The 72,089-nt window shown below is 34.1% G+C and overlaps 1 protein-coding gene across 1 annotated transcript; it reads left to right on the top strand.

The window, feature by feature from the left end:
- Positions 1-17,137: 17,137 nt before the first annotated feature.
- On the top strand, positions 17,138-52,199 carry LOC107190471 (potassium voltage-gated channel protein Shaw-like). The gene is given in 8 exon segments (XM_015579275.1): positions 17,138-17,441; positions 18,069-18,073; positions 27,684-27,979; positions 34,195-34,223; positions 38,034-38,092; positions 42,567-42,836; positions 44,905-45,114; positions 52,152-52,199. Coding segments are annotated over 8 exon segments (1,221 nt in total).
- The last annotated feature ends 19,890 nt before the right edge of the window (positions 52,200-72,089 follow it).

The following is a 72,089-nucleotide window of genomic DNA, read 5'->3' as shown; positions in this document are numbered from 1 at the left end:
AGTTATTATACCTCTATACTCGAGTATTAGGACAAACTGGTGACATCATCTCTCGGTCACTGGCTTCATCAATCCTGAAACTTCTACGACCTAGTTCGAGAAATTGCCAATAGATAGCGCCACGTTTCAGACACTTGTAGCGGAAATTCAATTTTATTTCTATTTATTTTTATGAATTTTCCGGAAATAACTTATCTTTTAAATAACTATCTCTTTCATAACAATAATTTATATATAATAAATTCTTGTGATTTACAATTTATAGATTTTACAATTTGTGCGACGTCTAGAAAGTTTTATAGTAACTAAGTGTTGTAAATAAAAACATTGGTAAAAGAATTGAATCTTCTAAATCTAAACTATCCGCGAACATGTAAAACGAGAGTTATCTAGACCTCAGCGACGTTTGCTGACCGGATTCTACATATGTATTTTTAGAGGAAATTCTCCAAGAAGCAGGATTTTTCAAGAATTGGGGACTGTTTATGTAGTTATGCCTTTTTTTGCTGACGGACAGAAATAATCCTAAAACTTACTGTGCATATTTCAATGAACCGTAAATACATGATGCAATAATACAGTTATCCGAAATTTATCTTTAGAAACTCTGTATTAATACAGAAATTACTTACGAGTATATTATTCCCTCTTTGATTTTAATAATACAATTCTTTCTTTCGTTTATTTTAGTTCTATAAACGCAAAATGAATTTATAGAATCTTGTATTAATAGACAAAGCTTATATGCACAATTTTATTGCTTCTTATTTGAATATTTGTAGAGAAATAAACAATGTACAAGAGTATTTGTATAAATTCAATTGCAAAAGGCCTAGGTACGCTTTAGACAAAATTACATTAATTTAACTTGCTCCTTTCAGTTTCATCGAATGTAATCTAATCAAAACAAATTAAATTTAATTAAATTATTTTAATCCAAAATAGAAAATGAATTTTGAAAACTTCAACAAAAATGTTCATAATGTCACTTTTGTGTACTGCATCTAACAAACAAAACGGTTATTTCTCTTTACAATTGTACTTAACCACTCCTACGATCTCTGCAAAGGGAAACAATTTTTTCAAACTAGATTTTTTGCCGCTCTCTGAGACCTTGAAAGAGGCACCTGCGCAAAGTTTCAAGAATACGATCGTCCAAGGGCACGTGCCATTTAGTTACAGGTGGCACATGTGGGGGTGGAAAACAAACACGTTCCTTAAGCTTTGAATGGAATCCTTAGAGAAAGGGAAACTCCCACGGTGAACCTTTATAAAAGGAATTTCTTCGCGAGCCATGCATTAAGATTAATTGATTCTCGTTGAGATCAGTAATGACTTCAAATATATTCTTGTAATTTTTTGAATTTCCAAGTATTATGGATTATTCTACGTTACTTAAGGTTTATTGTAAGAGAGTAGCGAATTAAAAGTGCCGTTTCAAAATGTTCAAAACATTATTTCTCTATTCCGCAGAGATCTTCAGAGATTCGAACTGTTATCGTGACTGTTTTTAATTAATGATTAACACATTATAATCTATGTTCCTTAAACTTTCATTTCAAATTATGGTGACGAAAGAAAATAATATTGTTTGGGTGAAAACTTCAGTCAATTGTTAACATTAGTGATTTTTTCTAAATACACAAATATGTGATTCTGTTATCAATATTTCATTTTGCACTTTTCACAATGCATTCGCACACAAAAATACTGGAATTAGTAGTCAATATATTCTTGTGTATAAACTTTTGTTTTGAAAAGTAGAAATATATTTTCTAGATTCTTTGAAAATTTGTAAATCTATTTGTTCTCTCTCATTTTAATTGAACGCGTTTAAAATATGAAATCAATTTGTTTTGTTGCTATGGTAACAACATTTTAGATTCTTGGTGATAGTTCATTTTGTAAGAAGATGTAAGAAAAATGGAAAAGTGTGATATGAATTGTATGTGTTGTTATTTATCTATGTTTCATTCAAAAGTAAATAAATAATAATGTGAATTTATCTTTGACTTTTTCTCAATTTAATGAACTTAATAAATTATGACTGGATAACGGATATGCTTGCATGTACACTATAAATGTCTATGTGAAACACAGTAAAACGAGTAATTTTACTACAATTTAATAAACCGATCATTGTATTGGGATGTTGCAAACAGCATGTCATATGTTTTAAACTGTCGGAAATTAAGTTTCATTACATCAAAATAATTTTAAATAACTAATGTAGCAATCAGTGAATTCTGTACACCATTTTTGACAAAGGTTTGAATTGAAAAGTAATGAACAAAATGTAATTCCAAAGAAATTAAATAAAACTTTAACGTATTTTGAAAATACATTTTCAATAGAAGTCCATTTTAGGATCCTTCTGGGACAAAACCTATCAAAATACGAATTTCGACGTCTAACTTGAACTAATTAAGGAGGAGTCTTCGCTCGTAGTCTAAACTCGTACCTAAATTAAAATCAAGATCCAAATCTCAACGCTGAATTCGACTAAATTAAAAACTTTACTAAAATAAAATAAGATTACATAAACCGTGGATTTTATCGCTATATGCATTAGTGAAACAATATTTTCAAAACTAAATTTCTCCTAATAACAATGTTAAAATAGAATAAGAGAAACACAATTTTAAACGTGATACTTCTTTTCAAAGAATAGAGAATACAAACACCTTTGTTCCAAGTAAAGCTTCTTAAGACAAGGACAAACCCATTGTATCAATCTAATATAAAGGTATGTTCCCTGCAAAATGCGTCACAGAACATAACAGAAACTGTTACCATGTTGTAAAGAATACCTGAATATGGAGCATGCAATAATAATAATCTAAAACAGTGGCTGTCGCGTCCGTCCGCGTGGATTTCTCTTTCGAATCCGCCTGGAGTTGTAAATTCCAGGCTCGACCGTCGTGGTACGCGTCCGGTTGCGACTGTTGCCCGCCAAATTAATATTAGGCAACTGTTTCAATTTCTCTAGTGAGAAAAACGAATAATTGCTCGACCGTTGGAGCTGACGAATCGTGATGCGAATGCTGTCGAATGAATTGAGTCCGTGTGACTCTAGTCGTAACGAGTGCGAGTTTTCGACCGATTGTTGTCGAATGACTGTTCGATTACGAGTTAATGCGAATGAATTGAGTCCGTTTGACTCTTGTCGATACGAGTACGTGAATGTCTTGAGTCCGTGTGACTCTTGTCGAACGAGTGTGTTTTGCCAACGAGTGTTTGCGAACGAGTGATTCTAATGAATGTTTTCGACTGAATGTATCTTTTCGACCGACTGTTCGAGTTTCGTGTGACGTCGCGCTTCCTCAAAGTTCGAGAAGGCAAATTTCTCGGGTTTTCCACGCAACGCGAAGGTGGAATACCTCTCCTTCAGGGCGAAGCGGACGTCAGGAAAATATCGCGAACGTGGTCGCGGTGCGAGTTGACCGCGACGAATTTTCGAGTCTCTCAACGGTAGGGTTTTATGACTATATTGTCTGCGAGTCAGCGCGCCCCGGTAAGGCCCGGCGCGGATGGGTCCCAGGTTACCGAGCGCATGTGGCGGACTGCAGACCAAATGTTCGCTTCTTTTGTCTATTATTCTCTTTGTGTTAACGAAATTAAAATTGCTTGAATGAAGGAAATAAATTGTCTGATTCTATAACCGTCGTTTCGGTCTACGACGGAACAGTGGCCTAAATTCGATGAAAACATCTAAAATTTTACTGTCAAAGATATTGTTAGCAAAGATATTGTTAGCAGTTTAAATTTTCATGCTGAAACAGAAGAAAAGAATAAAAGCGACAATGAAGGTGAGCCATCTCACTCCGAAGCATTTATAACGTGGTAAATATAGAACTGCAATCAAATCTTTGTAATTTATTTCATTTAGTTTCCGTAACCTTCACTCTCCGACTTTTGCATGTATCGTTCCATTTCAATTACAAGTAAGCTTATAAATGTATGGTGTTCTTATTTCTTTATACTTTCTGCCTTCAGTTCCACTATCCTTCAGAGAGAAATTGTCTTGAATTTTAAAATAAAATTGCAATTCCGTGGACAAAATTTGCGAGACACTTTATCGTTTCATCTCCAGTCAATAAAAACCTAACGACGCGATTCAAGAAACTCATTCGAGAACTCATTAAAGTTCATCTAATTTTAAGGTGAAACGAACCGTGAGTAACTTTTTGTTATGAAACAAATATTTTCCAGCTCGTCTACCGAACGAAACGTTTTCATCGTCTTTCCGTCACTCTGCCGTTAAGTTAAACGTTCTCGGCGGGCCGCGCAAATAAACATCGTCGAATTTATAGAACTGGAAACCGCGTACAGCGCGTCCCTGCTTATTCCTCTTCGAGAAACCCGTGGTCTTCGAGCGATCACGACGGCTCATCAGTAGTGTTTTTACTAGTCGATCGTCTATGTATGAATGAACGTGAAAATATACTATTCCTACCGGGCGATTATCTAACATAAACGGAAACTGCAGTGTGCAAAATACAATAAATGTGCTCGAAACGTTGCAGGCGCTATTGATGGGTTCAGTGCAATGTACGTGGTAAGAGGGACACCAATATGCTTCGTTAACACGGTGATGGCCACAGTGAAAAAGGGCGTACATAGTCAGACACACGTTATTTCGTTTTTTAAGTCATAAATCGTCGAAAGTACACTGCGTGGTATAATTGTAAAACCACCCTAAAATTTTCAGTCCTTATCTATTGTGGTCGAAATTAAAATGTACCACTTTTGTTTACTAAGGAATATAATCTATCCTGTTTTGGAGCAACATTATTTCTCAATACGATTTCAGACATGGCATACTTGGTTTGTTTTTATATTAACCAAAATACATAAGAATTAAATATTTTAGGGTGGTTTGTTTTCAATTATACTGCGATGTTAATTTAACGCAAAATTTTGTAATGGTATTTAAACAATCCAGCCTCTTTGCAATGTACGTGTCGTCCATAGTTAGGTGATTATGACAGTCAAAGTGTTACAAGTGCAATGTTTACGAACTGGTTTCTGTGACGATGTTAACCCTCCTGCGTATATTTGACGAGTCTAATTTGTCATGATTTCTTTGTGCTAAAGTGCAGAATAACGAGTCTAACTGGTCGATCGATCTGAAACAATATTTAACAAATTTAAATTTGTAGGTTCAGAGGTGCCGTGTGTGTTGCAAGCATAAAATTAGGAACAAGACTTCTAGGGTAATGCAAAAAATGCCAAGTGCTATTGCATTTAACTGCGTGCTTTGAGAAATACCACACTCTTCAGAACTAGTAGTAAATCGTTTATAATTTCTTGAATTTTTTGGAATATGTAATATATTTTAATGGCCTGAAATGATTGTCAATACTATGCTACTAATTTTACGGAGGTAAATGAACTTTTTGATGAAACCTGCTGATTTATTGTTGAACATGATGTATTACGGTATGCAGAATAAAATTACATCGGATCTGTGTGGAACATGTCTTGAGATTAAATCAGTACTCAAGGGGTCAGAATGCGAGGGAAAGACTCTTATTATGATTTCTTAGGGACTTGATTATGCGAGTAACGTTTTAATCGTATCATTCGATCTAACAGTGTGCTTGGAAATACGTGTATAGAGTGTTTGATGTGTTATACAGTGATAGAAAGGAAGTGTCCATATATCGATGATATTTACTATTAAATGACAATAGTGTCTTTAGCGTACCAACAGTTTAAAAATTTTTTCCATTATACTATATTTTAATATAAAGCTTATTTGCCCTAATATATTTGGAACTAAATCATTCTTCACTCAATGTTGTGGTGAAAAAAATATTGTCAATTCTAGTGTATGAATACATTTTTCTTCTACTGTAGATGGGTTAGCAAATGTGATATCTGAAAATGAAAGTGACGTTTATGATAAGGTGTCTAATATAATAACTTTAGTTCGGATCATTATAACTTGTGAATGTTAAAAAAATAATTAATGAGACGAAATTTGATTTATAATGTTACGTGCGAGGCGCGCGCGTGTATATGTGTAATTACGACTACTACGCCTTTGGTAGAATAATACAATACAAGAACGCAGGAATCGAATTAATGTAAATTTCGGTAACCTGATGTGTCTGTTTAATTATAGAGCGGAACACGCGTGCAACTCGCTAGAGTAAATTTTGATAAATTTTACCCGCAACAAGCAACGAATAAGTATCCCCAATTAATTGTGATTGATGAAATCTAGAACGCAATCAATTATCGTTTTTACATTTGTTTTTCGATTCGTCGATACTTTAGTCCCATACGGGCCCTTTCACCAGATCGCCCTGTTGGGAATTTAGGGAGGCTAAATACTAGGTAATCTAAAAGAAAGTAAATGGTTTGAATTTAGAAACAGAGTATTATATATTGAATCATAATAAGAATTTACATACAATAACTTCAGTAAAATGATATAATGATGGTATAAATATTAAAAGGTGTAAAACGATAGAATGATCATGAAAAGAAATATACGAATATAATGAGAAGAAAGAAATTCAGCAGGGGTTATCGCCAGGAGAATACTATAACGCACAGTTGCTCGGTATACGGAAGGGTTTAGAATTTTATATTTCAAAGACAAACAAATACGTGTATACAAATTATAAAATAAGAATACTTTCCAATAAGGGAAACCCCACAGTTGTGTAGGCATCGGCACGAGGCTTCCTTGTGTGAACAGGTACCGTGGGGTGAGAATCGGCACGTGGCTTTGCCGTGCCGACGAGCGACCGCTTCTTATTGTTAGATATCGCGGGTTGGGCGACGAGCCGTCGCTGCGACGCAGTCCGCGACATTAAAGGCGGAAGCCGCCCCTGTATGATCGGGGGCGATCTCCGATGACGGTCCGCCGAACATGTTGAAATTTCATCAAAATCGGTTAACGTTGCTACGAGATACAAATGATTAAAAATGTTGAAAATCGCAGTTCTTCCCGACTTTCGATCTACAACTGTAGTAAATCTAACAATTCTCACATCTTTTCATGTCTGTCGCTCGTTTCTGTATTAACCGATTTCAATGAAAGTTTCAGTATGTACATAACTAACATAAATCTTCGATATGTATTTATTAAATTTTCATTATAGCCTCAGATTAAAAAGTTGTAAAACACGACTTTTAATATTTTCTTCGCGATTCGGACCAATTGCAACTTTTTCAAATTTTTTCTTCACATCATTTAGTAAATTAATGTCTCTAACTTCACAAAAAAAACTCAATTCATTTGGACCAATTTTAAAAGAGTTATTCCGTTTTAAAGGGTGTACGAATACTTTTTACAATCTCACTGTAGATATACATACAGTAGGTAATGGGCCGACTAATGTGTAGCAACGGAGTTCGATATGTGATTTAGAATTTGAAATCGAAACTACCAGTTCTATAACAATTTAGATTATAATTTTGAATTTAACTGCGCACGCGAAGAAGAAAGTTCGAGATGCTCGATATTTTATCGAACCGGACGCCAGAGGTTTACATTCGGCAGTTCGGTGAAGTAAATATCTACCTCGCATTACAATTGTCGCGGTAGTCGCCAACGAACCCTTCATTAGCCCGATGGTTTTTCCATGTACCAACCCTGCGATACAGATCTCCTCAAAAACACGACCGTTCGCCGAGACAGCTTTCACCCGGATTTCGGAGGACGCCATGATGTCTTCCCATGATATCCCTATTTCCTAGGTTATCCTATTCTAAATTCCTTAAACTTAGCGTTCACCCCTTCCTTACCGGGACCCCTTTAAATACTGGTCCCAAACAGGGGATGAGACAGTCATTTTCTAAACTTCAACAACATCACAACGTCACTCTGTCCAATTGTATTCATATTTGTAAATAATAGTTAAATAAAAACGTATTAAAACCTTCTGAAGTTACGGGAGTACAGCAGTAATAAACACGTTTAATTGACACTCAATTTATTTGTCTATCTGTACAAGATCCTTGCGCGCGCGACGAAGTTCCGTTCAGTACATCGGTACAGCCAGACTGACCGCCTGCGTCGTTACGCGCTAGCTTAAGAAGGACGAAAAAAAAAGGATAGATGGAGTAAAGAGAAAGACAAACGACGTAGGGGAGGAATCCGAAAATGCCGGGAAACTTGGAGAAAATGCCGAGATGATAAAAAAAAGAGAAATCAGCGTACGCTGGTCGCCAAATGTGCCCGGGCACTCGAACCTTCACAACGCCCTAAGCAGGAAGTTAAAGTCGAAATAGAGAGAAAGAATCGTCGTAGAGAAGCTGAACAAAGGAGGACCTTTAGGAAAACCGAAGGACCCTCGATGAAAGTGGATGTAGGAGTAAGAACCCCGGGTCTTGCCCGAACCTGGTTATGAAATGTGCATGACAATAACCAGATTCGCACGAGACACAATCAAGCGGTCTGAACGTGGGACGTTTGCACGTTGACTCCAAGGGAAAGAATGCGTTACATATACAAGCTTATTTGCGTCACCAATGAGAAAACTATCTTTCAAACATCAAAGACCGTACTGCGTTCGATTAGGGAGCTCCCACAATGCTATGCATTGTCGTAACGCATTCCAGCCGATGTAAAAGAAAAAAAAATAATTTTGTTCGGAATGTAACAATAAGCTTTTATTCGTCAAAGATAAAGGATTTTACCTCATAGAATTTTGATAGGTGTTCGATTGACAGTCGAAGTGTGAAACGATGGAACTGGCTATATTTTGTTTTTTGTTTCACGATATTAAAAGAAAGCATTCATTTTGAAATGATAACCATTTATATAATTAATATGATCCAGTTTTCTACATTATAATTAACCAATAATGTAATTGTTCTATTGAAAATGCAGTTAAAGAGATTAGTAAAAAACACCGTCTATTTTACATGTATGTGAAAACGAAACTACTTTCCTACCAATCCAATAGATCTGGAAACGCGTTATTAATAAAAATGACATAAAAAGAGTTTTTAAGGTGTTAGCAAAACAAGCCCGCAATATTACGATTCATAAAAAGTTTCATGATATTGGGTGCAACCGAAAGTAATGCCCATTATATTTAAGTTAATATCGTGATTTTATTTTATTTTACTAGATACGATAAGTCTACTCATGGACGAGAGTGTACAGATCCATAAAACGTGTCAAATGTCTAGAAATAAGCAGGAAAACACGGTAAAACATTAGAAATCTGTCGACAATGTCGCGTTTCCGTCGTTCCAAGACATTTCTGAAGTCGGGGGTGTTATTATATACCTTTCAGAAAAGAAAAGAAGCCGTCAGGGATGGTTGATGGCATATAATGCACCTATTGTGTTATTTCTACTACCTAATTCGTTTCTGGCGACAACGTCTTATATTCATAAAGAATGAAGCTCTTAGGGCTCGTCGATATGTACAGGAAATCCAGCTTCCAGGTACACTTCCGCTCCTTTTACTATGGATAATTTTATCTTTATGCAATATAACGCGTCCCCTCGTAGCTTAACGTGCCTCTGGGCTTTGTAAAATATTTTATGGTTACAGAAATTCGCATTTTACTTTCAGTTTATTAGTTCGCTATACCATGATCCTTAATCATACTTAAACTTTGTTATGGTTTTATATTTAATGTAAACAAGAAAATGAATTATTTGTGACAAAATTTATACAAAATACTTGGACGATTACAAAACGAAAATCTATAACACACCTCACACACACATAGGTTTCTACCTTCCTAATGTTCTAAGAACATCTGTAATCTATATAAAAATTTACAGAATTTCATCCAATAGATCAGGCTTTGTCATTAGTATACTGCGTAAGTTTATGCAAATTTATAATTTTAGGTACTAATATTGAGGAAACAAGATTCAACGGAACGTTATTTCCTGTGCTAGGAATTCTAATATTTGTTAATAATAATATATAAGTGCTATTAACTTTTACTAGAATGTTTATTTTACTGCGTTTTAAATGTCAGAAGTCGCTATAAGTGTCTTGCAGAGTCTAGTCATTACAAATTTGACCACTAGGTACATGTCATCTTAGCATCTATTGTTAAATCTTTTGCGGTCCAGATTACATTGCCCCTCCATTTCAACGTTTGCATAATATCATACTAGTTAATTCATTTGTACTTATTAATTTATTCTCTATTCTGATTAATTTAATCTACTTGTTCATTGTAAAAAATTACTTTTTAAAGTAATTTCAATCTGCTTCTGCGGGCGGGTAGCTGAAAATTCAAACCACCCTATGAAGCGTGACAATTAAGTTTCGAGAATGGAACATTTAAAAATTATATTTTCGTAATTAAACGTATGAGGTCATCGCATTTAAAGTAACCCCCTTGACACTGTACACACGCATTCCAGCGATGAATTCATTAAGCATATATGTTATTTCTGGTACTCATTCTCTCATGCCCCGCGTTACATTGCGAGGTGTGACAATAAAGTTTCGAGAATAATTTTGTTTCCGTCAAAGTAGCAACAATATAAACAGATATATCCACTTAGACAGGAATAGAATTATTTTCGAAACTTTATTACCATACCTCGTGATGTAACACGGGTATCAAAATAGATATCAAAAGGTGAGTACCAAAAATATTTCCACCAATTTGGTTCCGTCGTTAGACTGCGTGTATACAGTCTCGAAGGGGTTACTTTGAAGGTGAGGGCCTCACATCTGTTTAATTTTCAAAATAAAATTTTTAAATGTATTATTCTCGAAAGTTTATTGTCACATCTCATAGGTATTACTTGACGTAACAATCATTATGTACACTCCTTGATTCGATTATTTTAACTGAATTATTTATATTTATGTGATAATATTATGAGGGGAATCCTGTCTAAGGAATTCAGTGATAATGTGTTAACAAAAGTACAAACGAAAAGTTTCTATGAGTTTAAAATCTGTAAAGGAGGAGTACATATGACTTACGTTAGTGCGAAAAAAATTATAGTAAAACGATTTTCTGATTATTAAACTGCGGATTTTCATGCAAAATGTCATTGTATGAAGCGATTTTTAAAGATAGCCGTAAAAATAAAAAATTCTCTCTTACAGTAGGGATTATAGTGAGATAAAACTAAAATAAAAAATTTCTTAAATTCAATCGAATTTTTGTCCTTTACTGTATTCCATGTACTTCTGTATGCTACAAATGCATAAAATCCGTAGTCAATTGACTACTTATAATTGTTTGGTAAAGACTCAAGAAAAAAATTAGTTCACAGTGAAACAGTTAAAAAAGCTTATGTAAATGAATGATAGAGTTAAAGTCAACATTTTTCCCGAAAATAAAGTGTCGTGTTCTTGTGCCGGTCGGTGTATTAAAACGAAAAACTCACGCAGTGTAAATTATTTTGTGAATCGCTGTACGCTGGAGTGTGTGATAACATTTGCAGCGGCACGTTCGCCAAGAGTAGTGCACATAAATGTGAAATATTGTAAACAAACGTGTTACGAAGACACGTATTTTACGATATCCACGGATGTTCATAAACAAGAACGAACAAAAACAGTGGTCTATATCCACAATTCACGATCGGATGCGCACGTATTCAACGAACTGTTAAATCTAATTTTTTTTTTAAACAACGAAACTCGGAGCAAAAACAGTTTATTTCGCATTTCAGGGTTATTTTTAAATAACGTTCCTCTAGCTTCTTTTTCGTTACACCTCGGGGCGTCGTTTGCGTCACAGATCTCGCGATACGTATACCTACAGATTCTCAGAACTTGCACATAACTCATCCACCGTGCTTCGTTATCTTGAAACTAATTCACAGCTGGTTCGTTGAAAGTGTAATTTTCGAAACCTAACGGAATTATTGAGAAAGTCATTAAAATTATGAAAAAATTGAAATGACATAAAGGAAAACTGTTTGTTTTGGAAACCAAAATTTGAAGTGAAGTTTCGGAAGAATAAAGATTTTAACATTGCCAACACTCTGCTACCACTTTACACACATGTATTATCGTTATCTTCACTGCAACACCAGAAGCACTTTAGACCATCTTATTTTTTACTGCAACATATTTTCATTGGATGAACGATACTTTGATGTCGACTTATCAACCATAAACGACAGATTGAACAATTCGAAGAAAATACTACAGTTGCTAGCTTTTTTTAAACAACCAGAACTATATCGAAAATTATAGTATCGCAATTTCAAATGCAATCGTAATCGTTAATAACCCTGGTGTTAGAGTTTGATGCGACTGTAAAGAATAAATAAAAAAATTATGATAAAAAGAATAAATACCTAAGTGTTTGGAAGGTAATAGGCACCATATCGAACATTTAATAATGATTTGTATTGCTTTACGTTTATTTTAATTTCATTCACTATGTGGAGAAATGAATCGAAAATATGGAATAAAAGTTTTTCGTCCGATGCATTGTTTTTGAGACAGTAAAATTGAAAAATCTGCTCGATACACGTGCAACTAAATAGGACCTGGCTAATTCGTCTGGTCAATAAAATCCGTTTCTACTTATTACAAGCACGAATACATACTTACATTTTACATGAATGTTAGAATGAAATTTTTTTATGCAATGCTGCGTTTCTGAGATAACCAATTTTTGACATTTACCTTCCACGTATATGTATATCGACGTGCATTACAAAAAGTAGCACGTTTCATATTGTCTTACGCAAAACAGCACGTTTTAGTTTTCCATGCAAAGGCACATTTCATAGTTCCTTATGAATATTTTCACGTTTGGACTTACTGCTGCGAAACACTGTTTCGCCACAAAAATAAATATTTTGAATGTTGCAGCAAACATTAACACATTGTATTGTTTCATCGCCAATAACAGAACATTTGGATTTTGCGGCAGAAACTATCATGTTTCATCGCGTGGTCGGTTTAAATTGTTGAACTACATTCTGTATCGAAAAATGTATCCTTTGAAAATATTGTTTAACCCTTATTCGTCCCTTGTGTCAATTTGACACATTTTTCTCCTAAGAAATGATGCTGTTGTAGGTATAATTTAGCTGAGGCTCCATGACTTTTATTTTAATAATTTCGCAAATTTAACTATTTATCTCTGCATTATATTAATTTTTTACTACAGTGATAATTTGATACCGAAGGACAAATTAAGTTGGGAAAATGAGGAATGGATGAGGGTTAATAATGCATCCACCTAATTTCTAAAAGGAAGAAAATATGAAGATGTTAACCTACATAATTTAAATTGCTATAAACGATACATACTTTTCAAGGCCAATCATTTAAAAGGATTAGTTTTCGTAACAAAAGACAATCTTCTCTACGGAGTAAGCCATTCAAATATGCTACTTTTCACGACGAAAAAAGATACGTGATATGTATTCGTGCTGGCAATAAGTAGAAACGAAATGCAATGAACAGACTCGTTAGCTAGATGTAAATTCATGTAGATTCACCTCCTATCGGGCTGTACTGCCAGTACGGAGATACCTTGCACATAGTATAATAAAATTTTGTCATAACGCGCTTTGTTTTCGAGATAACTTATGTTAGTTTATATTTTAATTCATGTTTCTATTATTTCACCAAGTTACTAAGTATGTCATTTCCGTCTCTATATGATAATACGATTAAGAGGGAAGATTTATTATACCTCTGTTGGATTCCTGGCCACTAATTAGCATTCTGTGGCTGACATCCCCTTACCTACGGGGTTAATAGTATTTATTCATAGTTTTTACCTCTGTGGAAGATCGATGGGTGCTGGTCTGTAAGATAATTATTTTAACCCTTTGCACTCGGAATTTCTAATGTTCCATACATTTTGTCGCTCCAGAGGCGACAGTCGACTGCAAAGGGTTAATATAGTTTGTTTCATAACATATGGGACCCACTTCAACGATTGACAAGGGATATAAAAGCAATGAAAAAACTGCATATAAACGACGGAAATTGAAATGAAATTCGTGTATTTCGAGTAATAGCTATTTCTGTACCTTAGAAATGTAAAACTGCTTACCTTTGCAGAAAGCACACAAAAGGCCATCTTCGGCTTGAACGTGAACCTGCGGTTACGATATAACGGAATATCTGAATTATACAAAAATTTTTTCAAAGAAGTGGAGGTATCGAGCACTCGATACAAACCGTTTAGTAGAATCAGTTCTACCGTTTTACGATCTTTTAGATTGCCATTAAGAATTATTGCAGTATAAAATTTCGAAAATTTCGAAAAAGGTCATGTGGAATATATGTTTAAATAACGTTCTTTCATTTTTCCTGTATTCTCAGTCAACCTCTGAAGTGGGTCTCATATTTTATGGAACATCCTGTATCTGTATAAGGGATTACTAAAGCTTTACGGTGATTATTTACTACTAGGTCATAATATGTGAAATGTTTGTTTGAACGTTTAAGATTCTTTACCTAGATTGTATCAAGAAATACATCGTTTACATGCAGTATGGTTTACATAAAATTGAATGTCAATCTATACTATTTCGTTTCGTGTACCTTTTGTTTGAAATAATTTTGGAAATTCTTCAGTATTTTCTTTGCAACAGTACAATGAATACGCGCGAAACTCAAGTCATTTTACTTTATGAGTTTAAACTCGGTCATTCTAGGGCCAAAACTGCACGTAATTGTATTGAGGGACTGTACCTAGTGTCTGTACTGTGTCTGTAGTCAGGAGGCCAAGAAGGAAAGTGATATTTGAAAATTTTTTTCTCAAAGATTGTAAGACCTGTTTCAAAAAAAATATTCTCGTATTTGAAACAGTGTATTTGTGAGAGCATCTCGTAACTTTTTTAAAATATATTGATCAGTGACGAAGTTGTGGCCGATCTCTTGGAAGTCTTTTCAAGAAAAGATGTTTTGCAGTGACCACTTCTGCTGAGTAATAAATTATCAAAATTGAAGGTGGAAAAAGATTTAGTTAGTGTATTGAATTATCTAGTCTTGGAACAAAGAACTTTTTGAAATAGTAATTTGGGACAAAATAGCGGACGTTTTAAGGTAAAGTTGCGATTTTTGACAAAAAACGCGCTCGTTTTTGATAAAATAAATGCAAATATGCAACGAAAAAAAAGTTCACTGTTCAAAGAATAGATAATTTAATATATTAAATAAATCTTTTTGAATGTTTAATTTCAGATGATCCAGTACCGAGCAGCAGTGGTCACCGCAGAACATCATATTTTTAGAAGATCTCTGGCACATCGGCCACCACTTCGTTATTCATGAATATTTTTAAATGAAAAACATAAATTCTCTATTAAATACACTGCTTTAAATAAGGTAATATTTTTTTAAAAAGATCTTACAGTTTTTTGAGAAATAAATTCTCAACAATCACTCCTTTTTTCGGCCTCCCGACTGGGCATAACTTCTTAATACAGGTTCTGGGAGGAGTAGTGATAATAAAAATATTTTTCGTCGTTGGTTCTCCAAAACTTTTTCTGGCGATATCAGCCTTCAAAATGAAGAGGAGGGTAGACCTGCGAAAAAAATGATAAATGAAGATTTGCAGGTTTTAGTTAAAGACGATCGTTGCAATTTGCAGAACTTACTGCACAAATTGAACAAATGCTATAGCAGTGTCTAAATAGTTGAAAGAGATCGGCAAAATAAAGAAACTCTAAAAGTGAGCTCCTAATGAACTGAAAGAATCGGACATTTCATATGTTATGACCTAATTATAATAAGGGCTTGGTCAAAATTGTACAATTGGTGATAAATCAGTTATCCTCCGGATTTGTTTTTCTCCAATCTATTTTCCAATCAGTTTTTTCCGACTACCGAATTGTAGTTCTTTGTGACTATGCTGACTTTGGATTTGGTTTCCTTTTAAGTATATTACAAAAAACTACTTCTCGAGGAATCAATAGGTGCAGCTACCATAATTGTACGATATTGCATCGCAAAGCCCTTTTCTGAACGCTACAAATTTAATAACGCAAAGTACATATTGATTGCTTTCCCAACGTCGAGGGTTTATGCAGTTAGATGAAAAATATTGACTCGACATTGGATGAAAAGCTTATAATAAGAAAGCATTTACTTTGCATCTTGTACGGTATTTGATTCTGAGCATTGTCTTTACTTCTTACAATTAATCAGATCGAATAAAGGGATCATTTGAACCGAAAGGATAGAAATCGCATTTTTGTATGATTTTACTACTGAAATTTTATTGTCACTACTAACTTCAAATTAGTAATGACTGAGTCAATACTTTTTATGAATATAATTTCTTGTTTGTTCATATTATTAATAAAAATACTTTATACAGGATGTTTGGTTACTGATGTCAGAAACTTTAACGGGTGATTCCACATTGAGCCTTCGCTTTCTAGTTGTTAATTGTTAAAAATATGATTGAAAAACGTCAGACGTGAGGACTTACGTATTTCCGATGAGTGTTAATCAAATTAGTCAATGACACAAGCGGTGCTGTAACCACCCAGGGCTACATATCTTGTAATTGATATTAGGGTATACGACGCCACGTGATACTGCAAAATACTTTTTTTAAATTTTATAAAATCCGTAAGAATCTGTCTGCTCGCTAAAATCCACAAGGGTCTATCAAAATCTGCTTTAAGGAATTATCAAGTAATTTACTTTTCATTTATATTTCCTTACAATTTCCTTTTACATAAATTTTATCCCGTCCGAGAATATTCACTTAACCCTTCGGGGTCACCCGGGGTCCGGATAACCCCAACAAAAATTTGAGGCTTTATATTTTATGTTTTATAAAGAAAACATAAAAATTAAAAAACTTATGATTATTGTCGATGGCGCTATCGATATCAGACCGCTCTGTAGTACACCATCGTATTTTTAGGTAAAACAGCACCGGATCAAGGGGAGTCTAGGGTGCGCTATAGACCCAGACCCCACGTTCCAGGGGGCTCAGTTCTGAACCTTCCGTTTCGCTATGATTAAATCTCATTTAATGTTATTTAAAATTTTCAATTTTTGAAAACTTATGTATTTGTCGTGCTGTAGGGTTGCAACAAATTTTAATCCGGGCCTGGGGTGAAACATTATTAGCCACTCTCTTCATCGAAATTACCAATTTTTATTTCACAGTGCTCACCGTGAAGACCGCTAGCAAGCCTATTCACTTCCCTTCTACCATGCGAGCGACAGGATTTCAGGAAGATGAAGGAACTGGATGACGGCAGATGGAACGATAGAATGATACTGAATGTCGGCGGTGTGCGACACGAGACGTACAAGTCGACCCTCAAGAAAATACTGGCGACACGGCTCTCTCGTTTGGCAGAAGCTTTGGCCAATTACGATCCCATTTTGAACGAGTACTTTTACGACCGCCATCCAGGTGTTTTCGCCCAAGTATTGAAGTACTGCCGGACCGGAAAACTTCATTACCCGACGGACGTCTGTGGACCATTATTCGAGGAGGAGCTCGAGTTTTGGGGTCTGGATTCTAATCAGGTCTAGCGTTTACCTCACTTCTTTGGCAAATGATCTTTACAGGTATATAATCCTCATATAACACGATTGTTGGGTTCTTAAAAATTGTCGTTTCATGGCAATTCGTGTTAAGGGTTCTTGCCATTGTAAAACCTTGAAAAATTGTCATTCCTTGGGGATTTTTTGATCTATGAACGAAATATTCAAGATAATTGAAGTGTTGTCTATTTATTAATAGACTTATTCAGAGTATAAACGATATTTTTTGAAACTTCTAATAGTCTTTTTATATACAGTGGGTCAAAGAAGTATTCGTACACCCTTTAAAACAGAGCAACTCTTTCAAAATTGTACCAAGTGACTTGAGTTTCTTTGTGAAGTTAGAAGAATTAGTTTACTAAATGATGTGTTAACAAATTTTTGAAAAATTTGCGACATTTAATAAATACATTTCGAAAATTTATGTTAGATATATACATGCTGCAACTTTGATTGAAATCGGTTAATACAGAAACGAATAACAGGCATCGAAAGATGTAAGAATCTTTAGATATGCTACAGTTGTAGGTCAAAAGTCGCGAAAAACTGCGATTTTCAACATTTTTAACTGTTTGTATCTCAAAACAACGTTAACCGATTTCGATGAAATTTTCAGCATGCATATAACTAACATAACTGTAAGCAATCTACACGTTAAATTTTCTTTCTATCTCAAATAAAAAAGTCGCAAAAAGCGACCTTTACTATTTTCCAGAGCACTACATAATTTTTTCAAAGCGCTCACTTCAGTGCGATATATGTATACATATAAAGAAATCTATTAAAAGTTTCAACAAAAATTTATTTATACTGTCAATAAGTGTATTAATAATTCGACAACACTTCATTTATCTTGAACATTTCGTTCACAGATACAAACATTCCCAAGAAATTACAATTTTTTAGGTCTTCACAGTGGCAAAACCCCTTAAAGAAATTAGGGACTAACGCAAAATATTCGCAGCAACAGCGAATATTTAGTGGAGATAGATTCGCAGCATTATGTATACTGAACGTGGCGAAAAATTTCCGCTAAGACTGCGTATTCGTAGGGTTTTCTTCGCGACGAATTTATGTCGCTTCCCAAGGAGTTTTTGCCGTTGCTGCTCTAAAATCGCAACAATATGATAAATGATATAAGTGAACTTCCACATGATAATGTTAATAGAGTGACAAATCTTTCTAAATTCGTTTCATTTAATCCATAAAATTGATTCATTTCATTACATATAAATATGATTTCAAAATATTTAGTTATAATCACATATTTTTCTCTGTAAAATGGTATCAGGACAACATTTGTTTTAGAACTGTTATTTCTTTCGTTGCATCGCATTTCGTAATATCGTTGCATTTTCGTAAGTCTATTCTATGTAGTTGAAGAGCCCAGGATAAAAACGATCATCGACCATCGGAAACTGAAATTGAGATTTTAGCATCATGTGTTAAAGCTTAAGAAAAGCTATCAAATTGTAGTATAATAAGAGGAAACAGCGGGTCCAATCCCGAAAAATTAAGGACTAAAGAATCCCAGGTTTGGGAAAGAACGATCAATGTCATTTCTTGTTTTATCACACTTTAACTGTTCCTAATAATAAATATTAAAAATTTTTAAAATTTTGCGTTACTAACCCTGTAACCATTAGCAGTACGATTTTTATTCCCAACAGGGAAAGGAATTTTTTTCCTAAGGAAAATTGGAGTACATACTATCTCTTATTAAAATAACATTAGACAAAAGTCCAGACTATGAAAACAATTGTTACTTTCATGAAATTTATGAACGGACCCGGAAACCCATTATAAAGAAGTATAATATTAAGTTTTCGATCGTGTATACGGTAGCTGTCCCAATTAGTGTCACCTTAAGATTGTAGCATAACTTCATTTAATCATTTTACGTGTTGTTTAATCTAAAAATCGTTTCAGCTGGAATGTTAATATTATTTAACATCTCTTTCGTTAAAAAACAATAGTTTGATACATTAAATATGAAGAATTAATTAATAATTTATGAAAATCTGCGAGCAATTTCAGTATCCCTATAACTATCACCTTGACAATTAAAGTAATTCTGATATATGTAACAATTCATTTTATAAAATTAATATAGGTTGAATTGTAAAATTACGGTTTTATCTTCAATATGATTTCGCTGTCACTTCCTACTTACGTTGTCGCGTTTTTAATGCTCCAATTGCACTTTCATTTTTCAACATTAATTTTTAAACATCAAGTACATGTATTTCATTGTTTTTATGTAAATCGGAGTCCCAATTTAATAATGAAATTTTGTGTACACAATTCTTTGTATGTTACACTCTTATTAACAAAAATAAATAAAATGGCAGTATTAGGGACACTGGCAGTAACTGGGACACTGGTAATAATTGGGACATTTACCCTAGTAGGAGGGAGTACATAAATTTTGTTTTACAAATACTAGAAATTTTACTTTTTGTAACTATGATCATGTCTCTCTTGGACTCTTCAGTTGATATGCATTAATATAAAAAAGGTGTGATACGTAATATACAGCTACCACATTTGTCTTTACTGGTAAACATTAAATACAGAGAGGAAAATATGACAATACAACGAAATAATTACAAATAATATTCATATGTTACGAAAATAATAAATTTTACGTATGAAGTGATCCAACAAAGTTAGAAGGATTTGTCAATCTAGTAATACAATCATGTGAACATTCACAATTACATCATTTATCATATTGTTGCAAATATATAGCGGCAGCGAAAGAAAACGCAATGAACAGCGAAATAAATCCGCCACTGAAAAAAACGCTAGAAATTTGCAGTGTCAGCGAAAATTTTTCACATTGGAGTGAGCAAACGCATAAGCCGCCACGCCACGTTCATTATACTGTTACGAACCTATTGCCACAAAAAACTCGCTACCGCTGTGAATATACGCATTGGTCTGTGGGTTTTTTTATGCACATTCGTGTTGTACGAAACTAAGAACTGATCGACGTGCGTTACAAAAAGTAGCAAGTTTGATTTGTCTTACGTAGACTGGCACTTTCGACTTTGTGACGACGAAACGCAGCACGTTTCGATGTTGGTCTCGAAACGTTCAGTAATGTCTTGATGAGTGCAACAAAGTCGAGTCCGCTCCGGAGCATTCGTGGCAAGGTTAAACGGTTTTCAGCCCCCCATAAATTTGTTTTTTGCACAATGCCGAACCTCTGCTTAGCTTCTTCTTAACCCCCAACGCAAAAAGGAGAGGTGTTATAAATTTGACGCCTATGTTTGTGTTTGTGTGTGCCTGTTTCGCTGTGGCTCTATAGCTCATCAACGAATGATCCGATTTTAATGCGTTTTTTTTGGTTTTAGAATATACATATATTTCCGGGAAGGTTAATAGCTACGTTCGGTCAAAATCGGTTCAATAGTTGTTGTAAAATAATAACTGGATCTAATAAATAAAAAAGCAATGGAAATAATAGACAGAAACTTCAAGTTCGGAGTCAAACGTTTAGGTTTATGATGCCGCTCCCATGCCTGAAATCTTGAGGGTCTGATACAGGAAACATGTAGATTGTCATTTTTTTTAAAAGTGGAATTAATACACTCTGGTTCGGGGGCCAGATATGCATGTAAAAAACGGGGTAGGTGTCTAAAAACTAACAAAACTGCACTATTCTACACAATTCTTTAACTGTCTTGCAGAGTGAAGCCGTGTTGTTGGAGTACTGTGCCATTTAGGGGTTTTCCGAATTGTCTAACCGTTTTACAGCGAAACCGTGTTATGGGAATGAAGTGTTATACGAGGGTCACATGTATTTCTTTCGAAACACTATGAATGAGTTAGGCAATTACTAATTTCTTGTGGAAGAGTGGAGTTGGTGAAATGCTACGAGTGAATATTCTTGCAAACGCATTGAGCGAACAACAGATTTTATATTACTCTTAAATGAAATAAGGCATATTTCGATAGTTACATAACGATATAAACGAATAAGTAAAATAAAACCTCCGAAAAGAAGTGTTGAAACTAGACAAATTATAATTTTTAGGTTTTAAAGTTATTTCAAGCACATCAGATGTAGAGTTTATTAAATTTCTCCTAAAATGCTCTATAATACTGTGCAAAAAAGTAGGTATTGTGTAAGAAGAAAAATACAGATGACCTTGAAATCTCGAAAGAAGTAATCTTCGGGAAGGTGTTTCATCCATCATAGTATATGATCTCTTAAATTTAACAATCCCACCAAAGGCAATTTAGCCTTCTCCTAAAAGTAGAAGTGATATTTTAGGTGCAAGAGATAAGATAAACGGAAATGGAACAGTTTAATATTCATTTGCAATTTGCTTTTAGTAGCTTAAAGTTTGGAAATTCCTGTACGTTAGAGTGGACAGAACTTTCTGGTAGACATCACGTTTATTTAAATAGCTTAACCGTTTGACTGCGAACGTCATTTGATTGATTAATGCCAAACTTGCAGCAGAGACTGCGGACATCCTTTGATTCGGCAATGCCAAACTCGCGGCTCGATCTTCCTATTTATGTAAATATGGTATACAGTGACCATTTAGTGTTTATTCTAATTAAATTTCATGAAAATTGTGGTACCGGATTTTGCTATTTAAATAAACACTGAATTCCAACAGAATGATTCCAATTATCGTACCAACAATTGATTACTTTCTATTAATATTTCTAAATATCTTTTGTTTCACAAACAGTTTAAATATCAAACAACAAAACCAGAAGTGAAAGGGTTAACATTAGATGGTTAAAGGTAAACAGCTTATTTACAACAGAATACTATAAATCAAAATGTTTAGAAATGGTTATTGCTAATAATTGTAATAATTAATAAGCAATAACTTGAAATAAAACTGCAGAAAAATAATCTTTATCCAGAGAAGTCAAAATTCGATTTTCCAAATTGTTTGGAATACTGAGTTTGATTTTATACAATCCTTCGGCAGTATCATACCCTTAGAAAGTCTAATTATAATAATAAAAATAGGACTTTTAGAATCGAAAATTCTGTTTGTACATTTTTCAAAACTTGTATTCATTTTAATAAAAATTTCTAAGATTAAAAATGACCTGTTTGATGCGTCGTTTCTGTATCTATTTGAAATGACATTGAATTATTTCATAACAACGTTACCTATTCAGCGTAACGGTGCATGTCCATCCATTTCGCCGTTTGAATCTGAAACACAAGAGTGCTTTAATATCGCTGAAAATGTCTCTTTCGAAATGCACAAGCCATGCAACCGCTATTGACCGAACGGGTCAGAAGCGTTTGTTTCGCGACAGCTAGTATTACAGAAACATGTTGGTAGCCTTGTTATTCGATTCAAAAGGATATTATACGTAAGTTCTCGTTATCCGCACAACAAATACTAACCGCTTAATTAGACTGACGGGATAAACATTTGTAGAATTCAACTTGAAAACTAATAAGTTCCCAGATATCTATATTTAAACTCCTATTGCATAGATTAATGATTGCATAGAATAATATTTGATTAGATGTAAATAGAATAATAATTTATTTGCAACAAGTCAAATGTTAGTAAGATGTTACAAACACATTCAGATATCGGGTTTTAGTAGATAATAAAACATGTGTTTAAAAAAATGGAAAAGACTTGAATACTTATTGTTATTGAAGTTTGCGTACAATTATTACAATGTTTGTAATATAGTCTGATAATAAAATATTATTTATGAAACGTGAATTTATGCAAATTCACTACATTTAAGGCTAACATACTCTAATTAACTAAAATTATACATACATAGAAATGAAGTTATGCAAAATATTACAGTAGACTAACTCCTTGTCAATTTAATAAGAGTTTGTAGTTCGACATTAGACTGATTAATTCTAGAAAGGTAAAGCTGCTCCAAATGTGTCTTCATTTATTCTATTAAATCTTCGTCCGTATATATACATTAATCAATTTTACTAAACGTACCTACCTAACTTTATTCATCCTATCTTTACTGGCGAGTCTTAAAAGCTTTCGTGTATTCTAACTATAGCAATGTTGTAATTGGTAATCATTCATCATCACCTAATAAATTACGAAGAAGTTACATCGATGTTTGATACTGTATTGCCGATTGAGAACAATTGTGTTCGACAAACCTGCTTCTTAGACAATAATTGCATTTATGAAAATTGACAAGATCCTTTAATAAAAATTATGCAATTGCATCGTTGGAGGATTGAATTCACAGACAGTGTACCTCACGTGAGTGTAATTCATTATTCATTTTACAAGAATTCACGGTATTTCAGTGAAGAGAATTCCGTTTATTAAATCCTTAGGTAGCATGAACTACTATTACGGAGAAAATGTAACCTCACAGGCAATCGTTCGTATCAATATTTGTATTCTCCTGTACTGCATTAATTTTCAGTTTTGTGCTGGTAATTCGTATTTTATAATCGATGTAGTTTTCTAACAATAAGTATAATTCAAGTGTATCCTATTATATTATCACATTCCTAATTTCATGTAAAAAAAATATTTGAACGACACAATGCTCGAATAAAGTGTGAATTGCTTTTAAAAAAGTGAGAATTTGCCATAGCGGTAATTTTAATTCTGTAACTTAGGTTTACGTAAAGTTTTTTACTAAATTTTTCTTGATATCTATGTAATTTTATACAACGACACTTACCACCAACAATTACCGGTTATAAAAAAGACATAAAATAATTAACTCTGCAAGATAGACGTGTAACATAAAAGTCAGTTTGCGCAAATTATTTGTACATGTAAATGAGCCTTTAGACGATAGAGCATAGTCTCCCATATTTGTGGTTTTCTGATCGTCATGGCCAGTTAGAATCGTTAGTCAAAATTTAACCATCAGACAACCTCTTCATATAAGTCCTCGTAACTGCCGTTACCTCTGTGATTAGATTGTTCAACACGAAAATAACTCATAACGTTTCTTAGAAGCGTTTCTGATAGATTCGTATGGCCTGAATACGAATCTGCAAATCGTTTCTTTTTAGCACGTCCAGTTTTAGAAAAAATCAATATTTTAAAAAAGTGAAAATTTTCTACTTTGGAGCTGTGTCGTGCTGTTACAGTAATAGTTATATTGCTTACACTGACAAGAAATAATTCTCTGGACTCTTCCGAACAAAAGAATCTAAATTGTTATTTTATTATAGACATCTAAATATGTTTAAATAATGTTCAAAGTGAAAAGGACATCGAAAACGCACCAATTTTTGCTGATATTCTTCAATTTATTTCACGAACTAAGGCCTACTGTCCACTAAGGCATCTCGTCATAGACGCTTCATAGACATTTGACGCTTGCAGGACGCTTCCATGTAACGAACAATGTAAAACAATGGACGTGCGTTCACATATGCTTCAGCGTCGCGTTTTCGTCGCTGCATGCGTTCGGCATGAAGCGCGTCGACAACGATGTCTGCCGCTGGACGTACAGAAGGACGCAAAATTTTCATTTGTGTTTGAATGTGAAATATATCGGCCGTGAAATTGGTACAGATTGTTGAAAAGTTACCCATAAAATATAAAAAAACAGAAAAAATATTCATGTTTGTAGATAACTAACACAACATCGCACTTTACTGTCTTGTTTTTGGATTAGCGGAGCTACAAAACGCACTAAATTCTTGCACGTATTTTTATTCATTCTATAGAAAGAATGAAATACATGATCATTTATGTTTTATTCTATGTAACCAATATCTTTTCCCACTTTTACGCCGTCAAATATAATTACAACATAATGCCATAAGGTCCTCTTCGTCGCCCGACATCTTTACGAATGATGAAAATGAAGCTTTCTGTACGCTTCCTATATGCTTCCAATACGCTCAAGTGGACAGAAACTCGAGCGTAGCGTAATCGTCATGTTGTACGCTACGCTGACATGTTTATGACGAGACGCCTTAGTGGACAGTAGGCCTAAGGGTAGTGATGGGTAGTCGAGCCGAGCAGCTCGAGCTGTATCGGAAGCTTTCGATTCACCGGCTCGGCTCGGCTGGTCAAGCGGGCCAAAATGACAGTTTTATGAGGTGACAGCGGAGATACGAGGCACTGGCACGCGAAGCCTCGGCGCGTAGAGTTACCTTATAATAACATCTCGCCTCGCCGAAGCCCGTCGCCAGCGTTTCTTAGGGTGGAACGATGATGTCAACCGGTATCGATACGACTCCAGCCGAGCCGAGCTTCCTCCTTTAATACTCGGCTCGGCTCGAACCGTATCGATTACCCATCACTACCTAAGGGTCCATCTGTATTTAAAGTAGAGCATGATAAAGTAACGGTAAGAACGCCACAGCTTACAAGCATTACTCACACACGTACACGCACCTTACTATCGATCGCCATCTGTAACCAAAGTTCTGATCCAACTGGTGAATTGACTGAACTGCCACAAGATCCTGCGTGCCCATTGGCTCACGTTAAAGTAATTTTTCCAGGAAAAATCCACCTTGAGAGTTCCGCACCGCTACTTTACCATGAGTCTTCTGTAGGAACACTGACGTGCAAACTCGATTTCCACTAGGGGAAAAAGCAATCTAGGGGTTAAGGCCTCCTACTGCTTGATAAATTTATTTTAAATACTGACATGAATGTTAAACCGAATGTTAATTTCGCATAATTTTCAATAACTCTGAGACCAAGTGATAGGAGGTCTTTCCTTTAAATCACTTTTTCTCCTAGTGGAAGCCGAGTTTGCTCGCGAGGGTACAACATATATAACTGGATATATAACTTTAATTAATTATATCTTCGATAGAATCGAAATGGTACAGTTGGGGTCCTTCCCTTGTGAGTGGCAGGCACGGCGACCGCCGTCATTGAGTACTGCCGCCGCCGAATGTTTTGCTGAACTATTTCGCTTCTTTATTGAAAACAAAACAGATTGTATAACTTTAGCAGGAAGGTGTGCTCTATTGTGTACTATATTTATACTTTTTCATAGATCCTTAAAATGAATTGAATATTGAATAAAATAATTTCATAGACCCTTGAAATAAATTGAAGAATATCAGCAAAAATGGGTGCGTTTTCGGTGTCCTTTTCACGTTGAACATTATTTAAACATACAATGGACTATAACTATATTGCCACTAAACATACTGCCACGGGAGGCACTTCTCCTTCACACGTAGTGTCACGCACACAAATATCGCTCTCTCACCACGTTATGTACGCCGTCCCCACCAGCACGATTCGACTTGTGCGCAGAGGCTCAAGCAGAGGCTACGACGATAGAACTTAGTATGGAGGGGGCTCTGAACTCATTGCCATTTTACTCCGCTACAGCCACGACCATGGCAATATAGTTAGAGTCCACTGTACGTACATGTTTATAATATAATAACAATGTAGGAAATTAAATAGGAAATCTAGTAGATATAGACAGATAGTTTATTAAATAAAATAAAGGTATAGTCAAATAAAATAAAACACGCAACACACTAATAGTTTAACGTCTCAGATTAGTTACTACACAAGTCTCTATACAGAATCACAACTGTCGACTCTCCAAGTACAATCTCACCACTCGACTGTTTCTAGGTCCCAAGCCATACCCCTCACGAAGGTTACCCACACACACCCACAGACACACCGAACGCAAGGCGCTCAAATTTCCACGACGCAGTCTACAGACTTTCTTAATCGATATCTTAGTCTAAACGTTTGCTCGGTTCCAAACATTCATCGTTTATTCAAAACACTCAGCTTACTCTAGAGTCCACAGGCACGCACAAAATCCTCACCTACAACAATTTATATCATTTTGTTCGAAAGAGACCAGAGAATTGTTTCGTGTCAAAGGAAACTGAATAACTATTACTGTAAAAGTACAACAAACATCCAAATGTTGAAATTTGCAATTTTAAAAACCGTTGGTTCTTTCGAAAACTAGAAGTGCTGGAAAGAAATAGTTTGCAGATTCGTATTCAGCTCAATTAAGAGATTACAAAAACGAAAAAATTTCAAATTTGTTCAACAGTGTTCTGTGTACTTCTTTATTTTCTAATAAATCGTTATTCGTTGAAACAAGTAAACTTTTGTATCAACCCAACAAATTACACAAAGTTAATTCTGTGCGTCAAGTCACAAAGCGTTAAAACAATCGCGTTAAGGACTTTGCGACCCAACATTTCTCAAATTCCTCTAGCAACACCTACTAAAACGTGTATTGCAGGTAGAGTTGGAGGATGTTGGAGGACTGTTGGACTATTTACAGCGTTCACAGGGACACGCAGGCCACGTTGGCAATTCTCGACAAGCTCGACGTGGAAGGCGAGAAGCTGAGCGAGGAGGAGATCGCGCGGCTTTTCGGTTTCGAAGAGGAATACAACAGGGGCACCCTTTCGAAATGGCAGAAGCTATGGCCGAGGATCTGGGCTATTTTCGATGAGCCGTACACCTCCGCCACGGCGAAATCCATAGCCGGCGTTTCAATACTCTTCATCTGTCTGTCGGTTCTCTGCTTCTGCCTGAAGAGTCACACGACAACGAAACGGTCGCGAAACAATCAACGGTGCGGGGAATTGTTTCGATCCGAGACGGCTTGGAACAAGGACGACGCGGCCTGTTACCCGGTGCTCTTTTACCATTCGCTGCTTGACAAGTATGAGAACATTATTACTTTTCCATGTAACGGAACCCATGCCATTCTTGGGGCAGCTGGGATTTTGAATTCGGGAAAACTGATTATTACACTTGTTCCGTCGTATAATTATATGCCGGAATAGCGAAACTCCGTCCATAATACGAAGATTGTCGTTCGCAACCTTAGGTATGTTTTGTAGGTGCAGCTGACCGAGCGACGTGTCAAAGACCCAAAATGAAAACATTTCGGAGGTCAGTCGCTCGGTTCAGTCGTCAGCGTCCGGTATATTGGCGTGTGTGAGTGCACTGTTTGTATCGACAGCTGACCGATAGATCACCAAATAACAAAAGGCCAATGGCCCAATAAGAATTTCAAACCAACGATCTATGGTCAACTCGCAACCTACAGTCCGAGTGAGAGAGACAGAGAGTGTTGACAAAACTTATATATGAAGTTATTCGCACGACACGACAGACACGATATCAAACCAGTCAAGTGTGACCATCTCAAACAGTAAATAAAATTTACATAGTACCTTCATTGAGTCGTCATTTATTTTAAAATAAAATTTTTCACCAGTCGCACAATATTAATTTGGCGTGCGACACGACGTCGATTATTAAAACAGACGCAACAACACTGGTCAACATGATTTTTCTCCCAAAGAACATTTATACTGATCCTTATAGATTTTTTTGTGCTGAATCCGAATTCGTAAACAGGTTTTTGTCATTACCCTCAGTTTCCGAGAAATTTGATTTTATAGAAAAATGTAATTTTCAACTTTAAACATTTCCTGTATTCAAACATTAATAGTTATTCAATTGATTGTGGCGTCAAATTATTCTATAAACTCTCCCGAATAAAATGGTATACGTTGTTATCGTATTATCAACATTTAAACATGTTTAAACAACGATCAAAGGAAAAAGGACACCTGAAATGCATCCATTTTTACAGATATTTTTCAATTTATTTCAAAAAGTAAGGGTGCAGGACATATGTAATCTGACTGCGTCAGCACATACAGTAAACATTATTCTTCCGGAAAGCATTAACAGAAATAGTACGACACATTTTGTGTTCAATACAGGAGCGAAATAGTTTAGTAACATCTGCGACGCTGGCAATGGTACTCAAAGGCGGCAAGCGCAGGGTTCGACTGCCGTTCTTACTTTTTGAAATAAATTGAAACATATCTGTAAAAATTGGTCCATTTTGGGTGTCCTTTTCCCTATGATCGTTATTTAAACATGTTTAAATATTAATAATACGATAACAACGTATACCATTTTATTCGGGAGAGTTTACAGAATAATTTGACGCAACAATCAACTGAATAGCTAGTAATGTTTGAACACAGGAAATGTTCAAAGTTGAAAATTTGAATTTCTTTTAAATCAAATTTCTCGGGAATTGAGGGTGATGGCAAAAAACTGTTTACGGATTCGTATTCAGCACAGAAGAATCTATAAGAATTAGCAACTGGATGTTCGAAGGCAAACAAAAAATTAAATTTTGTTGACCAGTGTTATTCTATAGCCAAAAACAAATGTATTGTTCTTTACGCGAAACGACGAGCGGTGAGCTATTAATAGGCCTCACTTAGAATACTGTTCTACCATTTGGTCGCCACACATTGGGCTATTACCGTAAAATTAGTGGAATTAATAAGAAAATTGTTATGTCATGAAATAAGTTAAAATTAGTTGGTCAGTTTATACTCGCTTGAAAAACGCTGAACAAGCTAGGGACCTCATCACGTTAGATATGATTGCATTTGTTTTATAAACAGTAGCTAGTTGACTGCCTCTTGAGGCACTGTAACAGTCAGTTTTTTTCACGTCTCGAGTGTTCATGCCACACGTCCTGTTTCTAAGTGAATATTTTATCAAATAACAATGGATTCTTGTAGTACAGGTAATTATCTACTTGTCTCAGAAACTTCTGGATTTTCACCTCCTGTTAAAGTCGTAATTCACTGTTACATTATCACATAAAATGATGACTAGATTGAAAATGTAACTTTTTTAGTGTATGTTGGTTTGTCAATATTTTTCCAGTATTACGTTCAGTAAACATTACTGTTGATATAAAGCAAAAATTTTTCGTGAGGAACTTTTGTACTAGAAACGTGCGAATTAGCTAAGGGTGCTCCCTATTAAAATACATTTAAATACCGGCGCTCCGGGTTAATAAACGTATTTCTGTTTGTTCGGTGCTTCGAGGTATTGTTTTGTAATCATTATAGTTTTGTTATATTTATTTATTCAAAATCAAGAAAGTGCTCCTTCGAATTCTTTTTCGAGACTAATCTCGAACATTTGCAGCAGTTTGTAGCAACAATCGTGAGACAATTTTTTGTTTTAGGGAATCATTTCGTCTAGGAGTCATTTCATCTGATTGGTCAGGGTTTTTCGTTAATATTTCGGTAACAAAGCCTCGGATAACATTTTTGCTAAGGAAAATCTTGTTTCAAATCGCCTCACGAATGTCCCAATTCAGGGATCTGCAACATTTTTGTTACACTCTGTATACACTAAGAAGTACCTAAACGCGGAGTTTTTTTTATAGATGAAGGATGTACCCGATACTGGTATTTTGGGACCTTTTCGTAGATGACGGATATATCTGACAATGGTAGCCAAAAAATTAAATAACTGTTTGACTTTCAATTTCAAGATACAAGTTAATTTTCAAATAAAATGTTTTCAGAGAACTGTCCGTTGCTTAAAACGTGAGTATTCAATCCTGAAGATTATGAAAAATAATAAAGTTTTACACGATGTATATTTTCAACAATTTTGTTTGTAAACAAACTGTAAACACGTAGTAAGTCACTGAGTCGAAATATAATGCCTCAGCTTTAGGACAAAGTAGGTTTTTGCCAATGCAGCAAGTTAGCAAACTATCTAATTCGATTTGACCCAAGTTGTTAACAAAGGTGAATTGAGCTCACCAGGCGAGTTGGTAATTTCTCGGTAGACCGATTTAAACGTGGGCTACCGCAAGTGACAAATCACCACTGCTTATATGATATGAGATAATTACGTGAAAGAATTGCTACACTAAATTGTGCATAAAGCTATAGACATTGTACACGATATTTGCTTTACTTTATATAAGTTTTTATTCACGCATTGTTAATAGTATTAAAACTTTATTGTCCAAATTAATACGTACTAGGAACACGAAAATTTTAAAGTAATAAGTGATATATTTATAAGACCGATCATTTTATTGATGATGTAGTAATTTATAGAAATGTAAGAATTAGAGTATCTTGTGTTGGTTAATTAAGTACTCTTTATAGCTTTAATTTCTACCATCCTTTCTATGACGGCGTACTATCTAAACTTTTCATAAAAATATTTTGTAATTTTAGGAGCAGCAATTTTTTTCAGTATTGTATTCATAGTTTCTTTTCATACTCACTATTAGTACCAGAGGTTTTTTTTCGCTGTTGTAACATCACTCTTAGGTGCAAATAGGCACAGTGAAATGTTGTATAGTAATTCAGAAAATTTATATTCGACCACGTAAAATATGAAAACATCCAGAGTGCAGTAAATAAAAGTATAACGAACTAGAAGGGGAATTTTTTTAAAACATATACAGCAAATTTATAATTTCTCCAAATTTGTTTACGAAAATAAATATATTAGATGTATTCATAAATACTCAACTGTATTTCTTTAACTTTAATATTCATTAAAAAGAAAATTAGAAGACTCTGTTGCTTCAATAGTATTCATACTCCTTCTCAGACATGCACCGCAAGTCTTAAAAAAAATTTGATGCAAAATGTTTTGAATTCGTATCATATGTTTATTAAAGAAAATAGCGAATTAGTTATGTAGGTTTTAGCCATTGTAATTACAATGTTTCAACTGAAGTTATTAAAAATACGATTAAAAAAACAACACGGAAATTATGAAATATTCAAAGTACTCTAAATTTTACAATTATTGTGTCGATGTTCTTATGATACATTTCAGTCCTTGCAATATTTACTAATGACTGATTCACATAAAACGCCATGTATATTTATGCAAAAGAAACTCCTTAAATATTTATAAATGACAATATCGCTATTATTTCTTCAAACGATGTGTTTCTGAAACAATACAGCTATTCGTTAAACGCTTGTTTCCGGACCTATGCTACAAACATTTAACAAGTATTCGTAGTATAAGCTTTTTAAATTCAATTATTTTCTATCTCTACGATAGTTTCTTTTATTAAGGAACATTCTATATATTTTTCAGTAACTTGCAGTACATTTCTTTTATAAAAATAATATAGTCATATTTATTTCCATCAGACTTAATTATTAATCATTCTTTATTGTAGTATAGGATCATATGTATAATAACATCAGTTTAGGTAAAAATAACTGCTTTCCGTGGAACATCAATTATTTTAATGCATTAATGGCCGATAAAGTTTTGCTGAAACGTGCAAAACTTATTTCAAATAAATACATGTATAAGTATATGGACAAAAAAGGTATTTACCAAACAGAAAATGTCCTCTCTAACAATGTCAGTAATATCCAAATGTAAAAAAATGTCGTTATCAAGGAAATAATAAATAATTCATACGCTGGATAACGAGATTCCCCTTTTATAGTTGTCAATGCGTTAAATCGAGGGAATGCAACTCGAAATGCTATGCGTGACTTGTGCAGGATCATTCTTATAATTTTTTTATTTCATAGGCAGTGTCGAAATTGTGTCGATTTCGAGTATTGATTTTACAGAGGGGGAACGTGGTCACGAGCGAAAAATTCGAACGTTCTAGTGGAAGCGTGATAAATTTCGCTCGTTTCTGCAGGCAATTATTTCCGAATTAAACTGACAATTAGCTGGACAGTTGAAAACAAATCATTCTTGTTAATAATTCGAGCTTCGTATAATTTCTACAGAAATATATGTATATTTGTATGCGCCCAATTAATATTTTGATGAAGGAATACTAGTTTTCCACCACTATAGAGCAATAAACAGTTAACGTTTTTGCTAATTGAACTTTTCCATCTGCTTTTACGAGTCTGCCATAAAATAAATATTATTAATAAATTAATTAAGAGATCATGCTCAGTCAGAAATTTTTAAAAAATCGATTTTTCACTTTCTACATTTTCTTTACGTTCAACATCTCGAGAATATTCTGTGCAAGTTTCAAGGTAATGCAATTAAAAATGACAGAGTTACAGGCGTTAAAAATGAATATTTTAAGTGTAAGCTTGACTTGAAACTTTAAACGCGTTTTTCTCGAAACTACATTTTTCAAATCGGTGATCAATATTTCTCGAAAACTACTGTGTCGATTTACATCAAGCCTTTTGCGCCTTATTTCAAATCAGAAAAACTTGTCCATATACCATACTTTTTTTTTTAATTGACCAAAAACGAGTGATTTTTTAGATGAAATTCGCACTTTTTCAGGAAAATGTCCGCCATTTTGTTCCTAATCAATATTTCGAAAAACCCCACGTCCAAGAACAAGATTGGTTCTTCCATTACACAAAACTTACTGAATTTTTAATTTCAGATGAACCGTTACGAAGTTACAGTGATCATGGCAGACCACTTTTTGTGAAGAGACATTCGGGAGATCGTTCACCATTTATTTACTAATACATATTTTTAAATAAAAGAATTACCTTATAATCTAGAAACTGCAACCTTTGAAACGCAAACACAGTTTTTGAAAAAGGACTCATAGTTTTTGAGAAAAACATTCCCAAAGAACACGCTTTTTTCGGCCTCCTGACTGAGCATGACCCCTTTAACCAATCACGACACTCCAAACCTAGTTTTTTTTTCTGTTTTCAAACAATTAATTCGTGAATGTTACTACTCAAAACCCATTGAAAAATATTTTTATGGCGACTTAATGGCGAGTAGAGATGTATATATCTTTCATTGGAGAAGAATGAAATGTAAAATAGAGATAATAATTTGTTTTACCAGGAACTTACTACACAGGGTAGTCCACCTAACTTTGTCACCGGGAATATCCAGTTTGTTTTTGATACTATTAAAAAGTGTTCCAGATACAAGCTATACAGTTTCGGAAGGGGTGGGGGCATAATTTGATGTGATTAATTTTCTAGTAAGTGGATGCATAGAAGATATACAAAGGTCAAGTTTGTCTTTTTTTTATGGGAATCGTATATTTTTTTATTACGTCACTTGATCTAGCTCGTAATTCTATATAAAAAAATATTAACCTTTTCGTAAAATGGAACTGTTAGTTTGGAAGATATTTTAACTTTAATTATTCATAGTGGTATTAATGGAATAGACGAAACTATGACTCCCTCGAAACCATTTAACTTGTATCTGAAACATTTCTTAATACGAGGTCTGTTTTTTAAATAAAGTCCGTTCGAAGATAAGAAAAAATCGTAGAAGGTTTAAATAATAACATAGTCGCCATGAACTTCGATACATTTTTGAAATCGTATACTAGTATTTTTATTCCACTGTCAGAAAAGTCCACCGCCAGAGTCTTACATCATGCATTGACGCTGTTCTTCAGTTCGTCATCATTTTAAAACCGCTGGTTAAAATCGGGACTATCGAGTGGATAGTTACAAAATTTCTCAGAAAAATTGTTCAAACATTTGAACTGTTCGATGTGCAGTGTAGGGTCGAGCACTATCGTGCGAAAGCATAATTCCATTGGACAGTGATCCACGTCTTTAGTTCTGAACAGTCCCTTTTAAGTTTTACCCACTAAGTTTAATGTACTTTTGTTTTCTGCAAGCAAAAATCTGATAACAATACGAACTTCACAGTTGGCGGAATTATTTATTGCAGTACTCATCGTAAGTTATTGTTGTGCCGTAATAATTGCGAATCTGACTAACAAGGAAACGTTTTGTACTGTTACACCGGCGAATGAAAAGTCCTGTGTGCGTTTTCTAGTCTCCTTAGCCCTTATTAAAAGTGAAAAACTGTAGGTGTTCGTTTTTTGATTTAGCCAAAATGCAGAGCATCAAAGTTGGTAAAAATATTAGGTGACGTATACCCTAAAAATTTGGATTACGTAACTCAGTATTGTTGTAATAATATGAGTATGTTTATTTCAAGCAAAAAGAAACAATTATACTTCTGAATACAACTAATATTTTACAATTGATCTAATACTGTAGCTATTCAATGCGTCTATCCGTCAGCGATTTACTCGCCCTTACGCGTGTGCGAACCTCGGAAACGATAAATGTCGCTTCTAGTGTATTGAATCGTAACAATATTCATAAAATAGTTTTTTGGCAGGAAAAATTAATTCTCGAAGGGTATTTGCAATAAAAAAATCAAAGAAAATTTGTCAGTTTTGTTTTATTGTAATTCGTCACATGATACAGTATCACTCAATATTCAATGTACGTGATTTTTCGTAAAAAAAAATACGCGATGCATAGTACTTTTTGACGTTCAAACCATGCACATTGTATAAAAAAAAAACAAATTTTAATTCTTTACTATACAACCAGTTTAGTTCAGTATTGTTTAAACCTATGTTTCGATACGCCTGGTCCAATGCGAGATTTTCTGTGAAATCAGTCAGATTTGAAGGACTAAAGTTTTGTTAATATGTTTAATATGTTTCGATTTTAATAACTGTTCTTGTGCACCCGCAGAGTGTTTTAACATTCCCTTTGTACAATTTTTTACGATAAATGACGTACATGGAATATTGGGCGATACTGTATCAAATGACGAATTACAATAAAACAAAAATGACAACTTTTCTTTGGTTTCTTTATTACAAATACACTTCAAATATTAATTCCTTCTGCCAAAAAACTGTATTTTATGAATATTGTTAGGATCCGATAGAGGACATTTGTAAAATATTAGTTGTATTCAGAAGTATAATTGCTTCTGTTTGCTTAAAATAAACATACTCATATTATTACAACAATACTGAATTACGTAATTCAAATTTGTAGGGTCTATTTTTTCACCAACTTTGATGCACTGTATCTTGGCTGAATCAAAAACCGAGCACCCACGGTTTTTCACTTTCAATGAAGGCAGGGGGACTATAAATCGCACACAAGATTTTTCATTTTCCGGTGTAACAGTACAAAACGTTCCCTTGTAAGAGTAAATGGCTTCCAGCTAGTTAAGGAATTAGAAATGTATACTATATAAATTACGATCCCGCTTCCATATTTTCATTGGCGGTACTGTTAAAACGGACCTAATTTAAAAAACACAGCTCGTTTTATCAAACGCAAGCGAGATACATATTCCTGGTCATAGAGTTAGGTAGACCACCATGTATACGGTTTCTATCGACTATACATTATTATACTTCACTGCAACGGTTTCCTATTATTCTGTTTTGGCAATTATAGAATGATTCTATTCCATCTCCTGGTCGATTATTTCGGTCGGTGAAGTCAATCAGTCGTAAACAATTACACGCTCTAATCTCCCATCATGTTAATGACGTCTCAGCATCGTAAACATCTTGAGAGACACTATTACGTTCTGCTTATAATGCATGAGCCAGTTATTATCAAAATGGTGTAAGCCCATTATTTCTTCTTTGTTAATTTCTAGTTTATCCCTACTTATTTATAACCACTGCAACCGTATTACCGATTTTCTCGAAATTAGACTTACACCACATACAAAATAAGTGGCATACATGATATTGGACATGTATTTTTAATTTTGAGTATTCTGTTACAACGAAGTGTAATATTATAAAACTACTCTTGATCGTAAAGATGACAATTAATGTTTTATCTATAAAGAAAACGTAAATGTTTCAATAATTTCACCAAATGGCTTCCACGTGGATATCAAAAGTGATTTACAGTTTTTTCATTGATGTACAAATTTCAAATACAATTCGCTCAAACTTTCACGGATAAAGTGCAAATGTTGACCTGAAAATGCGCTTTCACGTCGACGGCTTTTTAAGAAGAAATCAAAATGAACGTGGAAATGCGCACATAAAAAATTCACAATCACTCCGAGTGATGTTCGTCACATGTGATTCTTCTAGCGCAACTTTTCGGCTACATAATTTCAACGCATTCGCTATTAACCCTCTTCACTCCACTGGCGCTGCTACAGCGACATACGTCACTGCAATATCTATGTCATGTTGATTCCATCCGAAATAACTTAATGAATAAAATTTTAGAACCATTCATAAATCATTAATGACAAAGCACAACTTGTTTATGTTTTACTCGATCTTATAATTACTATTCAGTTAGGGTAATAGAGTCTCCGAGTGAAAAGTGTCGAGACCTACTCGTCCATCGAGTTTGGTAGTTGGTGGATTTGAAAAGTGTAAATTTTTATTTACTGTTTTACCTACTGTTAAAATTTTTGGACAGTACTATTTTAAACTAAGAATAGCTGAAAATTGGAAAAGACATTTGCAAATAATCTTCTGCAATTTAGTATGTGTAGAAGTATTTATTCAGGGTATTTTGCCTTAATTCCTGTTCACCAAATGTGCGATCATTTTACCCCGAGTATTGCATGTATGTGCTCTTCCTTTATTATTTAATAAAAATATTTCAAAAATGGTTAAGAATAAGAGTAGGTAACTATAAAATCTTCGTTTAAAGTGTATATATGTAATTAAATTTTTATTATTAGTACAAATGGCTCGTATTATTAAAAAATGTAGGCAAAATAGATGAATAGGAAGGAGGGTCCATTCAAACCCACCTTTCATTTTCCCGTTTTTATAAGGATCGCTGTGAAAATTCTTCATCTTACAAGAATCACGTTTAGATGAAGAAAAAAATAAAAATCGAAATAATACATGAATTCGTACTATATTATCAAATCAAGTATAGCACATTAGATTTTCATTTGCATACACAAATTTGTTATCTGGGGCTATCTAGAAAATCAACTAATGATTACAATAACAACACTTACAATAATGATTACAATACTTGCATCGAAAGAAGACACGAAGAGAAGAATACAAAGCATTTATAAATCGATAACTCTAGGAATGTTGTTAGATGTCCGGAATAATATCATGAAAACAAATTGAACGATTTGAACTGCATACGTTTATTTTAATATCTTTAGAATTCTCCTCGAAGCTCCTCCTGAGAAAAGTATTCTTCGCTGCGAGTCTTTAACTATGCACAATAAAAAAAATGTTTCAAATAAATGTTGTTGGATAATAGTTTTCCGCATAATGAAAAATTAATACGCCGTTTTATTAAAAAAAGGGCGCGGCCTCTTTCCCCCCTAGAAGATTCCCCCACCAATATATTTTACATTTTATATGATTAGCCCTCCTGAAACATTCAATTTAAAGAAGAATTCGCGGTGATATTTACAGTGATTGCAAAGAAAACATTTTATAACACTTTATGTGAAACGCCGTGTATGTATATAAATGTTCGAATGTGATTACTCCTTCACTTTAATCGAATTTGCTTAATACTATTATTATTATAGATGGAACGTACGAACGTCTAAACCGTTTCATTCAGTATTGAAACGGTACTGAATTTACTTGGCTCAGCGAGTTTGAAACAGGGCTTGTGCAGGATGGTCAGTTGTAAATCTTGCTGTATTGTTGTTTCGTGTTGTTTAGTTACCGCGAAATGTTAGGTTTAGCAGAACTTTAAACTACCGACTCGGAATCCAGCTGGATTCATCTTTATACATAGTGTTCCAAACAGTTTTGCTAAAATATAGATGCAGGAAGTATTCATCGGAACATACAAAATTATGTAGAATAAGAATATAATAGCACTTAAACGACTTAATCATACATACATAAATACAATACAGAATATGTGAACATGAATTTATATATACAAAGTAAATATTAGCGCAATTTGTTATCTCAGGATATTTCATGCACTCATACACACCAAATTCGAGGATTATTTGTTTCTAAATTACAGGTAAACTGCGGATGTGTACGTAAATATAAATTTTTATAGATTGTGTATAAAAACTGGAAACAACGACAAAATAGTGGACTTTCTCAAGGGTTCTATAGTATTCTAAATGAAATAAAAAATCTCACCGAACGTTGGTACACAAATGTAAATAGTTCAATGAAAACACATTTGCTGTTACATCGGTATGTTAACGATCAATAGCACAGAAGAAGTGAGGAGACTACAAAGAAATATATTAATGACTATAACGTCAAGCTGTATATGCAGTGGTCATAATATTCATAATATACCCATGTATACAGGGTGTTAAGAAAATGAGGGAAGCTTTCTCAGGGTGGATTCTGCATGCCAAATTATAAAACGAAGTGAAATACGCTTGGCGCAGTGGGTTGTAGTAGTTGAAAAACCGATTTCCAGCTGATATGCGGTATCGATGGATGACCTAGTGAAATTCAATGAATGAAATAAAATGAAAAGAATGAAACCAACTCGTGAAACAGTTGAAGAACACATCTGTCAAACAGAGTTGGGCAAAATGTAATCTGATTACAAAATCCAAATCGCAATTATAATGTAATTGCAAGACAATTACAATTACAAAGTATACTTAATTTACAACAAAAACTTCAATGTAATTGTAAAATTGTATTGTAATTGTAATTGCAATTGTCCCGCAATTACATTGCAATTACATTCTAATTGCAATTTTGAATTTGTAATTAGATAACATTTTGCCCAACTTTGCTCTCAAGTAGAATAACCCGCCATGTCAGACGAATTTTACACGTTTTTCACGCATATTTTCAACAATTAATAACTCGTAAACGAAGCCTCGGACCTAAAATCATGATTCTTGATTTTCGTTTTATTGTTAGTTTGCCATACAGAATTCACCCCGTGAAAGTGTCTCACATTTTTATCTAATACGTTTAAGATTGTTTTAAAATTTAGACTGCAAACTGTTTATAAATAAAAAATTAAATGCAAACCAAGTTATTGTTTAACTTAAGTGGTGTAAATAATTATGTTTCTTAGGATAAATTTAGTTAAAACTTAATTTGATTCCAATTTAAAGTGACTCTTTATTTATAAACAATTTGTAGTGCAGATTTCAAAATATCCACATGCTTTTATTAATCCAGATTTCGTTGTTAAATTAAATTCTAACATTATTTACTGTGACAAGATGAAAGTGGTGCAAGTTCAACTTCTCTAATGTAATAATAAACTATTATAATAAACATTAACATGTTATACATGTATGTACTTGTTTGAGGTATAATTAACTTAATATAGAACAACTAGTAACTACGCTATACATATAATAGAGTGTATTAAATAGACAGCTCAGACTTTACTTTAGCGTAGATCTTATCATAATAATTTCGTCCTTAGCGTATAAGTCGTTGTCTTTTTTTTATGAAAAACTGATTTAAAAACAAGGTGATTCAACCGAAAGAGAAATTTAAACGTTTGATAAATTATGACTATCCCAATTAGGTAGTAATGAAAACCGTGTTAGTCCATATATAGTCTATAAAACACTCCTTGTTTTGAATTTACATAGATTTAAGTTCCTACAAACATGCACAAAATTTATCAGCATTTATCAATATTTGTGAATCGATTAAAATGCAAACCCTTCAATATTTCGTCACAACGAAAACTGGATTTGCACTACTTTCAAAATAAACAGCTCATTTGTGTTCCGGATTTTGTAATTGCCTTTCGATTACCAACGAGAGGTTACTACCAAGTACATTCCCTCTCATAAATATTAGGACACTTATCGAATATGCAGTAAATGTTACGAGACATTACACAATTGCTGAAGGTTCGAAATAAATATTATTTTAAGGATATTAAAGCTCGATGGAGAACGCTTATGCTACTATAAAGTAATAAAAGTGGCCTAAAGTATATAAATTTCACGATATATCACATTTTCTGCATACTGGCAAGGTTTTCTAATACTTGTAAGCGGTATTGTATGTGGCCACCGGGTTTAACTATATAAATTCAAGAATAATCTTCAAATTCAATTTCTTCGAAAACTAAGCTTCTTATGAAAAGGTTTCATTCTATATTTTCGGTTCAGTTTTATATCTAACGTCAACCCTTGCTCGGTTCTACCTCCCATCCTGCCTCACTTTGTATATCACGTTACAAAGGGTTGTAAACTTTAACACTTTGACTGCATGTCATGCACATAAGGGTGGCATCCTTCAACGTCAGAACTAAAAACAGAACTTTTTGTTAAATTACTAAATAGATTAAATTTTGTTATGGTTTAGGAGATTCAGTAAGATTAAAGGAATAGTTACTGTAACAAATGTAATTTTTGAAGTTCCAATTTTATTTAAAAAAGTTGCAATGACTTGTTGACACTTTTTTTTATGTTTGTCTGGTAGGCAACGTGTTAAATAATAATTTCGGATATTAATGCGTATTCGTAAAAACGTTCGGACACATGACATATTTATTAGATAATATATTAGAAAACCTAATGGTTGTGTAATGAATAGTTTCGCGGATTTTTACAAGAATATTACGTAATTTTATATAAAACTTACCTCATCGACGATCTACAAACCATTTTGTTCTATGACCTTATAAAAGTGTTCGCTTTTTATTAAAATGTTCATCCACGTGCATATTAATTTTTTCAATGCCTTTGTATGACTTTCCATCAAGAAAATTTTACAATGCTGATGTTAAAACATCCAAACCAAATTGTAATATTGCTTGTCGGTGTCCTTAAAAATATATGCTTTATAACTTAAAAATTATTATTACTCAATAAATAGATCGCAGGTTTGAGATAGTAACCAACAATATATTTATGTACAGTCATTTACAGTGGAAACTTCAAACGCATTTTTCTCGAAACCCTGTTTTTCAACCAGACTTCCATGATTTCTAAACACTGAAGTAACCAATCCAGTTCAGATTTTGGAATTGCTTTTTCATTGTCTGATAGAGTTGATGCTTTTATGATAAAATCGATATGTTTTCTTTATATTGCTGCCACTTTATCAATGAACATTTTTTTCTCATTTGTTCTAATTTGGAAGATAACCACATTCGTGTACTTAAATTAAGATTTTCTTTTACTTACCTGTTTTAAAAGAATACATCACCGTGGATCAAGGCTGACATTCATACCGATACACTGAAGAAACATATAGTACCCTAGTTAATATAACAGATACTTACATAACAATTTTACTGTGCTTTCTTGATATGTGAAGAAATATATGAAAAACTTCGAGTACCTTGATCCATTAATTTTTTAATCCTGGAAATTGCTTAAGAATGATTCTTCCAAAAAGGGGATATCCTCTTAACCGCTTAACGCTGCACACTCGAATTAACTCGAGCAAGTGGTATTACGTTGCGAGAAAACCGTGCGTTAAGGGGTCAATAGATTGATCATGGTAAGGTTCATCAAAATCGATAATTATCTGGTAGTGTCCTATCCGTGTAAGCTTAGCCACTGGGTGAGAATGAAAAGTCGGCCAGTAAAAATCCTGATTCTGACGGATACGATTACAGGTCAGTCCGAGTCTGAAGAGATTCGCCGTCTCACCGGTGAACGCGATCGACTTAGCAGCCACGCTGAGCTTCTACACGGAGTTCCTAACGGAGTCTAGCTTGTATCTGGAGGTCCTGTCGATAGCCCGAGTCCTGCGGCTCTTTAAGCTGACGAGACATTCTCCGGGGCTTAGGATCTTGATTCATACCTTCAAGGCGTCTGCCAAGGAACTCGCCTTGCTGGTTTTCTTCCTCGTTCTGAGCATCGTTGTATTCGCCAGTCTCATATTTTACACGGAACGTCTTCAAGTAAGTACACTATACAGTTCAACACTATTAGCTCTTTCACAGTTCAGTTACGTCATGAAAAATTGTAAAGGAATATATATATATATACATATATATATATATTTTTTTTTGTTTATTTTAATTTAATTTTGTTCTAATCGACTTTTATTCTGAACGCTCACACAAATATAACAGAGGCGAGAAAAATTCAACGAAAATAAATAGTGTTTGTGATAAAAAGTTTCAACCGTTCGTGCAGTCGTCTCGAATAAACTTGATGCTCTAACTAAATATGCAGAAGTGCTAGTGGAACAGTATGTAATCTACCTCTAGTTTTGTACGGAAATATTTTCCTTTCAAATTCCTTTTATCCAAGATTATTTCAGCCCTCGTGTTACCGAAGCCTAATGTACGAATCCAAGTTTTATCAAAAACGTTACTATATCTTGCTAAGGAAATGATCCTAGTTACTATTCCTCATCCCTAATTCAACACCGTGAATAAACAAAATTTTGATATGAATACTAACTGTATTATAATTTACAGTAGTATTTAAATATTTTTTAGACATTTACAGTAAATTATTATTCCCCTCTATGTTTCAAATTAAAAAGTTTCATATACGTTCCACCCATTACTTTACTCTCTACTTAAATAAGAACAGTAGTCCCCGCTTAGTAGATGCATCATTTGTACGGTTAATTGACGCATAGTTATCCCCACCAATTATCTGAACAGCTTCGACGGAGCGAACTTCCAGGTTATCTGTGCTACACATCGTAAAATAGTTGTTCGAACCTTTTCCTCTATTTCATTCACACTTAATGTTTCTCGCTTTCGTCTCCGACGCACACAAGAAACGAGCAAATCGGAGAGAGATAGCAGCCAGCAGTTTCCAGAATATCTACGGATAACTGCAGCAAGGAGAACCTGAGTTTCTGTCAATTAAACAGTGGTTACAGTATCTACAATAATGGCGTCCATATGCCTGTGTCCAAAATAGAAATGATTGGACACAGTTAAGAGCTAAAAGAACAATAAAATGATAACTTAGAAGGAGAGGTCACAGTTGTGGGGGTGTTGATTGTAACAAAACTTTTTTTATGAATGTAGTGCAAAAATATAGCAGACCCATATCCGAGCGTTTTTGCCAATATGCATCATTTACAAAGATAATTAACATTTAGTTTTATAATGTCCAGATGCAGTGTAGGTCGAAAATCGTAACACAATCGGGAAGCAGGTTATTCTACTTGATAAAATAAGAAAAAATTTTGATATAAAATTCTTTCGTCCGAGGCTTCGTTTTCGACAATCGAATCTGAAAATTGGTTAAATACACGATAGCCAAGTACTAGTATGTATCTGATCAATTTTCGAACTCGATTTTCTCAAAGACTGATCCAAAGACGAAAAAAATTGATATAAAAATTTTCTGCTATTTTTTCACATAGAATCACTCCCCTTCCGGTTGTAATACGATTTCCGACCCACTATGTAATAGGACATTAACGAATTAAATGTTAAATATCTTTGCAAATAATGCGTATTGGCAAAATCGCTCGTATATGGATGTGCTTATTATTGCTCTAGATTCACCAGAAAAGTTTAATTAAAACCGGCGACTTCACATCTGTGACTTTTGTTTTTGAGATAAATTTTATAATTCACCAACAGAAATTATATTTATTATGTGTATTCAGAATTGTTTATGAACGTGTCCTTAGGTCTGAGATTCAACTAGCTAATGTAAAATCATACACGATTTAACCTTTGTGCATTGTTCTGCTCAATTTGACCTAAACTCTGACTTTAATTTTTAATTACATTCTTTATCAAAGAATCTTTTAAGTTAATTCGACGCCAGTAGTTTGCACATGTAACGATCAGGTAATATGTAGGTATATTTCCTTTATTCGATTTTAGCTTAGAGCAAGTTTAATACAAGCAATATGAATGAGACAACTTTTTAAACAGTGCACGAAGGTTAATTCTGAGAATTTGTAATTTTGTTTCGTATTAATTATTTTTCAAGTAACAATATAGTCAGACATAACGATTACATTATTTCGTATTGTTTTGGTTACAGGAGAACCTATGTAATGACTTCGATAGTATACCACATGGTCTCTGGTGGGCCTTGGTGACCATGACGACAATTGGCTACCGGGATATGACACCGAAAACTTTCCCAGGGATGTTTGTCGGAGGGCTGTGCGCGATTGCTAGCGTTTTAGCCATTGCCCTTCCTGTTCCTGTTATTGTCAGCAACTTCTCTATGTTCTACTCTCACACACAGGTTTGTATACAGGGTAATTTCCCTAAAATTGCCACCTAAATTACTTGTAAACTATTTGTAACTATATAACAAAAGTTATATAGTATCAAGGGGAACACATAATGTAATAAGTAGTTTTTTGCTATTTTGCTTTCTTTATCGAGATATGACCGTCACCGTGAGTTTTTTTAATTGTAATGTGTAAAAATTTGTCCTGCAATTCAAAAGACTGTTAAATACTAAGAACAAAACTATTAGGTATATGGGTCAAAAACTAATAATTACTGATTGTGAGATATTCTTTAAATGGTTACAGTCAGATTCAGATTTTGGCCAGACTTCTCGGCTTCTTATCCAATCTGATTCATTTTTCGTTTCGGTGAAGTTTGCGGAATCAGGGAATTGCGGTGGCCACGCGCAACATTTAATTCATTATTTTCCTGTATCCCTTACAAATAATTAAGGAGATAAATAGCAAATACACGTACTTCAAACTATGTTTGCTAATGTGATGTCATAAAGCTAGTAAAAGTTATGTAATATGGATCAACTGTCGTGGCTTGTATGAGACCAGCAGGTGTCTTAATATTTATGAATGGGATTGTACGTACAGTATCATTATCCAGCCACTCCATTTGTGACAGAATTCCTAATACCTGGATATATTTTGTACACCCGCAAGCATTTAATTTCATTGTATTTTATTCGTGCATATGCTATTTGTAACTAATAAGTTTTGACAAACACTTCAAATGTCTCAAAAAACTCTTCAACGTCATCAGATGATTAATTTGTAACACACGGTTGAATTTGTTTTAAAATGTGTTACATAAAAAAAAATATACTGCCCTCCTTAGTTAAAATATCCTCTTTAACAAGTTAACGTTTTTCAAGATTATCGAAATATTTGGAGTTCCAGGTGTTTTTCACTTTTTCATTAAAGTTAGAATGCCCTCCATGGTTTGTAGAGCTCTAGATACAGTCTATTTTATTTGTCCTAACTACTTCTCCGATGATTTCACTAGTTCATATTGTACTTTGTGATATCTACTAGATTAGATAGTTCTAAGCTAACATTTGATAAGAAAATTTAATTACAAAATTGAAGCCAATTATGCCAACCTTGCTTTTTAAGAACTATTAAAGAGTTTCTAAGAATACTAATGGCAATGATGAGTGTTATGCTCAAGTTGTTTATACCTCCCTTATGTACGTTTAAGTTGTGTTTACTAAAAATAAGAATAAACATGATTTCAACCGCTTCCCGCATTAAAATGTCCTATCATGAAAAACAAGAACGGCACAAAGAAAATTATAGAACCTTATTTTTCTTGGATGTTTGAAAATGTTAGATAGGATATTTTAGCTAAAAGAGGGCACTATAGAGTTACTTAAAAAAAAAGTAATCTTGAAATCTCTTAGATGTCTTAATGTGTAAATGTAATTCATTATATTGGTTCCAATTTGATGTTTATTTATCATGCAATCATAAGTTCGTGATACTTCAACAATATTCATTCTTGTTCTCCATCATCCATGGCTGTTAAACAATAACATTGAAGAAAAACAAGAAAACGGAACATGCTTTCAGTTTAAATTATGTTACCAGTTTATTAAAAAGAGGTAGTACACTACTCATTGGTAAACCTAATAATTAAAACACTCAAGTTAAAAGGGAGTACTTTAGTGTAACAGCCGGTTTTCTAACGCCATATTAGGGATATTTATTTTAAAAAGCTATAAGCGTGTACTATATGGCGTTTTGCCTGACTCTTAAAGTACGTTTGAAGTAATACTCCGAATTTCTTGAATCTTTTTCATTGTATGTATAGTATACATCGATATAGTTAGTGGCATAAGTTTCTTAAAAAAATTCTTTCCTATTGGGCAATAGTTTGAGAATTCTTGTAATTACACAAAATGGAAAAACTAATGTTTATCTTCTCTATTATGGTTATTGCTATGCTTCGGTCTACGAAAGCTCCCTAAAAATAAAAATGTGCCAAATGACAGCGTTTTGAACAAAAATGTTCGACTTTCACTAAGAATTCAGCTGTTTTTGTTCAGTAAATTCTTTTGCAAGATAGAAACTTGTCACTGGTTCCAACCAGTCAGTTATGTTTTGAACATGTACGTAAACGAGCTAGTGGATCGGTGTAGTAGTTTCCAAGATATGTAATCGTTCGACTTAAAAAACATTCTTTTGATACACCTCTAAAATGGTTAAATTATTTCCTCTACTAATAATTCGATTTTCAAAAAATCACTGTGCAGAAATATTTGTCACATCAAAAGCTATAAAGTAATGCAAAGAAAAATCGTATTTCTCGATCCTCTACACTAGAGAACCGCCTTAAATGAGATACACAGTATGATAAAAAATTTTTAAAATAGATCTGTGCTAAAGAAAAGTTTACGCCCACGTTAAAATCTCCTATTTTATTGGATTATGTTGCAAGGACTGACCGAGGTTGTATACAATGAATATGTGTCCACCGAGGACGCCGGAAGCGGAAGTTCATTCAGGAGCGACACGTAAACTTTCCACTCCTCAATAGCCAATTTGAAACTTTCCACGGGGAAGAAGTTTTGTTCCCGTAAATTTTTTATGCGTCCCCGCGAAGTGTGTAAATTGCATATTTGGTGCTGGTTGCGGTCTGGATGCCGAATTAATCGGCGGTCGAGCATTTTACGTTGTTTTGTCGGGATTATTAACGCGGAGTCTCGACCCAGGTGGCCCTTAAGGTGAATTTCGGTGCTCGGAAGTTTAAAGCAGTTCGAAAGTTCTTTCACGAGAGCCGCTGAGGAAGTTCTTTGGAAAACACCGTGAAAATTAAAGGGTTTCTGTTTTCTTTGTTGTACCTCTTGACCTTTCGGAACTGCGCTTGTGCCTTTTTTGCAGTGAAAGTTATACACACGAGTAGTGTATTAATATTTTGTTGATGCAAAAGGTTTGTCACCCTTTTTGAAATACTACTTTAAACAGAATAAATTGGTACCTTTATTTCCTGAATAATGGTCACTTCTTCGTATAAGACATTCGTATTGCTACTTTAGTACTTCGACTATGTCCTTCAAGGGTTTGCTTCATTGGTTTAATTATCGTTAAAATTACTTGCTTCGTTTAATCGAATTCAGTGCAAAACTCAGATTTTAGGTCAGATTTAATTGGGGCTTAAAATTCCTGTTTATCTAATTCAAATTCGACGTGAAAATTCTGGGATTAGTAATTTCTTTCGAAAAGGATATTTATAATAGCCCTCTATCGCAAATGTTCATGGACGTTAACTTTACGAAATGGTTTATTTAATTCTATATTATTGTGCTTTATATGATTCCTTTAATAACTAAACTTCTATAAAAAAAGTGTAAAGAGACCACTGATGCTTGATTAGATTGATCAAAATTATTTTTGAATTATGTAACTACATTTCCGACAATTAAACATGTTGGAACTGTTATGTACGAGGCGCGCGCGTGATATGTGTAATTACGACTACTATGCTTTTGGTAGAATAATAAAATACAAAAACGCAGGAACCGAATTAATGTGAATTTCGATAACGTGATGAGTCTGTTTAGTTATAGAGCGGACCACGCGTACGACTCGCTAGAGTAAATTTTATTAGAATTTACCCGCAACAAGCAACGAATAAATATCCTTAATTAATTGTGACCGATCAAATCTAAAACACAATCAATTAAGGTTTTTATTTTGTTTTTGGGTTCGTCGATACCAGATCGTCTTGTAGGGAATTTAGGGAGGCTAAATACTAGGTAATGTAAAAGAAAGTGAGTGGTTTGAATTTCGAAACAGAGTATTATATATTGAATCATAATAGGAATTTACATATAATAACTTTGATAAAATGATATGATGATGGTATAAATTTTAAAATGTGTACAACTCAATAGCTTAGGATATAAAACGATTGAATGAACATAAAAAGAAATCTAGAGAAGAATATAATGAGAAGAAAGAACTTTAACAGGGGTTATCGCCAGGAGAATACTATGATATGTATAACGCACAGTTGCTCGGTATACAGAACGGTTTAGAATTTTATATTTCAAAGGCAAACAAATATGTGTACACAAATTATAAAATAGAAATAATTTTCAGTGAGGGAAACCCCATAGTTGTAATTCAGCTACTGGAGACTATTTGTCTAGTAATTTACAATGAATTACACTGGAAGGGTAAAGGAAACGACTCACCTGAATTTTAACGGTATTGGACTATTGTCAAACAAAATTTCCTTTTCGTAATTCCTAGAATTCTCACCTTTCTTAGAATATTGTATTTGCGTGTTACCAGAAGTGAACATGATGAGGAAGAACACACACAACGTGATTAATCGAGTTTAAGTAAACGGAATTTATTAAATATCGAATTGAGTAGAGTCACGAAATAAAGAAGTTAGAACTGTTGAAACTAATAATAACTGTTAACACTATGTAATAAAAACTAAAGAAAAGAAAAGAGAAAAATATTTAAATAATGAAATGAATTTTCGTATGGGGTATGAGTCCTTTTTGTCGTGTTTTCTAGCTCTTAGGCTAGCGCGAACAAAACTCTATCTCAAATAACACCTCACAGACCCTTCGATACACACCTCGCGATTGTACATCAAAAAGTGTCGCAGAGTTGTACCTTCGGAAGAGACCAGAGTGGGCCTAGTCCGAATTTGTTTACACCGCATTACTGTGGTGCCTGACTAATCAGGCTGCGAGATTAATGCGTTGAGGACCGTGATTCGTTAATTGAACGTGCGATAGGAGTGTGTATGTCCTTCCTCCTTTAATTCTATCTTTCTTCCTTTGGTTTCTCCGAATTAATTCCTTTACTCTTTCAGTCACGGCTATGGGAATTGTTGCTACGTTTTGATATGCTAACTGTACGCCGAATTTTGATAAAGTTATAGACGGAATGTTCTTAATTTACATGACACCAATAGAGAGAAAGGCGTAACGAATGTCCAGCTGCATCGATTGATGTATTAAAACATACCTCATTCCATTTAAAAAAACAAAGTTGACCTTTATATGACCTTTACGCGTCCAGTCACGAAAAAACTAATAACATCAGAGTATGCTCCACTCGATACCATTCAATCCTCCACTGAACCATTTCTTGCTACGAGTAACAATAGCGAGAAAATCAAGATATTAAAATCGGGTGAGACACCCTGTATACATATAGCATATTTGCGTCGCCAATGAGAAAACTATCTTATAAACATCAAATACCGTACTGCGTTCGATTAAGGAGCACCCACAATGCTATGCATTATCGTAACGCATTCCAGCCGATGTAAAAGAAGAAATAAAAGAAAAAAGAATTTTGTTCGGAACGTAACAGAACGAATATTATAGTTAATAAAAAATACATAGTATTCATTCTGGGATTGATTAACGTAAATTGTTAATAGTAACATAGTAATAATTATTACATATGGATTCTTTTCAATATCAAAAAACATCAACTAAGTGTCCAGCAGAAATCTTTTTCTACATACAATTTGTTGTTAAAAGTAAAAATTTTTTAGAAATATGTATTGTTTGATTATTCTAATGAAAGTATGTAATTCCTGAAATAATTGAATATTTTTACTAATTTATCATGCTCTAATGACGTCCATAAGAGAATACGCTTTAAATTGCATGGTTCGTAAGCATCACGTGTCCAAAAAACTTCTAATAATAGCCAAATGTTTCTTTAAAGTTGTTTGTATGTATGTATGTACATTATATTAAAACTGCTTATAGAAGTTTACTTGCGTGAGTGATCTTATTTTCAACATTTCTTATGTGCTTAAAAGGTATGTCATTTATTTTTATAATTCTTTTGATAAAACTATAATTACTCGGTTTCTTGAAAATTCAACGAACAGAATCTTGTAAAAAGCGAACGTGGTCTACCATACTAACTGCAGTAATAACTCAGAAATCATATTTCAATGTCTTCTAGTATCACTGAACTTTTTATATGCAGGTGTTTACATGGATATGTGTCCTACGATGCTTTACCACTAATAGAGTTTTTTTTATATTACAACTGTGGTGTTACAATATACAACGTGACAAAAGAAGAAAGTAGAGTTTTTTTTATATTACAACTGTGGTGTTACAATATACACGGTGACAAAAGAAGAATCTAAAACATTAGAGTCTTATAGTACTCACCGAGAGGAGTAAAACATGTCTAATGAACGTAGAACCTAAAATCAATTTTTTCACAGAAAAATACAAGAGTTTGTTTTTACATTTGTTAGAGATGTTCCACATGCATGTGTTCCTTTTACTTCAATACAAAACACACATCTGCATATCACAGATCGACGTACATTTTCTAATATTTATTCCTTCCGTATTTTGTATTGTATATCGTACTGCATCTTGAATTAATGCACATATTTCTAAACCAAAATTTCTGTTTACATTCAATATGTTGCGAAAAGATTCACTTACGATATCGAACACTCGTGAACATAGAAGTTAGTTTTACGTCGAAAGGATTGGTTTGGGAACCGATGTTGATTAAGCATTTTTTACTTTTCTGGGTGAGTACTATAAGCTCTTAAGGTCTATAACATTTTTTATGGTGTTATAGTGTCTGCTTGTACTTAATATATTGTACGCCCATAACAATTTAGGTGTTACACGATGCAACATTTTCATATAAACAAAATATAGTCTACCGAATTTCGATGTATATTGAGTTAAATAAGATGTAAAGATGCTGAAAATACCCTAAAAACACTAACCAAGAACAAAAATACTCAACGTTTCCGTCAGTATTTGTATTACAGGAATAGGAATCAAATAGTAGTAGAAATATGTCGCAATATAGCAGGAGCAAAAACAAAATTTAAGTAAATGTATATTTACAAAACATTAAGTAAACGTTTCACCCAATCATTGGTTGGCAAACCTCTGTTCATTAAAGATCTTTTGCTAACTTCGTTAGATCCTAGCTTTATTATATAAATTATATGATACTATATAAATGATAGTATAATTATATGATACTAATTATGTATATTATGTATTAACAGGCTCGTAGTAAATTACCGAAGCAGTACCGTACCAACTTGAGCATTTAAAAAACAAAGATATTTAGTTCCTGTATTATTGCGGAAAGCTGCGTAAGCTAAGGTAAATACAGTATTAGGTTAATCCTTTATTACATTACTACTATGTATGTACTATTAAGAGGTCTTCCTAGTTTGACGCTTTAAAAATTAGACAATATTTGGGAATTTTGTAAATGGAATATATTGAGTAATATAATTCCAGAATTTTTATGTTTATTAATTGACGTTCGAATAATAAACTCAAATTTTTTTAAGCAAGAATAATTTTGTTCGCAGTTACAGTGTTAGAAGTAAGAGGGTTTGAAAAACAGTTTGTACCTGACAAATATAATTCTGATGGCTGTTTAAGTCATCTGAAACAAAAAACGTAAAACATTTTTTAATCTATATGAGTGTGATTATCGTATGAATTGTGATGAGTAAAAAATATCGAAAAACACAAAAATAGTATCTAGCATTTCAAACGAAAGTTTTCATTTTTTCCAAAAACAATTCGTCAGTTTTCTGTTTTGTGAAACTCGAATTTTGCAAATGATAACATAATTCTAGTTCATACGAAAACCACACTCATATAGATTAAGAAATATTTTGCGCTTTTTGTTTCAAACGACTACAACAACTAGAATCATGTTCGCCAGCAACAAACTTCTTTTTCAAACCCTCTTCTGACTACCACTGTAACTTTGAACGAAATTATTATTATTGTTTAACAAAATTTAAGTGCATTGTTCGAATGTCAATTAAAAAACGTAGAAAGTTTGGTGTTATAATATCAAGACTTTTCTTCTAAAAAATTCCCAAATAGATATTTCCGTACGAAGTGAACACATTAATTAAATAGACTGTTTATAGTAACTAAACTTATTGTTCACAATGTAGTATATAATTTACATCTTCTCTGCAGTCTGCAAAATTAATAAGAATTTATTGATTTCACGATTGAAGTAATTTCTAAATCGAATTTCTTCTTATTTTGCGTTTATTAAAACAAGTGTCTGGTGACTTATGAACGGTAATGAACATACCTACGAAGACTGACTGAAGGAAGTACCATTTCAATTGGAACGACTAAATAATTACATTCAATTAACATAATTAAACTAATCACCTTAATTGTGTCGAATAATAATCAGAGACTAGAGCTTGTCGCGCGGAATGGTACATTTGAGCGTTCCAAGTCACGTTTCCGCATAAACAACTTACACACACGGTGTGTTAATAACATTAGATAAATGGTAAAAAATATAATAACTAGATTAGCGATTTTGGAAAATCATTTTACTGATCTTCACGATAATCCCCTTAGGACACAATGCACTTTCGATATCACTTATGCAAGTGCCGAGTGCTCTGGGAAAAATCTTCCTCACGTGTGCTTTGAAGTAAGGTCGTCACATTCGCTTCGATATTAGGGATATTGAGAAATCGTATGTTCTTCACTGATAACTTTAGCTTTGAGAGTAAAAAATAGTATGTCGGAGACGAATTGCGTGAATAGGGCGGATGGTTCAACATTGCAACCTTCCTTGAGGTACAATAGCCTGAAGAATCGCAGAGGTATGATATGCAGCCTTAGACAGCTACCACAGACATGCAGTGATCTGAATGATACCGAATCAGTAGCATCGATTCCAGCTCGCAAAGTATGATACCGTATCGAATTGTAACAAATATACATATAGGTATCGATACACGTTTGATACCCCTAAGAAAGTATTGACATTCTTTTGATACTTCTACGATGCTATCGATACCCGTTTGATACTTCACAAATGAATCGATACCAATTTGATACCTTTTCAACTTTGAGATACTCAATTGACACTTCACCATAACATTGATATGTTAATAGAAGGAGTTACATTTTATCGATTAAACGAAAGAGATGTGAAAATGAGTAGCGCTGGAAAAATTTGTATTGGTTATATTTAAGTTCAAACTGCAATTCCCAATACTTACTTTCGTATAAATCGGTATCATATGGAAAATACATATTAACATAAAATGTCTTGGATAGTACGAATTCATCAACGTCCCTTTTATGTACATGGACTTTTTTCGTTACTTTGACGTATTCAATTAATCCTGACAAAATATTGCATATTCTGTGTATCACACGTATATCAGTAGTATAGACCTAATATCAAACATATATCAATATTTTGGTGAAATATTGAATAAGTATTGACAATTTCGCAAAATATCCATTGGGTATAAATCCATGAATGCACCGAAGAGGACCCGAATACGTTGCATTCATCGAGACATTACTGTAATTGTATTGGTTTGGTATAGTTTGAAAAAGTATCGGTATCGAAAGATGATACCAAGTATTTAAAATTTCGATACCTTACGATACTTCCCATTGAGTACTTTAATATTGAATTGCTCGAATATCATCCACATGTATCAATATCGAGTATCGATACGATTACTACCTAGTGACGTCTTTCTTCTACGTAACCTCAAACACACCAAAAGTATGATAAGGACACGACGCACGGTGGGGTATTTGAACCGAAAAGCTGGCCAAAACCCCAAATTTTATCTAATGAATAAAAGTAAACGGCTATCTTGGTTTTTCGAAAAGAGCAGTATTTAGCAACAAATTGAAGCTTGAAAGTCAACAATTTTTGTGTTCGAAGAAAATGCCAAGAAACCTATATTAAGAAAGTGATTTATTACAAGTGTAGTGTTAAGGAAGTGCAATAACAACATATGTAGGATGTAGAGGAAGTATGTAGAGTAATTTGGCACCTTGTTTCCTTCACTTTCTTGTGTGGTTTTGATAAAATAACTATTTGAAGACAGTGTTTAGTTTTTCGTAAAATCGAGTATAGAACATGGAAATACTTTTTTACACCCCAAAGCACCTTTTTACTTTTGATATATTTGTATCCGTGAACATTGCTTTATATATTTCTTGAAAAATTAGGTACTAAGAGGTGCAAAAACTACAGTACTGTTCAAAAGTATCGCCTCACTTGTGCACTAGTGAAAAATTATTGAGATTGAATGTTCCATAACTTTGTTAATATTCGTCAGAATTTGTTTAAATAAAAGGCAAATTATTGTTCGATTTTATTTAACTCGATGCCCAAAAGGTAAAATCTTCCCTTATAAAGAGAGCTTCCAAATTGTAAAATTTTGTTTATATTTGAGAACGGATGTTCCTCATAGACAACAGTGTTCGGAATTTTTCATATATTTCAGAAATAATGATTCTTTGCCTTCAAAACAAGCCAAACTGCATCCAAAACGGATGTTTTTTAACGAAGTTATACTCATTTACAGAAACTCAGACCATTGAACGGTGCCATGCATGAAAGACGTGAAACCATAAAGGGGCAGGCGTTTCTGCAAATGGTCATAACTTTGTTAAAAAACATCCGTTTTGGATGCAGTTTAGCTTGTTATGAAAGCAAAGGATTATGCGATAGGCGTATATTGTATGGTTGATCTGATGATGGGTTAATTGAGGAGTGGATGATAGATCGATGAAGGACAGATATATCATAAGCAAGAAATACTGTTTAATGAAGAATCTTGCACTGCATTTTCTGATGAAAATTAATTCTATCATATATTGCAAATCAAAAATATTCTTAAAATAAATATTATTTTATATATTATATACCATAAATCAGAATGTTTATGATCGTAGATACAATCGACCCGCATGCATCCATCGCCGTCAGTTGATTGTTAACCTATTAAGTAAATTTCGTCTGTCAATTCCTGACGATTGAAGTTTTTAGTATGTTATTAACTTTATTAGGACTAGGGTTCGTTGATGACCTTCTATTATATGTATGTATATATTATACCATATGTATATGTACACATTTCTTACCGTACACAAAACATTTGTCAAATATAGGTTTCCTTTAAAGAGCTGTATCTTTGTTAAACAACATAGTTCTTCGATGAGGTTCGATTTATTTTAAAGACAAATGATCATACTTTCCGGTGGTATATATCAAAATTGCAAAAAAATATTGTTTGCACTCCGTAGTACTTGACGAACATGAAGGAAAAGTACAGTTTGGCACACTCCTATTAAAGAGTGAATTTCACCCTCTAGACAAGCATTTTGATAAAATTGATTCAAAGAACCAAAAACTAGAAAGTGTAAACTTTGAAATGACTTTGGATGAATAGTAACAAAGTTATGAGATTTTGAAGATTGAGTAAATTTTAAAACAGTTTTGACCAGTTTTTCGGGTCAAATACCCCACCAACATGTTAATGAAAGGCATAGCCTCGCAACTTATTAAGTATTTACATATCACAGTGATCGACAGTTACAATGACATTCATTGAACTTTATTCAGACACCCTGTATATACCGAACACACAGTGATCAATCGCGATGGAATAAAAACGAAAATAGGTGAGATGAGACACTGTGGCGGAACGTACATACTGTTTTGAAATTATTCATGTTACATCGTTTAATCCAGCAGAAAAGTCTGGACATTGTTTATATTTTGCTCGGCGACAGCGCGAATCTTAACCCATTTTCTTTGGATTTATATTTCCTCCGGAATAAAAGTTCGCTTCTTCGTCCACCCCTCATTCGTTCCTTCACAATAATGTTCGATTCAATAGCACGGCTCGTATTTTACTTGTGAGATTACAATAGGAGACGTATAGAAATTGAATCAGAATATCCGGAGTTCGTTTATTTCGAAAAATCTCTCTGGCACCCTCTTCCTGCTTTCAAATTTGCTGAGAATCAAGAGCTTCTTTCTCTTAGAATTAGTACAACACTTGAAAATATACAATTGTACGAAATTTATATGGAATTTTCTACGATTTTGACTTTAAGGTTTAACCAATTACTGGGTATTTATAAGATTTACGTTAAGTGTATATGTTAGAGACAAAGCTTCATATTCAATCATTTGAAACAGTGGTCGTCGATATGAGCCATGTTAATCCTGTAAGAGTACATTCTGGTGTAAACGCTCTAAAGAAAACGGCTTTCTTAGGAGTTCTGTACAAAAAACTGCAACACAGAGTAAACAATCAGTCTGGGATTAATTAATACACATTTCGAGATATGAGCAAATCTTTTTAATGTTATTTCGTTTAACATATACTGCAAAAACCAACAATGACTGTGACGTTAAAAAAAGCATTGCTCGAATAGTATATCTAAAATCTACAGATCCACATATCTGTAATGAAAAAATCAAGGTTTTTATTCAAACGTATAGGGATTGTTATCTTATCAAGCATTTTGATTGAAAAATAATGAAAATTCGCTGATTGGTACCTGCTTCTGTGGAAGCGTTCCAAAAGTAAGTAATCTTTTCATTAAAAAATGTTAAATAAAAAATGTATTTGTTCACCTTTAATTTAATTAAAAAATTAATTTGGTACCATAACCATTCCTATATGTTTTAAGAAAAACTTTGATTCTATTATTTCAAGTGAATAAACCGCGAGATTTTAGGTACAACGTTTGGACATCTGTGTTTTTTAACATCACAGTCATTGCAGGTTTTTACAGTATATATTAAACAAAATAACATAAAAAGAATTTTTTTCACATCTTAAAATTTATATTAATAAATCGCAGACTGATTGTTTACTCTATGTGTGATAGGTTTCTTTTACAAAAATCCTGAAGAAGCCGTTTCTTTACAGCGTTTACACCAAAATGTACCCACATCCTCCACGTATAATGCCATAGCTTGACAAACCCATCCACTGCACTGAGAATAAGCACATAGGCCACATGTAATTTATTCATTTATCAATTATGTTAAAAATAAATTATATTGCGTTATGCATGTCAAGTTTAACATCGGTGGTAACATATAAAAATAAAAAAACGCTTGTTATTCTCGAATGCGTAGTAATAACTTAGCCAGGTCATTTAGTTGTGCAACGGACAATGTTACGGGAAATAAACAACAATTGCACGCCTTACAGCCAGTTATGAAAATACGGTTTTGTGACTAATTCGAAACTTTTGCCGAATCAGCAATAACCAAAAGTAGCATTCATACGATTCCGTAATTTCACCGAAAATCCAACTCTCACGAGTATTCTTCCTTTGTTTGTCTGTCTATTCGACTATTCTCAGTCTGGCAAGAAAGATGTGAATACATTTTTCATTATGTTTTAGTATTACCGTCGTCATAAGAAAAGGATCAACAGAAGATACAGAAAAGTGTGAACGTTGGTTTCGGTTACTACCAATTCGCCGAAGTATCTAAATGGTGAAAAAACCGCATCATCTGAGATGGCTGTTAGGCATTTCGTTCTATACCCAGATAGCACACAGATGGCTTCACGACAGCTTACAGACGTCTGTTTCAGTCGTTCCAGTCGCCTTTCAGGCGTCGTGAATAGCTTACAAACAGCTTGGGCACAGCTTCTGAATATGACAAATCAAGGTGTCTTCAAGGCGTCTTAAACAGGTCTGGATTAGGACGGAAGCAGTCGTTTAAAATACGTAATTCGTCGTATTTATCGAATTTAAATTAGGTCAAATGCATCACTTTACAAAACGCCATTAGCACATATTAAAAATGGTTATCGATACTGATTAATTGTAACATAAATTTAATCAAGGAAAGCATTATCAAAAAAAAAAATCAAACTTAATAACAATTCATTTCGATTTACTATATTTATACAATATTTAAAATTTGATCACATTTATTTTTATTGTTATTATTACATACCATGCTTGGTAAAATACATCATCCACCGTGTGTTTACAAATATTGAAGAGCTATATTTATATAATATTTAAATATTACTTGTTTGTTATACGGGTACATATATGTATATAATATATTTCTATTATAACATTAAATTATGCACGAAATGAATACAGACTACACTTACAAAACGTATGTAATACACGTGTAGTTAGTACACAACCGAATATACAGAGTATACAAAATTCACAGAACATACAGAATATATGCATGTCGAATATACAGTTATTATATGTATATGATATCATATAAAGAATACAAATACCATACATTAGAGTATTAAAAATTTCACAAAATATACAGAACAAAATAGTATACAGTCAGTGCTTCTTAACACTAGTGTTTCTCAGACTTGTTAAAGATGTTTCATGAAATTATTAAAGCACAACACACTAACTTGGAATCTGTATGAGTTGTAATCTATAATTTTTTGGAAATTCATAGAAATTTTTGTTCTTAGTTTTCTAACCTCAGTGAAATTATGTTCTGCACATTTTACTTACAATAAAAGATGTTATATAATTTCGAAAATGTTATGAATTACTTAAAAATGTATGTGCTTACAATAAGTGTAATATATTTAACGTAATAGAATCAAATAGCCACAAGGTAAAACACCGCGTGACGATACCTGCCTCCTGTTTCACACTGTAAACAAATCACGCATGCAAGCACGGCACACATCTTACATAGTATAGTTTGGGAATTGAACGCTGTCCATAAGCAGAGGACGTTACGTGCAGTCTTCAAATTAGGTGTCGGTAATACATATATATATATACATAGACAATGGCTTAAGAGGGCAGTATAGATGGCGCCTTAAATACGTCTGTTCCCTAGTCTTAATTGCGCTTACATACGCCTAGAATACGTCTTTAAGACGCCCAGAATGCGTCTTAAAGGCGCCTTTGTTACCAATCAGGACATTCAGTCGTTCAGTCCTAAAATGGCTATAAAATGGGCGTCTTTAAGGCGTCGTGTGCTATCTGGGTAGTAATAATACTACTAACTACCATTACCCAATTCTCTCCTATCGAATCGTTCGAGTATCATCAAAATCTACCGTATCAGTTCCATCGCCAGTTAATCTGGCGCGGACATGAACACGAAACGTTATCTCGTTCGAGCGAGATCTCCCCCCGAAGAAGCATCGCGCAGAGCAATAATGGACGGCTCCCGCCAATCGCAGGCAGTTCCTGTACTCGTTCCCTCGCCGCGGGGTAAACAGCGCAAGAAAATAAAGGAAGCGAAGTGAAACTTTAATCGTCGATTCAAACGCGAGGAGATTCAGTGGCTCGCGCCATAGACCGAACTATTGGCAGACGCGAGGGGGCGCCAGGGCGCAAGCGTGAGACATCGACCGGTAGGGCAGTTTGCTTAGGGGCAGAGTGACAAGCTCATCCTCCTCAGGCCCCGGGGTATACCTTTGAACCTCTTTTAACGTGATGCCCGTGTAAACGCACCTTTCCCGCGCACGCATATCGCTCCCAGACTACCTTATGTCCTGGTTGTATTCTTCCTTCTGCTTCCGTGCCCCCCACCCCTAGGCCGTTCGAACCACCACCCTCAAGACGTAGCCTGTCTGCCCTTTCTCTGAGGTCGGTTTATCTCCCAGTCGCGTATGTCAACGTATCCAGATAAATTACGGGGACACGGACAGGACCAGGGTATCTTTTCCTTCGATTTCCCTTGACTGCCTCCGCCGTTAGACTCGGGCCTGGCTCCCAGGTTTCTTACGTCCTGCCTATCCGTCCACTTCGTTCTGTTGATCTTTAGCCCTCCGAGACTTGTCGACACGGTTGCAAAGCCCCCGCGCCTTGTCTGGAGTTACTGCCTGAACTTGATCAGTCTGACTCGCCTTCCAGCTGCCAGAGATCTGCCCGAGGATTCGGCTTTAGGATCTCGATGCTACGTTTGGTATCATGTTCTGTGCGTCAAGTGTGTTCAAATTGCTTCTGGTGGTTTTACGCATCGATGGGCTTCCACGGTGGTTCTGCACTGTAGCACTTAAATGCATTGGAAGTTTCAAATACAGAAAATCCTCGATGATTGTTCGAAGGCTCCTCGGCACTGATCATTTAATATTTCATAAACTAATGACCATATGCGGCTGAAACAAAGATATCATCGTATTTAGAATTCCAAGCTCTATCACAATGCTAAACCTGATAAAAAGTCAGCGTTACACCTGCGGATCTTTCCTTGTCAGTGCGAAGGAATCTTCGAACATTCATGGGAGGATTTACTGTACACAGTTAACCCCTATTTACATAGTGTAATAGGGTGGTGAGATTCCTAAAAGTTGGTAACATGATGATTGGCGTCTTCAAAATTGCCGTATTATGCAAATGCGTGTTATACCAAACTAAGAATTAATATACCTACACAAAACAGGGTCAGATTACAGAAACTAACAAAACTGCAATACTCTACATTCTACATAATTGTCTGACCGTGTTAGATGCGAAACCTTGTTATTCATGGGTTTCCCTAATTCTCTAACCATGTACCTCGGTATACGGGAATTGCTTGTATATTAGAAATCTTTGAGTAGAACTCTCAATCAAATCTCTTCCTTACATTAGGTTGTGGTGTATTTACCGTGCGGCCCAAGACAGTCTTGTTAACAGATGGCATACTTCCTTCCTCACTATGTGAGTAGATCCTCCAGTTACAATGTGCTTCTTCTATAAGGAAACTCAACATCGGGATGTTTGCTATCCTTAACTGCTCCATGAATGGGATTTTTTAGAAACCTTGCATTTCCTTTTCATTCCGGACTAATTTACTCAATTCTTTTCAAACTCGTAAAACAATTGAAGAACACGTCTCTGATGTAGAACGACCCGTCATGTTACATTATGCGTATTTGGCCCGTATTTTCAACAATTAATATTGGAACTACCAAAGTAGTCAAAGTGACTGGTTAATAAATTCTTGTAACGATGATTATAATGTTAAAATAATGCATTTTCGCAGATCTTTCGCAAACTTTCATTGCAATGTGAAAATCAAGAAATTAGTTGATTTATAAACTTGAATATTTTCAAAAGTTTATCATGTTTATCAATCCGATGGGAATATGTAGATGTATCTTCGGTAGTTCTAGTGTTAATTTCGTCATTCTTAATTTTCGTCTTAATTTCACATGTAGAATCTACCCAGTGAAAGTATTCCACATTTTTATTAACACCCTGTATAATCTTTGAGAACCTGTTTCTTTTATTATTTCGAACTGCCATCTTCTCAACGATCCACCTTGCGATAATGATCACTCTAGACTACGTCACAATTAACTCTTACACAGTTAGGTTAATTGCATTAACGAATTACTTAACATTTTTTTATTAAAAACAGTAGTATCCGTATAGAAACATTGTCCACTGTATAAAGGTTGTACAACCTTGTTCAGTCCAGGTCAAGAAGGTTCTCGTTATTCTCGATTTATATCTGAAATTCATGCTTTGATCGCCCGACATTGCGAACATCGTCACGCAATTTGAATTAAATTTAATTCTAATTTAAGGGTACTATCGTCGACCTATATCGCGCATATTTCGATTTAAACATTCAATATTATCATTCTTTGTTAATTCACAATTTATTATTCACAATAAATCACCAGTTTTCACTCTTCTAATAAGCAAATGTAAAATATTTTACAAACGTTGATATAATTCTTTCATTCTGTTAATTGTCGTGACAGAAATTCAACGTTTTCTGCAAGATGGTGGTCTCCACATGATTAAGTGCTGGTGACAAGTTTTACTTTTTACGTGGCACCTATATCACTGCATTACTGCTGAATCTAGAACGCGTTTCGAGGCTTTAGAAAGCATTAATTTCGAGGATTAAGGCAGTCAAGAGGCGAGATAACGATGTTCTCAATACGAAATCCTTCCTTTTGTGTGCTAAGTACGATCTTGAACTTGAAGACCGAGTTCCCTGAGAATATTGTTTCTTCGTTAGTATCTCTCTGTCTCCTTGTCGTTTACTCTTTCTTATTAATAATTATGTAATTATAATGAATGACAAAAATTTCTATACTGAGTCTCTCCCAAAGTGTAGTAATATCGAATAATATATAGTAGTACTTTCTCTATGGAACAATTAATGGAATATGAAGAATAAAATTCGTTCAAATAAGGCTTTGTGGTCGAAACAATTGATTTCGAATTGTTAGGAATTTTAAAATATCATGCCTATATTAATAATTTCTTCTTAAAAATTAGTTATAATTCAAAGTAAAACAGTAATAATTCATTCAATACGTTTAGATTGATTAAATATTGTTTCAATAAAAATTGGTTCTTTAATAAACGATAATATTGTTATGCGCCACTAAGTAATTGTATTTAAAAATTCTTTCTATCGAGTTTATTTTCTACACGGAATTTATTTTTGTTTATGGTAATTCATAATTTATCTATTACAAAGTATTCCTCGTTCGAAACATTTAAATAAATGGGTACTTTATATTGTATGGGAAAATATCAATAAGTTACGGTTTATGGCTATCGATAGCTGAAATTATGAAATAGTGTGGTATCATACGGACCCAAATACCACTTCTTGGTACAAATGAATAATGATGTCGCTATACAACAATATCGCGTTAAGTTAAGAAGTAAATAATACTTCATCATTCGAAATGATGTTACTACCTCGACTACGCTGTATATACGTTTTACTTATTCTTCATCGTTTCTGTACCGACATTTGAATGGTTCAGTATTTCAGTCTACACCAATAATTTTCTACATAAATTTTGTGTTATACTGTGAATTTAAAATAGCGATAATTATATAAATTAAACAAGCGGAACATTCCAGGCAGACAACACTAAGCATTAATTCTTGTTAACAATTTGTCATAATTTATTACTTATTATTAAATACTACTTATAGAATTATTTCCCAAACATTTCTATTTAGTTTAGAAGATAGTCCTACGATACAGATATATGTTTCATTTTTAAATAAGTGTTTTTACAATCGCAGTAAGTACTAATTGTTCTAAGCGACTTATTTTATTAAGTTAGACTTTATTGGATAGTCTTGTGTCCTTAAGAAAGTCAATAATCTTAAAGTTTTTGGAACAATTAGTAATTTCTTGAGGTCTTTATTTAATCCTAGAATCGATTTCACTCTCCGAAATATTTAACGTTCAATTAATGTATGTTCTATTGTGAGTTAATTTATGCTTTGTTCACATTTATCTTTCCACTACATTTACATATATGTTATTAGTAATAACTTATTACTTAAGTTTTAATTCAATATGTTAATTAAATTACCGTATGTTTACATGCATGTCACGTCCTTTGATGATTCTTCATAATTTACACGTAATAATAATAAAATATTATCTATAGCATATTAATGTTTGTTCACTATCTTGTAAGGGCACAAATTATAACTCATTATTAAAACGTTGCGCTTGTTGTATCTATAATTAGGGTCAACGGGAAATATTTCAAATGACAATTAAAATATTAAATGTGTTACATTTATAGCTTTTACAAGGGAAGGCACGGAAGTGTCCCCCTTCGATTTTGATAAACCTTCGTATGTCTGGTAAGCAGTCAAAAATAAGGGATACGTATTTTTTTTATCGGCTGCGACGCGACTTTAAGGGGTGACACGTCCCCTCGAAGTTTCGACCCGAAAGTACTATCTCGAAAACCAGAGGAGATACGTGAAAACTTCTAATGGACGAGGTTTGCGGTTTTGTATGTACAATAATATAGTACTATCAAATTGTCCAAAATATACTTTGTTTATAACAAAAAAATTTCGGATCGAAACTTCAAGGGGTGGTTTTACCCCTTAAAGTCGCGTCTTAGCCAATAAAAGAAAATACGTATTCTTTATTTTAGACTGCTTAACGGACATACGAAGTTTCATCAAAATCGGAGGGGGACACTTCCGTGCCTTCCCTTGTTAGCACAAATCCTATGCATGTTAATATCATAGCTTAAAAAGGAGGTAAGATTTATATTTTATTGTTCATAGAAGTGTTCTTTAAATCCTTAACTAAGCAAAGTCTATGTACTTTAAAGTCAAAGTTGCACTCACTAAAAAGGATTTTATTACTATCACCTGAGTTCTAATTCTTCTTGCACAAAATTCAAGGTAAGATACAATAGCAACTTATTACAGGGGCATATATTTCGTATTATACGAAACATGTATGCATATGGAAACACATATTCATGTAAAGATTTATCATAAAAAATGTAAAATGAATATTAAAGACACCTTGCGTAATAGTTTTAATTAGTGTATGAAAACGTAAACTTATCTACTGTGTCTTACGAGTCTATTTTACCATGTTATACGAGCACTGCCACAATTTTTCTGTCGTATTACATGAATTCGTATTATATGAGGATCTACTGTACTTAATGTGTGAAAGTGCGGATTTTCTGCGGATTATAGATCGACGTACATGTTTAAATATTCTTCTGCATTTTGTATTGCCAGTTCTCGTGTGACCTTGAATTAATGTACTCCTAAACTAATTTTTATATTTAACTAATTTTCTAAGTAAAAAAGTTTATTTTACATTGAAAAGATTAATTTCAAGATCTATATTGATTAAACATTTTTTTCCCTCTTGGTGAGTACTATAACCCCCTTAAATCTTAGATTCTTTTTTTAATCACCCTGTTTATAATTGATCTACTTCAGTTCTAACAATGTATGTACGTTTCAACATTTTGTATCAACCAAACAAGTAATTCAATACTAAAGATTTAAGGATTTCAATCATAAATTAGAAGAACGTGTGTGTTAACATGTATAATAAACCGTCAGATTAAATAGGTTATGTATCCGAGTTACCTCGTCATTTCAGAAAGCATCTGATAAAACGATAACAACGTAACTGTTCAGAAACATGTGTTTTTCGTACATTCCGCCTTGCAATATTTCATCAGTTTGTTCCGGCGTATATGAAAAAAGAGACAAAGCTGTTATTAACTAAGCGGAGACAAAGAAACGGCGCCGAAAGTTTGAACACTTAAGACCGAGGGTTCTTCGTATCGCGAACAATGTTCCTTACGTCAATTATTCAACCCTCGAACAAACGACAATCCATTTTCCCCCGAGCTGTCAGTGACACCTTGTGTTCGGTGAAATACTTAAAGAAGAAGGATGAAGGGCCTGATTTGAGTAAACACTTCAGCCAATTTCTGAGCAAATAATTGAAGCATGCAAAGAGACTACTGACTCTTTCGTTTGAAACATTTATAATAGAAAAAGGATTGAAGAATTTTCGGAAGTTTTTATTTCCACTATATAACCCTTACGTTGTAAATGTAATTGGATTATTCAATTATTATTCATTCTTTTTCCTTGATTTTTATATTTTTCAATTTTCTCGTACTTTTTCTGCGCCGTGATAAAAAAAGTAGAAGTAATACAAATTTTGAAAGCGGTGTGCGAGAAAAATTAAATTCTAAATTGTCGAAGGTAACAAATACTCAACGTCATTGACATGGAGTTAAGAATAGTTAATAAAGATGCTGAAGGAAATTATAATACATAAATCGGGTCTAAACTGTTTGGAGAACTGTAATAGATACCTACATGTAATTGTTATGAAAATATAACCACTAGAGGTTTCTTGATATTGTTTCTGTACTTTAATTATTATCAGGAAATGCTATATTAGAAAATTATTTATTGTACAACACAACTTCCTCGAACTTTATGTAATAAAAAACTTCTTTTAGTTTTACCTACACGTAATTGTCCAATAAAGTAGAAGGGAAGTTCGGAAGTCCTAAACAAAAGTTTCCCGAATGTCAGAGTTTCCCAAATCAAACCAGTCTCTTCTTTTAATTGCGTACGAAACGAACTCAATATTCTATTTGATGCAACTGATTTATTTAGAGTATTCTGCATACTTCGATTCATTCTATATCCAATTAGATCAATTAATATTTTTACCGTATATACGACCTGACAGAAATTTAACATCAATTTCTCTGCGGCAATTAATTCAGCCTTAAATCAATAGACTAATTCAAATCAGTATAGTTGCCCCTTTCATCTGTCGATGAATTAATGTTTGTTTATCTGTTAGATTAGTGTATCTTTTGTTGTCTATACTCACGAGATGGCTACAGCTATAAATTTGGTGATTTTCAGAAGGAAGAATTTATTATGTACAAAACATTCAGTGACCTTGAAATCTCGAAAAAAGAACTTGGAGCAGTATTTTTTTCACTATTCCATTTGGTGAAAATGTTCCATAACCGTGAAATGTCGAAAAAATCTTCCTTTTTATATGATTATGTGTTCGAATAATTAAATTCGTCACCGACTTGTTTTATATATACCGATAAAGAAGGCAGATATTTCGTTGCTGCTATTTAAATTATCCTCTCTACATGTACAAATTTTACAGAGTATTCTCTTCCACACCCCCCACCCCTACCACCATATAATCACGTTGCTCGGTTCAAATAATACGATTACAGAAAACGGTGGGTGAGTTTTTTAAATGGTTTCATCGATTGACAAATCGCTTTTGTCTTGGCGACAGGGGGGAAAAAGGGTAATGATGAATGAATGAAAGGGACTGAAACACCCATAATATGGTGCAGATGGTGTTGCCAATATAGGGGTATCGATAAAACGCGATTATAAGGGGGGACTCTGTAATAAATATTCAATCTTGTATCAAATCATTGTTCCGTTACACGAAACATTTAATCGCTCAAATAATGTGTGGACTAAGCATGGCGTGTAATTAAGATTTCACTGGAACATAACTGTAAAGATTTACATTGGAATTTTTTTTTAAATTTATGTTGAATCACATGGTACGTACGAAGACACTCTCGTAGCCTCTTAACCATATCGAGAGTTGGAATGCATCCGGCCGGATTACGTAATTGCCTACGGGGTGTTATGGCGTGGCCAGATTTTCTTGGAAAACTGTTTCCGTTGAGAACAGGCGTGTCCCCCATTACTTTTAGGCTCGATTTTCGGGATATAAAAAGGGACGCGTACATCCGCGGATCATACTCACATCAGAAGTCTAGCTAGTAAGATCGGGTATTAAAGTCCTGGTCAAGCATTTCTAAAAGTAAGCAAAACTCTGCATAACTAGTCCCCGCATTTCTCAGTACGTGAAACCCGAGAACGTTGGAATTAGCTTCCGCGACTACACTTTACAGTACCATTTGTAAAACCTTCACTTTATTAAATACATTTTTATACGTTCATATATTTATAGTTCAGTGTTGTTCATTTCAACTCTAGAATAACATCTAAATTCCCAGCTATAAGCGAACCCACAAAGGCACACTTTTACCGCTCGAAGTGTACCGAATTCTTAAAAGTTACGAGGACCATACTAACAATCCTAGTGGCTCCCTGACATGAAATAGGCTCGGGTTCGTCCACGAAAATCTTTCCTAGTGGCTCCCTGTGATGAAGTAGGCATAGGTTCGTCCACGTAACAAACTCTAAAAAACCAAACTCGCCATTTCCTCGGCTCTCGCAGCCGCTTAGCCCTGGCTCGTAACACGCAATAGCAATTCGCTTGAAATATTTCGCTACAGTAGAACCTCGATTATCTAGACACTGTTTTTCCGAACGTCGCTTAATTCAGCGTTCAATTTAAGGTGGATCTGATATGAGATGAATAAAAACTCGTGACTTTAATAGTTTATTAACACTAGAACATAACAAATGAGTATTAGTACTAAAGGATCTAATTCTTATAAGACTTAGGTATATCACGAAATTTACCCAGGCATCGAGGGTAGCTGGCAGATTCTCTAAGTTTTTCTCGCTTTGAAAACTCGCACCAGAATGATCATCAACAAATGTGCTTCTTTTTTGTAAGATATTTATAGTCGTTGGATTTGTCAGACTCGTCAAATAAGAATTATTTTAAAAATTGCTATAGTTTAATTTAAAAAACAAATGGTAATATCCACTTATCCGAAAATGTTCAGATAATTAAAACTCTGATTTACGGAAGATATGGACAGTTAAATATACTTCAATTGCTGTTTAACACAATTTTTTGCAAAGATCAAGGGAAGTCCTAAACACACCCTGTACACTGTACACACACGTGAATATTGTAGGGGAACCTGTTGTACCCCGGCTACATTTTCTGTATTTATTTTGTTTTCAATAATCCTAAATAATTTACACAGCTTATAGCTAGTATCGTTCTCTGATTAATAAGACGCAACTTAATTTTTGTGGATTGATTTCAATATATTTTGCTAGAATTATAAATGTTCAACAAAAAAAACGGTAATTAGGTCCATGGTACAACACCACCTATGTATGTACCTCGGACACAGTACCTGTTTTTGTTAATCATGTAGGCATACATATTTTTTGCTTAACAATACTACTTATACAGGGATTTCGCGATTATGGTCCTTAACTCGGGTCCGCGAGGGGACGATAATCGTGGACTACGCGAAACGCTTCAGACCCTCGTGAATACGTTTTTCGCCCGAAGCTCGAGCCTCGGCAATTCGTCATTGTAGTATTCCGAACATAAAAAAGGACAAGCCACTGAAAAACAGAGAGAGAGTTTCGTTTCCTACTCGACTCGGCTACGTGGCCCGCCTGCGACGCTCTCGTCGACCAATGGTTACATTATAGTTGACCACACAGTCCGATTGTATATTAACAGTTTAGGCCAATAATAAAAATACGCGTGACTGGAAGTGATCCAGCTACATTTAATTCGTCGGCAGCTCTGTGGGCAGTCGCTCACAATTGAACGCTTCGACTAATCGTCGTACATTCCTCCGCTCCGTTCGTCGAATCAATCGAGCGCATACGTGTCGTGTTTGGTATCATTTTAATTACAAAAATCTCACCAATATGTTCATAAAAGTCTCATTAATAAAGAACCAGAAATAAAAAAGTTTTATCGTTGCATTAGGTTTTGTCTCCCCCCCCCCCGCCCCCCCCCCCCCCCACGCCATGCCACCAGTGGCGGAGATAACGCCTGGACAATAATCGCATATCAACGAAGAGTCAATAATCGCGAAAGCTATGTAATATGAGAGACACTAGAGCAAACTTACAATAATTTTAATCTTGTCTGCAGACTTTTCTTTACCTTTCCTTTATTTTTTTTTAACAGAAATCGCAATGTGAAGTTATTATTCCCTAAGGAGTTTAAAGAAGAATTATAGCACAATACCTCGTAAATATTAAACAGTATTTTAAATATTAAGATTATATTGTGGGCCGCCCGCGACGTTACAGCGATACTGACGCCGAAAAATGGAGGGGTATCGTTCTAGGGTTAATACCTTCTTCATCAGTCTTTACGGTATATCTAATATTTCTATGTTTTCTAGTCTTTATAGCTTCTTTATTCCGTTTCCATTACACCTTGATAACTTGCTTATCTGTCTAGAAAAAAGAAAGAGATAAAATATCGGAGAACAAAACAAAGACCTGTCCAAGGTACAATACGATTTTTAGGCCCAAGGTACAACACTCTACAAAAATTACAGAAACAGCATCGTGTCATTTATAAATTAGAGATTAAACCCTTCTTCCCACAGCAATATATGTTACGAAACTATATTAAAATAACTGGTTGCAACTTTTTCAAAAGAAATAAAGTTATTTACAAAAGTTTAGACGAAAAAAGAATTACTTTTGATGTGAAAAAATGTTAAAATCGTCGTAACGCCTCGACTTGCTACGGGAGCGCTTACAAACTAACTTTTGCAGGCCTTCTCGCATGTGTAAACTATGTAGTGTTATTAATTTTGCAAAAAAAATCCACAAACATTTAATATTTTGATATAGGACCGTGAAACAACCATGTTCGAGGTACAATAGATTCCCCTATAGTAAATAGCGATTTTTAGTTTTTACCAGCCTGCGTAATCGAGGTCTGGACTGTATTACGAAATGGGGTTTAACTAGTAGTTCGTGTCGACTTGTAAATCGATTGAACGCGGCGTTCTGTGTCGTGAACTGTCACACAGTAAGCCGGATGGTTGCTCGTAAGCGGCGTTCGTTCCGTCTATAACTGCGGCACAGATCCGCCGGTTGACTTATCGACGAGTTCAGGCGATTTCCGTAGACGTACCTGCGAGCTTACATGCGCCGCTGATACATCGGCCGACCGTGGGTGTCGAGAGGCCGGGTGTCACTTGCAATGCAACAGTTTAAGCGAAAGAGAAATTCATTGTGTCTGATACCCATTCGTTGAATACAGGTTAAAGAATACAGGTTATAACATTAACTGTAGAACTAGCAAACAAGTCAAAATGACTTGTCAGTGCACTCTAATAATGATTAAAATGTGATATTTTACAGTTTATTATAATTGGACAGTGGATTTTTATGCAAAATAGAATTTTCTGAAGTAATTTATAAAGACAAGAACAAATGTACGAATTACTATCTTATCTTAAGTATCTTATTCAGTTCAGAATAACATAGAAAACTCGTTGCATCTGACGAAATTTTCGTACCTTATTGTATTTCAGAGCCTTATACGTTACAAATGCATAAAATCCGCTGTCTAAACTCCGTTCCATGTAAGAATAACCTCACGCTCGGACGAGTTTTCGACCGATCTGCGCAGCCCTTACTACTACCGAATCGGACGTATGCGATTGCTTGTAACTCGCTATCTTTGCCGACCTTCTACCAATGAACGGTCTTACATCCGTCCATTATAACTAAACTCCGTGTAGTTATAACAATAAAGTTCCTCGAATCTTTTCCAATTTTTATTGCGATATGAAACTGAAGAAATTAGTTAATTTATAAACTTGTAAATTTTCAAAAGTTTGTCATGTTTATCGACCGATCGAAATAGATATACGTTTATCGTCAGTGGTTCAAGTGTTAAATAACAAATGTATTTTCAAACCGTTACAATAAGTATGTGAAACTATGTTGTAGACATAAAGTGAGTGTAAAAAGTATTCGTACACCCTCTCCGAATCGCGAAGAAAATATTAAAGATCGTGTTTTATAACTTTTAAATCTGAGGCTATAATGAAAATTTAATAAATACATATCGAAGATTTATGTTAGTTACGTACATACTAAAACTTTCATTGAAATCGGTTAATACAGAAACGAGCGACAGACATCAAAAGATGTGAGAATTGTTACATTTACTACAGTTGTAG

This window comes from Dufourea novaeangliae, unplaced genomic scaffold, assembly GCF_001272555.1.
Source record: "Dufourea novaeangliae isolate 0120121106 unplaced genomic scaffold, ASM127255v1 scaffold193, whole genome shotgun sequence".
Lineage (NCBI taxonomy): Eukaryota > Metazoa > Arthropoda > Insecta > Hymenoptera > Halictidae > Dufourea > Dufourea novaeangliae.
This window is presented reverse-complemented; position numbering and strand designations above follow the sequence as displayed.